Source organism: Oncorhynchus mykiss, chromosome 1, assembly GCF_013265735.2.
Source record: "Oncorhynchus mykiss isolate Arlee chromosome 1, USDA_OmykA_1.1, whole genome shotgun sequence".
In the NCBI taxonomy this organism is placed as follows: domain Eukaryota; kingdom Metazoa; phylum Chordata; class Actinopteri; order Salmoniformes; family Salmonidae; genus Oncorhynchus; species Oncorhynchus mykiss.
The window spans coordinates 72,307,066-72,379,154 of record NC_048565.1 but is presented as its reverse complement, the minus strand read 5'-3'; the positions used below and the strand labels follow the sequence as shown (position 1 = coordinate 72,379,154).

The 72,089-nt window shown below is 42.5% G+C and overlaps 3 protein-coding genes across 4 annotated transcripts; 1 reads left to right on the top strand and 2 right to left on the bottom strand.

Annotated features, from left to right (window-relative positions):
* Positions 1–7,375: 7,375 nt before the first annotated feature.
* LOC110528865 (otoraplin) lies at positions 7,376–8,942 on the bottom strand. Its single transcript, XM_021611028.2, has 4 exons — positions 8,674–8,942; positions 8,285–8,424; positions 7,745–7,861; positions 7,376–7,575 (listed from the first exon to the last, which is right to left on the bottom strand). The coding sequence occupies exons 1-4, from the start codon at positions 8,798–8,800 to the stop codon at positions 7,552–7,554; spliced, it is 408 nt and encodes a 135-aa protein (XP_021466703.1). The 5' UTR covers positions 8,801–8,942; the 3' UTR covers positions 7,376–7,551.
* Positions 8,943–23,373: 14,431 nt separating this feature from the next.
* LOC110528856 (GTP-binding protein 2) lies at positions 23,374–48,820 on the top strand. Its single transcript, XM_021611017.2, has 12 exons — positions 23,374–23,787; positions 28,575–28,601; positions 32,731–32,915; positions 33,244–33,352; positions 33,520–33,717; positions 33,845–34,019; positions 44,227–44,446; positions 45,138–45,273; positions 45,361–45,419; positions 45,727–45,898; positions 46,079–46,243; positions 46,577–48,820. The coding sequence occupies exons 1-12, from the start codon at positions 23,575–23,577 to the stop codon at positions 46,760–46,762; spliced, it is 1,845 nt and encodes a 614-aa protein (XP_021466692.1). The 5' UTR covers positions 23,374–23,574; the 3' UTR covers positions 46,763–48,820.
* Positions 48,821–54,814: 5,994 nt separating this feature from the next.
* On the bottom strand, positions 54,815–67,013 carry polh (polymerase (DNA directed), eta). 2 transcript variants are annotated; one of them, XM_021611000.2, is made up of 11 exons: positions 66,880–67,013; positions 66,504–66,671; positions 65,974–66,108; positions 65,630–65,862; positions 61,929–62,095; positions 61,617–61,720; positions 61,288–61,407; positions 58,652–58,775; positions 58,426–58,491; positions 56,463–56,635; positions 54,815–56,262 (listed from the first exon to the last, which is right to left on the bottom strand). In XM_021611000.2, the coding sequence occupies exons 2-11, from the start codon at positions 66,638–66,640 to the stop codon at positions 55,152–55,154; spliced, it is 2,370 nt and encodes a 789-aa protein (XP_021466675.2). In that variant the 5' UTR covers positions 66,641–66,671; positions 66,880–67,013; the 3' UTR covers positions 54,815–55,151. The 2 variants fall into 2 exon arrangements, with proteins under 2 accessions (XP_021466675.2, XP_021466683.2); XM_021611008.2 differs by having other exon boundaries at positions 66,875–66,891.
* Between the last annotated feature and the right edge of the window lie 5,076 nt (positions 67,014–72,089).

Below are 72,089 nucleotides of genomic sequence, written 5' to 3'. Positions count from 1 at the left end.
GATACAGGGCAACAAAGTTCCACCAGACTGACGCTGGTCTTCCAACATGGCGCCTGGTGTGGTTTCTAGTCTATTTGTGATGCAACTGCGACCCCTCTATAACTATGCCATATACTAAGATGTGTGAGATTATGGGCATTTTGCCTTAGTCTTTTTGCTGTCTAAGTAAATGTATTGTTTTTCAAATAAATTATTTCTTTCAACTATTTTTCTTCACTTTTTTCATTACTTTGTAAATAATATCTGGATTCAGTGTTCTCATGACTAGCACTGTAAAATTAATGCCACCTCTTTTTGCACCTGATCCTCCGACTCTATCTGAACTGTTACTGCGCCACACCAAGTAAAAAGGCTGCCGGGTCCTCTATCTTAACAACTTCTTCATCTAATCACCTGAATCTTCACAGAGCACTTGGCTGATTTTATACTAGCCACGCTGTATTCTGTGTTGTTGCTCCCATATTGATGCAGTAAGCTATTTGAGGAGCAGGTGTTAGGAGGAAGACATATTTGAAGGAGATTTGTGCTGACATACCTGGCCGTCCATGCAAGGGAGAGCTGACTAGGACTGGCAATATACACACATGCACGCACACACGCACACAGGAAAAGCAAGAGAGGGAAACAAACAGAGAGAGAGAGAGGGTGGGGGAGAGGAAAGAGAGAGGGGGGTGGAGAGAGAGAGAGATGAGATGAGAAACAAAGCACACACACTCTTACTTAGAAATCAGTTTATCAGCCGTGTACCCAATGGGAACCTACAAATGGAGTCCTCTCCTTGCCATTGTCCTGAGTAAATATCTACTCTCCTGGGACAAAGGCTGGGATGTTTGCCCGTCCAGAAAAATGAGCAGTTTCAACAACAATAACACCCCCCGGTCATATTAGGGCCCAGGAAGCAAAGTGTTTGCACTTCAAATGTTCTGCCCTACTGCTTTAATCTGTTTCTCATTTCAACTTCAATTCTATCCAATCTGCAGCAAGTTAGGCTTTCATCAGTGGAAGACGTGACTCCCCACTGGGCGAAAACTGGTTGAATCAACATTGTTATACGTAATTTCAACCCCCAGAAAATCAATGTAATGACGTTGAATCAATGTGGAAAACTGATTGAATTTGCAAAAAGTGACATGGTGACAATTTTTTGTTTATTTCACGTTGAATTCATGTTAGTTGTCAACTCAACCAAATGTAAATCAAAACTGATGTCTGTGCCCAGTGGGTCAGTTCTGCTCCCCTCTCTTTACTGTACTGAGAGACTCTCTGTAGTAGTCTTAGGTGAGTCCTCCTTTTGAGACTTATCCCTTCAAAGTGTTATCTAGCTCAGAGTTTTGGTCCTACATGAGTTTACATACAAAGATGGTCTATAATTTATTTTACACGCATAATATAATGCCATAGTGCTTGTTTCATATAACATCTGTCTAACAATATTTGCTCAAATTGAATTATTGCTAGTACAATCTGGAACAGTTATAATATCCAGATGTTTACACTTTATTACCCTGCATTTTTGATGTGATGTTTTTGTGCTATTATTTTATTTCTACTGCACATGGCAGGATCAATCATTTTCCCCGACTGCAGTTATCATAATGTGGGGATGAAAAAGCCACAGTCATGTTTCATTTCCCTCCTGAGTGAGTGACTCAGATGCTATACAGAGTAGAGGCCATCCATTGATTTATCTGGAAAACTCTGCAGTCATTGGGTGGCAGTGGTGTGGATATGGGAGTGTGTGTGTTTCAGGTGGGAGCAGGGTTGCTGCCCGCACACACATAGAAACACACACACACAATCAGTGAGGTTCTCCCATGACTTTCTGTCACAGCAGCCCTGCCTGTCACCATGGCAACCCCCAAAGCTAATGTCATCTGACTGGAGAATAGACATAGGGCCAGAGGAGACATTTGCTTTGACATACACGGATGCATGCACACACATACACGCACACACACACGCAAAGACACACACACACAAAGACACATGCGCACGCACGCACACGCGCAAACCAAGAGAGACGCACACAGAAACACACTAACGTTCACATATTCCTAAAGGAGCACACTGTTTCTGAATAAAAACAGCCACTACTTGCACTTGTAACAGTGCTGGCTTTAACAAAGTCTATTAAAATGTTCTGTAGTGAAATTGTGCTCTGGGCTCCAAAAACTCAGACCAATTTGCAGAAAGACGTGGTGAAGTATATTGTAGCGACCCTAACCCAACACCTAGTGACCTCACAAAGATCTCTTGGTGTAATTTCTAAGGTGTTGGGTCAACAGTGACTGGACCTGGGTTTGAGTCCCAGCAGGGGCTATACCCCAAATTTGTTACACTATTAAAACATGTCGCTAGAATAACACACTTCATTCAAATTCACCGCCAAAATATGGAACCTGGTTTCTAAAAACAAAAAAACGACGCAATAGGACCCTGGCCATTTCTGAAGACATAGCTGGAGATCTTCAGTCCTGTCTATTGTCAATCATGGCTTCGGCATACAGAGACAGTATGGAAGAAAAGAGACACAGCCAGATGCTACACCACATTACTGGTACTACATGTACACTGAGTGTAGAAAACATTAAGAACACTTTCCTAATATTGAGTTGCGCCCTCCCCTTTTGCCATCAGAACAGCCTCAATTCGTCGGGGCATGGACTCTAGAAGGTGTTGAAAGTGTTCCACAGGGATGCTGTCCCGTGTTGACTCCAATGCTTCCCACAGTTGCGTCAAGTTGGCTGGATGTCCTTTGGGTGGTGGACTGTTCTTGATACACACAGGAAACTGTTTAGCATGAAAAACAGAGCAGCATTCCAGTTCTTGACACAAACCTGGCACCTACTACCATACCCCATTCAAAGGCACTTAAATATTTTGTCTTGCCCATTCACCCTCTGAATGGCATACATACACAATCCATGTCTCAACTGTTTCAAAGCTTATTTTTTTTAAACCTATCGCCTCCCCTTCATCTACCCTGATTGAAGTGGATTTAACAGGTTACATCAATAAGGGATCGTAGCTTTCAGCTGGATTCACCTGATCAGTCTATGTCATGGAAAGAGCATGTTTTGTACACTCAGTGTGTATCCCCAGAACACCATGTACTTCACTCGCCCCCCTACTCTGCTGAAGTGGTTGTTTGAGGTTTCAGAATGAAAGCAACCTATTTCAGTAAGGGATTTTATTTTAGAATGAATGTTTATCAAGAAAAACAAAGGATATGGGAGAGTGCTGTTTCATCTTCCAATGTCTAATGCTGTTGGGCAAATACTGCAGTTTTGAGAGCCATGGGCTATAGCTGTGCAGCTAGAAATATTTTCCCTTGGTGACATTTTGCAGTTGAAGGGAACATAAACAGGTTTGTATTGATCTGGACAGATAGAGAGAGGGAGAGACTATTGATTTTTTCTTGTGACAACGCTCTCTTCTTCACTGGTTAGCCGCCAGTATCCAATGTGCTTCTGGTCAAATTAATAAATAGAATAATGAGTTTAAAAAAAAGTAAATTAATAAATCTAAAAGGATAAGAAATAAACATATCTTGGAATTATCAGGAATAAACAGCCTTGGACAGCATAAAACACATTTTGTTGTTTAAGTGTTTAAGTGAAACTGAAGAAAATGGACACGTTGATGAATTTAATTCCTTCCCAGCTGTAACAGGGCGGTGGAAATGACGCAGTGCGGGACATGGAGGTTTCACAGCCAATCAAATGGAGAGGAGAGATAAATAATGTCCACACATCCTGAGGAGGGAGTCTTAACTGAGAAAGGAAATATCAGGGCATGTTAAATCATGAAGGCAAAAGCATGTATTCTCTGAAAAACCTCTGTGTGTTTGTTTGTTTGTGTGTGTGTGCGCGTGCGTGCGTGTGCATGCGTGTGTGTGCGTGAGTGGATGTAAGCGTGCATGTTTCAAAAGTGAGTCACGCTGAGCTATCACTATAAAATGAGCTCATAAAGGAGACATTTCGATCTCTGGTCACGTTACTTTCACATCATGTAAATGATTCCCCACTGGGTGAAGATGTGTTCCTTAATAAACAGAATTATTGTCTAAACTACTACGAGCATCACAATTTTCTTGTTTTTGAACATTAAAGTTAACTGCATGATTGATTCATTTCTAATCTAATTTTTGATTGGAGTCGTCCTTGATGTCTCCGGTGTGGGAGTTTATCCTTTGAAATGTAATGAGGCCCCTGGACGAAAAAGAAAAAGCGTATTTAGTTTCTTAATGATGAAATAACCACACAAATCCCTCCTGTTGGCCTGGCTCCAAACTGAATCATCAGATTTCCTGAGGCATAGGGTTGAATTTATGGGGCAATCTGTGATTTCACAATTTTTTAAAAACTTTTAAATGAATGATATATACTGTACATTGATTCTTGAAGAATATAACTTATAAATGCCTCATGAACAACTCCCTCATAAACCCAAATATAAGTGTGTTTAACTCTGTTGTTTGTAAACAATGTAACTGTAAACAAACACAGTATAGCTTCAAAGAAATAGTTAAAACTATCAGGCCAATTGCAACCATTATGGGCCTAACGTATTATAGCAAGTTCATCTCTTGTTAAACTGTCAATACGGGCTATGACCAGCCACACAGCTGATGTCAGTTGCAACCATTAGGCCTATTGGCTACCGTATTACCATTCCCACTAAAGCCTAGAAACTGTTAATTTAAAACCTGCTAATTGAGCAGACTAAGAACTGATGTACAGTATCTATTTGATAGTCATTCTGTAAAACTAAAATAAAGTATTTCCTCGTTTACCACTAAAATCTACTGTGGCAATTTACCCTACACATTGTATTAATTGAAAACTCATGTTGTTTAGCCTATAAATACTGTAGGTCTAATACAATTAATTCAAATTGCACAAAAATTGTATTCTATGTTGACATCAAACATTTGATGATGTATACTCCATTGTTACAAGCATACAAGTATTTTACATTAATTTATTACAGGCCTTTGATGATTTTCGATGTTCCTAACGTTCGTTATTTAATTGGTAGCGGAAATAGAGAACCTAGACGCAGAACCTAGAATCAGTTGTCTGGTATCAGAAGCCATAACAATGAGAGATCGGTTCATCTACTCGTAAATTGTTATGTGTTTTTCATTGGAATCAAGACTATTTTAGCAAGCAGGTGCATGTCATTTCCCATTACTATTGTTTTATGAAAACCAGCTTTAATACACTGCAGTTCAAGTTGTTTGTTGCAATTTGCCAATCATTTTGATGCTGATCAAATGGTTAATGGATACATGTACAGTATTTATATGCAACATAGATTAAATACTCAAATATTAGTTTAGCAAAATCACACAATTTTTCTAGTTAGTATTAATTGGGATAATTAGTATTCAAAAGAGGATTTGGGCACCCACTTTTGCTCTGATGCAAATTATTCATTAATAGTCACCAAAGTTTTGGAAGCTGCCTTCCTCGGGGTGTCATTACCAACCCATAAGAAATGCATTAACATTAGGAAATTAAAAACATGACATTTCAAATTCATATGTTTAGAATTCCAAAGCTGATTTGCATTCTTCTCTCAAGGTGAGCATGTAGGCCTGAGTACCATTGCCATGGCAGCAGATGGGTCATTACCATACCTCGGTAGCTCACCTTCACCACACATCCCTGATGACCTTACACTGCCTTTAACACCTTTACATACCCTTCACACTCATACACACAGCGAATGTTCACTCACACCGAATAACACAATCAGTGTGTCGATGCGTTTCTGAGTGTAGGTGTGTCTCTATCTGTGTGTGTGCGCGCGTGTGTGTGTGTGTGTGTGTGCGTGTGTGTGTGTGTGTGGTGTGTGGACGCACACACATACAGTGCATTCGGGAGGTTTTCAGACCCCTTGACTTTTTCCACATTTTGTTACATAACAGCCTTATTCTAAAATGGATTCAATTGTTTTTCCCCCTCATCAATCTACACACAATACCCAATAATGACAAAGCAAAAACAGGTTTTTAGAAAATGCTGCTAATTTAATATAATAAAAACGGAAATATTATATGTATGTAAGTATTCAGACCATTTACTCAGTACTTTGTTGAAGCACCTTTGGCAGCGATTACAGCCTCGAGTCTTCTTGGGTATAACTCTACAAGCTTCGGGTTCCAATTATTAAAAAAACATTTTTTTTAGAATAAGGCTGTAAAGTAACACAATGTGAAAAAGTCCAAGTGTCTTAATACTTTCTGAATGCACTGTTGGTGCATGCATGTGTGGGTGCATGCTTGCATGTGACAGAGAGCGAGAGACAAGACTATGCAACCACATTTCGAATTAGCCTCATTGTAAGGGTATACTGGGAAAATTGGTTTTCGTGTTTACCTTTCTCACGGTGTTAATAAAATATATGCAAATATGCAAATGTTTATGAAAGAGGCAAGGAAGAGGAAACAAATAATATTTACTATATTTTAAAGTGACCTAATCATTTTTCCACTGTGACACTTAAATATTTTGTGTAAAACACAGTTTGCTTACTTTTTTCTGGATTATAACGACCTTTGCTTGATTATGTAAATGCAGGTTTGACACTGCTACAAAGAGCTTCATTCAGGATAACACATTAAATTAGGTAATATCATTAATACCACTACAGCAGGAGGAAGAGAATGTGCTCTTAAACATAATTAACTTCAATTTTCAGCCATTCAACATCCACAGACCAGGATGCATCCCCAAAGAAATTCCATCACCACAGATAAATACACAACTTCACGCTCCACACGGCCCCCCAAAAAAACGAATCTTTCTATTTCCACTGTAAAATATCTTCTTGACAAATCTTCACATAATATTTATTCTAGAGGTATTTACTACTCTATAACCTAATATCAAGTCGTTAGGTTGTTTCTAATAAATTTCTCATACCCAGCCAGATGATGAGGTTTTGCCTCATCAACTGCAAAATCAATGACACGCTTTCTCCTTCCTCTATCTGTTTCCATGCATATCAAATTGATATTATCTTCCACCAACATTTTATCAGAATGTTTTCAGTAGTGCTTTTCATAACACCTAATCCTATGAAACAAGGTAACTCCCATAACCCTGGCAGGCTTACTCCGCGGTCCTGTTTACTAAGGATCTAAACACATCCAAAATATACAGGAGTCTTTCCAACACACAGCAGCAGTATCCTAGCCTCACTGTGATATTGTTGTATGTTTGGGTACTTGGAAACATAGAATTTCCACTCAGCCAAACTACAACAAGTTTAATATAACCTACAGTAAGCTTAGAACATTTGTTTGAGTCATATTAGTGATAATTTAATCACTGATTTGAGAAGATTCAACAAGTACAGAACAAACATTGGGATGAAAGGGATTTATTGACACATTTTCTATATCAAAATACAAGAAAAGTCTTTGAAATAATAAAAACTTTGCTCCGCAGATCATAAGGATCTCTACTTTCACATATTTCCTTTGTAATAGAAAAAAAGCAAAACAGTTGATCAATAAAGAGGCCTACATCATCCAGAGATTCAGAAACAGTAGAAGTCAACGTCCTGCAAGAGAGAACAAATGTAACAATGATCAAAACTACAACAATAAGTAATACTTCAGGATCTGTTGATTACCTGTGAGAATGTAGCTACTGAGCCAGAATGAATGGAGACAAACAACATGTTGTGGTAGCTATAGTGTTGAATGCGTGGAAGTTGAGGTAATACTCACGGCCGTAGGGATCGCCACAGTATCAGCATCCTTCTTAAACTTGGTAGTCTCCTTCACCAGGTTGCTGGGGAAGTAGCCGAGGATGCCCATCTGGTCCACATAACGCTCACTGTAAACCTGCCAGAGAGAGGAACATGGTGCTAGATAGATGTGCTAAAGTGTTTCACCATGACAGAAACATTCATATCTAGGGGGCAGGTTTAGGAAGAGCAGAATAGATGCATTTGTGTGATTGAGTCATATATCTGTGAGTTTCTGCCCAAATCTCACACATTCCACAACTCAAAATGATTGAACAATGTGACAGGCACAGCAAAATGCACCTCAAAAGGTATGAACCTCACGACCAACAAGATGGAGCATAGAATCACCTGATTTGATTGGTACATTGATCACATGGAATAATTTCCCTACGGTCTTTACATTTCAACATGAATTGACAAAAACGGTTTGGATGAACCATTTTCTAAAAACATATTGTGAACAGTGATGAAAATGTTTCTGTAACTCTGGAAACAAACCCGTCATCATAGAACATACACTTCCAGACCAGAAGACTCCAGTGCCCTCCTCTGGTGTGAGTTTGGAGTACACATAGATCATCTGGTCCTTCCTGATGTTGATGAATCTGCAGTCAGGAGCGGTGAAGTCATCCAGAGCCACGGCCATAGAGATAGCATCTGAGAGGGAACAACAACAAAAACAACATGAAAGCAAATTACCGACAGTATATAAAATAAGAAAATACATTGACTGTGCACTCTTTTGTCAAATCACATATAAAGCCACTATTGACTGGATTGATTGATGGGTGCATGGTATTGTCACACCCCTCAAAAAATGCAGAATGTCTGAATAGAGAACCCAAATCCATACTCTCCAAAAATGGTCTTCTGATCGGTAAGGTGCATAAAATCTACTGTACTCACATGAGCATTCCTCATCTGCACAGATTTTGCTGTTTGCCAGTTTGTCCATAAGAACAGCATTGGTGGTGGTCTGGTACAGAAATCCCAAAGAGAGGAGCAGGAGAGCGAAATGCAGTGGATGGTTCATCCTGAAGACGGTGAGAAAGTGAATGTACTGTATGTGTGTGAGTGAGTGCGAAATAACTCACTACTGTAAACTTCCACACACTTCTTCTCCTTTGTCTGGATGGGCAGAACCCGTTCATCACAGGAATTCTGACCAATCAGAGTTGACCAGCTCCACATTCCACATTCCTAAACGAAAAAGAAAAAAAGTGTCTGCAAGTTTTATGGGAAAAACAAAAGCCCTGCAGTGAGCTCTTATCAAAAACAGACATGGATATTTGTATGTTTTCTTGTTTGTTCTTTTGTGTTTGGCAACATGCAGCTGCCATAAACAGGTATATCCTTAGTGCTTTATAGAACATTTGAGATTTGAGTATGATTCAACAACATCCACTTGATTTCTCCAGAGTTCCATAAGAAACAGATAATATCTGTGAATTCTCCTTCTCCGCATTCTGTTCCTCCTCTTAAATAACACCTAATCTGAGATGCACCTAATCTGAGATGCACCTAATCTGAGATGCAGTGCCTTAGACCGCTGCGCCACTAGGGAGCCCCCTAGTGGCGCAGCGGTCTAAGGCACTGCATCTCAGTGCTAGAGGCATCACTACAGACCCTGGCACAATGGGCCCAGCATTGTTAGGGTTTGGCCGGTGTAGGCTGTCATTATAAATACGACTTTGTTCTTAACTTACTTGCCTGGTTAAATAAAAAATGTAATTCAGGACATTACTGCGTTTAGGGAATATATTCTTTCTGCCCTTCATTTCCAGTAGTTCCATTTAGGCTAACAGGTTTGTTGTTTTGCAGACTACACCTTGGTGATATCCTAGCAGGAGCCTACAAAAGATGGGCCATGTCTTCAGGTTTTACCTACATGGCAGCTGGAAATGGTGTCAGTAAAACTGGATTGATCATGAGTTCGAAAAACTGGTAAATTCTTAAACACCAGCATACAACTGGGGAAAATGAACTTGAACGCACCTTTAACTAGTAATTACTAGTGGGACACTTGTCCATCATTTCTGAACTCTGACGTCACATACTAAGGAAATTACCTTGATAACAGGATTTCTGCAGTTAAATGCAACAACAAAACATTATTTATAAAGACAATCTATTCATGTGGATTATTACCTCTTAATTTGTTAATGAGCATAATAGCTGTACTTTTAGTTTATGGTTGATGCAGCTTGTTTGCCGTTAGCCAATCGTAGTTCTCTATGAGTTTAAAGCACGTGAATGCACACAACTTGTTAACAATATTGTTTTCAGAGCCTCTCACTTGTTTTGAACAAAAGCACTAGGTTCAATCTATATAGTCAAAGATCTGCGTTATAGTGCGATTGAAATTTAAAGATTATTTCCATTAGAGCCAACATATGCAGCGTTTACCGTGAATGCAGTCTCTGCGAATGCAGGAACATCGCCTTTAAATTTCAATCACGCTATTGCGTGGATCTTCCGCGATACGGATTGAATCTAGGCCTAAATTTTATCTGCAGTTATGTCACAGATGTGACTTATTGTCACAACTTCCACCGAAGTTGGTGCCTCTCCTTGTTCGGGCGGCGTTCGGCGGTCGTCATCACCGGCTTTCTAGCTGCCACCGATCTACATTTATTTTCCATTTGTTTTGTCTTGATTGTACTGTCATGACGTTGGCCTGGGGGGTAGGTTTATGACAGTCATAAATACCCCCCCCCTTTTTCCTCTCTCTACCCTACTGAGGTTACATTTGCAAAACCCTTGGCTAACATAGAGATTCTGGGAACATCAGAAGGTGGGGGGAAATGAACTAAATTCTGGTAATCCGAACAATTGAACATATGCGGTGGTACTTAATGAATATGATGTCAGTTTGGTTGTCATCTGAGACATTCTCATCAATGATAAGATGACATAAACTCTACAGTGGAAAGTCTACACATCAGAGTTATCGGATTCACATGGAATTGTTGTTCAATTGAAATGTCTGAATATGAAATTATTTGTGATGGGATGAAATGTGATTTTAGCTTCTAAAATGTGAGATTTGGGTTTTCATAAGATAGGGCTCTGCTCAATCAGTGGCCCGCCCCTGTGAAGGGACATGGGCTATAAAACTTTTATAGGACGACGGTCCTATGTCAGAATGGTTCAGATAATAACTACAGAACGAAGCCAACATCAGCGTGAGCTTTGGTTGCGAATGGTATGAACTTTGAACTCTTATTCACTACAGAAGTGATACCTCCTAGACGTTGAGTTAGCAACAGCAGATGCAAACGAGGGTTAGGAAGGAACAGACAGAGTATCCTGTCTATCACACAACAACGTTACTACAACGTATCCAATTGACCACCAGAGACATTCTTCAAAGGACTCGGTTGGGCAACACGGCCTTCCATCTACCACCAACCTACCGAAGCGCAGCTCAGAGTAAATATTTATTAGAGGTCTGCGCGAGGAGGTCCAGATGGAACTGGCCTGTCGTGACAATAACCTCACCCTGGACTCACTCATTGCGATGGCCATCCATCTGGATAACCTTCATCCGGGAGCATCGGCATTCTCATCGCTTCTCTCCCTCCGGCGAGCACTCGGGATCAGAGCCTCTTCTCCTCTTCTTTTCCGGTTCAAAGTCTCGACTGTCAGCCATTAGGATCTGGAACCATCATACACATCACTCAACCACTCACCCTCACGATGGAGTCCAATCACCAGGAGAACATCCCCTTCATCACCAGTGCACTAGTTCACAAAATCATCCTCGGCCTCACTTGTCTCCAACGCCATGGCCCTACCATCTCATGGTCGAGGATGATAATCAGACTGGTCACCTGAATGCCGGAGGACCTGCTTCCCTGTCCCATGTGGTTCCACGTCAGTTGAGAGTCCTGTGGTTGCCCTTCAGCCCAACATCCCAGAGGAATACCAGGACCTAAGGGAGGTATTCTCCAAGACCCGCGTTACCTGTCTCTCTCATCATCGCCCCTGGGACTGTGTCATCAACCTATTTTCCGGTGCTACACCTTATCGCAGATGCATCTACCCTCTGTCTGTGGCTGAGACCCAGGCCATGGAGGATTATATTCAAGAGGCCCTCCAATAGGGTTTCATCGGCACATCCACGTCCCTACGCCGGCTGGTTTCTTCTTCATGGCCAAGAAGGAGGGAGGATTATGCACTTATATCAATTATCGAGGACTCAATGACATCACCACAAAGTATCAGTACCCTCTTGTGCCACCGAGCAGCACAAGTTCTTCACCAAACTAGACCTGCGGAGTGCCTACAATCTCATCCGCATCTGGGAGGGGAATGAGTGGAAGACGGCGTTCAGCACGATGTTGAGCCACTTCGAGTACTCGGTTATGTCCTTTGGCTTAGCCAATGCTCCGTCAGTTTTTCAGGAATTAATCAACAAGGTGTTCAGGGACATGCACGGACATCAGGTGATTGTATACATCGATTACATCCTGATCTTCTCGACCTACCTGGAAGATCACATCACCCCCGTTCGAGCAGTCCTGGAACGCCTCTTGGCCAATCACCTGTTTGTCAAGGCGGAGAAGTGCCAATTCCATCAGAGGGCTGTATGCTTCTTGGGTTACCAAATCAGCCCACAGGGAATGAAGATACAGGACAAGAAGGTAGATGCGATGAGGTCATAGCCAGTCCCAACCACCATCAAGGGGTTACAAGGGTTTTTGGGGTTTGCCAACTTCAACCGCCTCTTCATCGGGAACTTCAGTGCCGTCGCCACCCTACTCACCTCCCTCCTCAAGGGTGGGCCTCGTAGGTTGGTGTGGTCTCTAGCAGCCGACGAGGCCTTTCGTATCCTCCCACCTCCACCCCTTGCTAAAACATCCAGATCCCACGCTACCTTTTGTGGTTGAGGTAGCCGCATCTGAGGTGGGCGTGGGGGCAGTTTAGTCACAAAGACAGGGTAGCCCATTGAAATTGCATCCTTGTGCTTTTTTTACTCCAAGAAACTATCCTCCGCAGAGAGGAATTACGACATCTGCGATTGGGAGCTCCTGGCGGTGAAGTTGGCATTGGAGGAGTGGAGACACTGGCTGGAGGGTGCTAAGGAACCATTCGTCATCCTCACTGACCATCGGAACCTAGAGTACATACGGACAGCAAGAAGACTGAATCCGTGCCAAGCCAGGTGGGCACTTCTCTTCACCAAATTCGACTTCATGCTGACCTATCGCCCAGGTTCTAAGAACATCAAGGACGTTGCCCTGCCCCGTGGTGAGGGTAGGCAACAACATCTCCTCCCCGCTGATCCTCAACACTGGGGCCCCACAAGGGTGCGTTCTGAGCCCTCTCCTGTACTCCCTGTTCACCCACGACTGCGTGGCCACGCACGCCTCCAACTCAATCATCAAGTTTGCGGACGACACAACAGTGGTAGGCTTGATTACCAACAACGACGAGACGGCCTACAGGGAGGAGGTGAGGGCCCTCGGAGTGTGGTGTCAGGAAAATAACCTCACACTCAACGTCAACAAAACTAAGGAGATGATTGTGGACTTCAGGAAACAGCAGAGGGAACACCCCCCTATCCACATCGATGGAACAGTAGTGGAGAGGGTAGCAAGTTTTAAGTTCCTCGGCATACACATCACAGACAAACTGAATTGGTCCACTCACACAGACAGCATTGTGAAGAAGGCGCAGCAGCGCCTCTTCAACCTCAGGAGGCTGAAGAAATTCGGCTTGTCACCAAAAGCACTCACAAACTTCTACAGATGCACAATCGAGAGCATCCTGGCGGGCTGTATCACCGCCTGGTACGGCAACTGCTCCGCACTCAACCGTAAGGCTCTCCAGAGGGTGGTGAGGTCTGCACAACGCATCACCGGGGGCAAACTACCTGCCCTCCATGACACCTACACCACCCGATGTCACAGGAAGGCCATAAATATCATCAAGGACATCAACCACCCGAGCCACTGCCTGTTCACCCCGCTATCATCCAGAAGGCGAGGTCAGTACAGGTGCATCAAATCTGGGACCGAGAGACTGAAAAACAGCTTCTATCTCAAGGCCATCAGACTGTTAAACAGCCACCACTAACATTGAGTGGCTGCTGCCAACACACTGACACTGACTCAACTCCAGCCACTTTAATAATGGGAATTGATGGGAAATGATGTAAATATATCACTAGCCACTTTAAACAATGCTACCTTATATAATGTTACTTACCCTACATTATTCATCTCATATGCATACGTATATACTGTACTCTATATCATCGACTGTATCCTTATGTAATACATGTATCACTAGCCACTTTAAACTATGCCACTTTGTTTACATACTCATCTCATTTGTACATACTGTACTCGATACCATCTACTGTATCTTGCCTATGCTGCTCTGTACCATCACTCATTCATATATCCTTATGTACATATTCTTTATCCCCTTACACTGTGTACAAGACAGTAGTTTTGGAATTGTTAGTTAGATTACTTGTTGGTTATTACTGCATTGTCGGAACTAGAAGCACAAGCATTTCGCTACACTCGCATTAACATCTGCTAACCATGTGTATGTGACAAATAAAATTGGATTTGATTTGATTTGATATCTATGATTCGGGAGAGGTTCATGTCCATAGGGAACCCATAATCCCATCCTCCCGAGTCATAGGTCTAGTGGTTTGGGACGTAGATGTGGACATCCGCCAGGCTCTAGAGAGGGAGCTCACACCCAGGAATTGTCCTCACGAGCGCATCTACGTTCCGACAGGGATAAGGGATCGGCTGCTGACCTGGGCACACACAGCTGTCGTCGCTGAACATCCAGGTATTTCTCGCACCATCCACTCCATCGCTGAAAAGTACAGGTGGCCCACCTTGGTGCAGGATGTCACTCGGTATGTCAACTCCTTTTCCATATGTGCTCAAACCAAGTCCCCCCGGAATGCTCCAGCAGGGAAGCTCCTGCCGCTTCCCGTGCCTCAGCAACCTTGGTCACATCTATCCATTCACTTTGTAACCAATCTTCCGCTCCTCTGATGGTTTCACCACCATTCTGGTGGTAGTGGATAGATTTTCCAAGTCATGTCGCTTAATCCCTCTTCCTGGTCTCCTCATTTGCTCAGGTCGCTGAGGCACTCTTCCAGCAGGTCATCCGGCATTATGGCCTTCCGGAGGACATTGTTTCTGACCGAAGCCCCGAATTCACATTACGAGTATGGAAGGCCTTCATGGAGAAGCTCGGGGTCACGGTCAGCCTCACTTCCGGATATCGGCCTCAGTCCATCGGGCAGGTGGAGAGGATGAACCAGGAGCTGGGGAGGTTCCTGAGAAGTCATTGTCAGGACCAGCAGGGTGAGTGGGCACGATTCCTTCCCTGGGCAGAGTACGCCCAGAACCCCCTACGTCACTCCTCCACTGGGTTGACCCCCTTCGAATGTGTTTTGGGTTTCCAGCCGGCCCTGGCCCCATGGACCCCGTGCCAGACCGCGGCTCCTGCGGTAGATGAGTGGTTCCGGCGCATGGAGGGGGTGTGATGCGAAGCACACGTGAGACTCCAGCATGCCGTCCATTGTCAGAAGGAACAGGCAGACTGCCACCACAGTGAGACCCCTGTGTTCCAACCTGGGGACCACATTTGGCTCTCTACCAGGAACCTCCCACTCAGTCTGCCCTGCAAGAATCTGAGCCCCCGGTTTGTAGGGCCGTTCAAGGTTCTCCGGAGGGTCAATGAGGAGACATACAGGTTACAAATACCCAGTCACTATTGTATCTTACCCTCTTTTCGTGTGTCCCTTTTCAGGCCGGTGGTCCCTCGTCCCCTAGCTGATAGTGTCCCCTTCAACACACCTCCACCCCCCCGGACGTGGAGGGGGCCCCTACTGAACTCCCGATGTCATGGGGTTGAGCTCCAGTATCTGGTGGATTGGGAGGGGTATGGCCCAGAGGAGTGATGTTGGGATCCGGTGGAAATCATCCGTGATTTCCACTTTCGCCGCCCCTGACCGACCAGCTCCTCGAGGTCGTCCCTCTGGTCGGTGTCATCCTGCGGCTGGAGATGTGCGTCAGAGGGTGGGTACTGTCACATCTTCTGCTGCTCCTCCCATCCAGCTTACGACGTTCGCCGGAATACGAACCACCAGTCCTGGGATTCATCATTACACGCACCTGTTAATCATTATGATTCACACCTGGACTTACCTTCCTAATTTCCTACCCTTTATATGTCACTCTCTTATGTTCACTCACCAGTTGGTATTATTCTTGTGTAGCCACATGGATTTGTCTCATTCCAGGTTTTGGTTTATTAAATGTTTCACCTGCTTCCAAACTCACAGCTCCATTATTACAATGCTACAACTTAAACAAGTTGTAAATGCAACAAGTACTGATATTGTATCATATAATAGCACTAAAAACTTTGCAAGAAAATAGAATCTGAGACATTATTGGTGCAATAAATGTTGACTAATTATTTATGGAAATAAATTACCTAAAAATAGGGTTTTGTAAAACCTGGTGGATTGTAGTATGACATTGAAATATCTGAAAACAAATGTAGTCAGTTATAATAGAACTTCCAAAACAGCGTTCAGTGAAACAGAATAAAATGTGCAGCACAATAAACACTGCAATTAGCTAACACAGAAAAGATGACAATTAAAAGCACACACAGCAAGCTACCAGTTATCATTAATTTTAAAAACATTTAATTGTACTGCAGTTTTATTGCAGTTTAATGGCAGTACATGTTTGTAATGGTATTATTGTGCATGTTTCTTTAATGCTGGCAGCCTAGAACAAATGTTATGGAAGCGATTGTGCACTTTTCAATTGGGTGGACTGCAACTACAAAAGACACTGCCATACCCGTATTAAAAGCAAAAGCATTTATAGTATCGGAGATTCTCTAAATTAGGGACCATCTCTGATAGCTATAGGACCACAAAGACTGTCAAATGTAATATTTGGGGGTGAAATATATCACATTTATTAGTAAAAAAAATGGTATTTCAACACCTGCTGAATTTTAAAAACCTCAAATGGCCCTACTCCTAAAAAGGTTCATCGGGACGGATAAGCTGAAGTGGACTCAGCCCGGGTACCATTAGCCGGAGCTCAGAGTAATATGATTCTGGCGGACTCGGGAAGTCCGAATCCATGCCGAGTCTTATGTGCAATGGGTGCATGGCCCACAAACACTCTACCCATGTTTTGATAGATGTCTATTAATTGAGTAGCATTTAGATAACTGGTCAGTAGTTCAATCAGGTTTCAACCAAAAAACAGATATCAACCAAAAAAAGGCATATTTTTCATGAAGTATTTTCGATATCATCAAAAACACCTCTTAGTAAAGATCTCTATAGATCGGTGTCCTGCTCTCGGTTGATGGTTGAGCTAATGTGCACTAATGCGATTAGCATGACGTAAGTAACAAGAGCATTTCCCAGGACATAGACTTATCTGATATTGTCAGGAAGCTTACATTTTGTTAATCTAACTGCACTGTCCAATTTACAGTAGCTATTACAGTGAAATAATACCATGTATTGTTTGAGGAGAGGGCACAGTTATTAATAAACATTTTTGACACATTTGGGGAGTCTTGATACTAAATGTTGAACAGAAATGCAATGGTTCATTGGATCAGTCTAAAGCTTTGCTCATACACTGCTGCCATTTACTGGCCAAAATCTAAATTGTGCCTGGGCTGGAATAATACATTATGGCCTTTCTCTTGCATTTCAAAGATGGTACAAAAAAAAAATACAAAAATGGCATGTTTTTTTATTATCTTTTACAAGATCTAATATGTTATATTCTCCTACATTCATTTCACATTTCCACAAACTTCAAAGTGTTTCTTTTCAAATGGTAGCAAGAATATGCATATCCTTGCTTCAGGTCCTGAACTACAGGCAGTTAGATTTGGGTATGTCATTTTAGGAGAAAATTGAAAAAAGGGTAGGATCCTTCTGCCTTTGATCTGGTTATAAGACGTTCTGACCAGATTTCAACCAGTAAATTACATCTTTATCACATCGTATACCCACTGGATTGTGATCAAAACCATTTTTCTTTGGGTGATGGGGGAGTGGGGGTCTAAAACTTAAGTCATATCATGCAATTTTAGCATTTATAAAATGTGTTTTTTTTTTATTTCCAGACTATTGGAAAAGGTGCAAAAACAGGTGCAAAAAGGTGCAAAAACATTATTTGTTCCATGCTCAGGCAGCCAAGTTTAGCGAGAGATGGAAGAGGAAGCGAGACACCCCACTCATGGTTTTTTTCTGGTTCAATGAAAGTCAATGAACTAAGTAGACCAGACCAAGCTGCTATTGCATCGGTGTCTATGGGAGACCCACCCGGTTAAGTAGACCGGAACAGACCCAAAAAACGATACCGATAACCGCTATAAAACATTTTTTAAAAGCATTTTTAAGCATTCTAGTACAGTTAAATAGTTAACACACACACATGGACGCAGCGGTCTAAGGCAGCGGTGCATGGACACTGCATCTCAGTGCAAGAGGCGTCATTACAGTCCCTGGTTCGAATCCAGGCTTTATCACATCCAGCCGTGATTGGGAGTCCCATAGGACGGCGCACAATTGGCCCAGAGTCGTTTGGGGTAGGCCGTCATTGTAAATAAGAATTTGTTCTTATCTGACTTGCCTAGTTAAATAAAGGTTACACACACACACTGACCAAAAGTTATTTTGTTGGATTTACATGTGTCCCCATTACCTGTAAAACATCATCAAAACCTATTTATTTCACTTACTTGCTGTGCTGTTTCGTTGTTCATTTGTTCAGTCGTTTCATTCTCAACCAGAATTTATATGGAACGCAATTTGGGTCTCTGCATGTAAAAAAAAGCATGTGTCAAATAACACTATTTGACGTGTCAGGACCTGACCAATCAGGACCTGAATATGACTGCATGTCACATAATATTTTTATGCAATCATTCGTTTTTTAAGTAGTTATTATACATTGATTACGCTATCACTCGTATTTCATATGTCACAATGATGCATCGATACGTATGCTATGACGCTGTTAAAGTTGTCTCGAGCACCTACAGTGCTGGTAATAAAAAAAAAGCTAGCTAGAATTATTTTATTTTTTAAATTGAACCTTTATTTACATAGGAAAGTCAGTTATTAAGAACAAATTCTTATTTACAATGACGTCCTACCCGGGCCAAACGCGGACGACGCTGGGCCAATTGTGCACCGCCCTATGGGGCTCACAATCACGGCCGGATGTGATGCAGCCTAGCTCATGGATGCAAACAATGTTCTTCCCCAAAATAGAGAAATTACATAATCTGTTTCAGTAGCTATAGTTAGCTAGCTAACTAAATAGCTAGGTGTGATCATCTAAAATAACCCTAATTTATAAGACACTTCTAATTTGATTAATGGTGGTCAGGCCCCATCTATGTGAAGCTAGCCACAATAAGGAACAGCCACATAGTGGACTTCGTGGTTAGCCTTCAAAATAAAATAATGTCGTTGACAGTGATGCAAATGCATGCAAATAGTAGAATTATGCCACAATTAAAAAGATCATGCTAAACGAGGTTGGAATGTTGTTATATATAATAATTTGTTCATTTTGCAAAAATCTCCTGAAATCACACTGGATCTATTGTAGCGACCCGCACAGACAGCTGTGTGTTATGTGTTAGGCTATTAGTGGGTTGTGTTGTACTTACCAGTGTTTGCGGGGTCCGACATGGCAATCAACCTGCTATCTGCCAATCATGGGAATGTCTGGAATGTTCTGATGCCGGGCATCCTGGTGGTTGGTGGAGTGGGGTTGGGCAGGGGGATGGAGCATTGGAAGTTAAGACCAGGTTTAGCCTTTGTTCTCTCTCTTATGTCTGGCCTTCACAAGAGAAGGTCACAGTTGGCTTGTGGGTTATTGTTCATTTATTTGGCGTGGGCTACGGTCAAACAGTGGCCTGTGTAAAGTTGGGTTAATAAACCGTCAATTTGTAAACTCAAACCTCTGTCTGGACAATTGTTCCTTTATGATCTAGTCGGGTCATTACAGTATTATACTTTAGAATAGCATTGGTGGCATACTTATTTCACTGTACAGCCTTACCTGTGTTTGTGGATCAATGACATGGGATATTAGTCTACTCAGTGACACCCAGAGAACATTAGAATCGTAGCTCTTATTGTGGGACTCTGAAACAACTGTGAGTTGAGACACATTTATTGTCAACCTATGTGTATTGAACATTCCTGAGGAAAAACAGTACTGAGTGGATGTTTTGGAGTCTGATAACTCTGAGGAGGGCGTTGGGAAAAAATATCTTGTGTATTGAGTAGACTGTTACCCCATTTAATTGATCCCCAATCCTTAGGTAAATCTGTACAGTGCAATATGAATGTCAATACACACAATAGGCTGACCTTGGAGGTGATTTCATACAGTCACAGTCCCGCAATAAGGGCTAAAACTAATATTTGCGTAAACTCTTCACAGTTGTCTTCTGTGAGTGTCACCGAGTAGACTGATACCCCATTTCCTTGGTTCACATTCCAACCTTGTTAACATTATCTAGTCTAAATATGGCATGATTCCACCAATTGTAACCTTCTGCATCACTTTCAAAGAGGTCCTTTTATTTTGAAGGCAAACCGCAAATTCCACTATTGTGCCTAATCCTTATTGTGGCTAGCTTCACAATACTGTCAGGTCGAGCCTCACTAGCCAGATGAAGCAAGCTGGCTGCTTATTACGTCAGCTTTGGGCAACAGGGTTAAGTAGCTGGCTAGCTATTTATTTTCATGAACTGAAGTTCAATTTCAATGGGCGAACAACAAGTGGCTACCTAGTTAATATTTACTCACAAGGATTCCTAAATCATTGCTAAGAATAGTGAAAATGACTGAAGTTTCTTCTGGTCATTGTTTTCAGGCTGGTTGTATTGGTGCTAGCTAGGTACCAAGCAAAAGCTAGCTAGCTACCCAAGAAGTTGCGTGTGAACAAATCATGCTTTATTACCAAGGCGGTATTGTAAACACATCGTTCGTGGCCGGTGTTTGCAGACTTTTTTTGTACAGCTTTGACAGTGCTACTGATAGTAGTGGTGGCGCTTGGCTTGCACGTGCAAATTCAGAACACACAACCTTCTATAATGGAACTGTGTTATTTGACATGCCAAATTAAAAGCTTATTTAATGTGTAAAATAGTGTTATTGTCAAATAGCGTTATTTGACGTGTACCGTTTTTGACACGCAAAGACCCACATGACATTCCATAGTATTGTAACGACCCTGGGTTTTCTGCTGCTCGAGCATGCTTTTGCGGCACAGTCGATAGCGCCCTGTACTTCGGGCTAGAAGGTCGAGGGTTGGAGACCTGCTCCCTGCCTGTTTCATTACAGTATGTTGTGAAGCTAATAGCAGTTACGCTATTACTGTGCAACTCCGGTAGGGCAACATCTGAACAATAGCACACTTGGTAATGTTAGTGTGTACCGGTGCTCGACCAGTCGCGAAAGCCAACATCACCTTGGACAGAGAACGGTTGATTGTCAATGGCAATGAATTCTAATATCTTGGCGTTAGTGGATTTTGGCTTTGAGTTGTTTCGCTGAAATGTTCTTACTCTTTCAAATGACTGCTCGACCTGTTGACTGCTCGATCCACACAGCAGACATTGTGGGCTAGGTTGGGAATGCTGTGTTACAGGTGTAGCGCAGCATTTTACGTGGAGTCATTATGTCATGTAATAACATTATATAGGTGTGCACGTAAGCTTTGACATTGTTTTCTCACATCGGCGTTAAATTTAGACAATGGCCAATACAGATGTTGGACTTTTTAGCTAATATTGGCCGATTCCGTTATGTTCACGGATATATCCTGCATCCCTAGGAAACAGCCTGAGTCAACTATCTTAATATATTCACCATATTTGTTGTAGTCAAAGATGATCTATTATATTGCTCAGCTCAGTCATGACTAGCAAACTTTGCAGGTGTTTATCATTAATAAACAACGCCATGCCCACTAGGTGGTACCATTAAAATAAAACCCAACCCTGAAATGAAACGTAGCCTAAAAATAATGTACACATAATTTCATACGAAAAGACACGTCGTTGGCAAGAATTTGTCACTTCAAGCCCAAATATATCAGTACAATAGCGGCGTGCAACACGGCATCTCGGAACACACAAATTGTCGGTCCTTGTCACTGATGGGCTATTGCAGTAGACAACCACCCCAGGTGGACAACCACCAGTAGACAACCACCCCAGGTGGACAACCACCCCAGGTTCCACTTCTATCAGCTAAAAACAAGAAGAAGCGGGCCCGATGGGCATGCGATCACCAACACACCAACACAGGACAATTGCGGAGTGGAAAAACATTGCCTGGTGCTACGAATCCTGGTTCATCATGCTGATGTACTCTCTGCTGCTCTCTGTTTATTATTTATGCACTGTCACTACCTACCTGCATGTACATATTGCCTCAATTACCTCAACAAATCCGTACCCCGGTACATTGACTCGGTGCCACTTGTATATAGCCTTGTTGTTGTTTATTGTGCTAATATTTTTCCTTTAGTTGAGTTAGCAAACATGTCTTACCATCGTTTAAGAACAAATTCTTATTTACAATGACAGCCGACCCCAGATGACACTGGGCCAATTGTGCACCACCCTATGGAACTCACAATCACAGCCAGATGAGATACAGTCTGGATTTGAACCAGGGACACCCCTGGCACGGAGAAGCAGTGCCTTAGATCGCTGCGCCACTTTTGAGCCCTTAACCAACTTTGCATTGTTGGTTATGGGCTCAAAAATCATTAATAAACAACGCCATTCACGGTAAGGTCTATGTGACAAATATTTGTTTTATATATTTTAGATGGGTGTACCTTGTAAACTGGACACTGAGTGCATATTTACAGTTTGTGTGTGATATGGGGGTTGGATACAAGGCTTATTTCAAAATTACAAAGGAAAACGTATAAACAATGGCAACACTGCCATGTTGCACTGAACCTTGCTGTTGGAAAACCAAATAGTGTGCAACTTTTGGCTGTCACAGATGCACCTCCCCAAAAGCCAATATTTTTTTTGTGTATGACCACATGGTGGTACTATTGAACAGTATACATGTTCATACAAGTTGATCCCAGTAGCAACAATGTAACCTCATAAAGTTTAGGCCTATTGGTTAGGTTAAAATACATATCTTAACTTGTATTAACTCAACATTTCTAACAAATGGTATTGCTACACAATCAGTTGGAAAGTTATTTAAAAGTTTACTTAATCTTCAAATATAGGTAATATGAATACACCTCTAAGTAGCTAATTTTGGCCGTTTCAAAACCGTGATGTAGCCTACCATGGGTAAATTGTGATTGACTGAATGATCTAAAAATAATATTGAGTCATTATTTTGATGCAAGTTGATTTGTAGATCAATCGTTCGGAAGTCACTTGCACTGTGGGCTGCAATGTCGAACAAGCCCAAATATTTTGTATTGATGAAATGTACTGACGTAGCAAGCTACTTTAAATATGAATAATATAGGTCTGACGTAGATCCGCTGTCAACTCAAAACGAGTCAATGACGCGGAGTTGTTATTGTCCACTTTGTAGTGGGGGCAGGAACCCTAACCAGCTGGCAGTTGAGTTGTTCTCGCTTTTTACATTTTTTTTTGTTGAAACTCTCCCCATTAAAAATACGCTTGAATGTCTCGGTTTTAGGACGTTTTCTATTTAAAATCGTACATAGCTAGCGTACAGACGGTTCCGAAGTAATGGATTCGCGGGTATCAGAGCTTTTTGGTTCAGGTTCCGGGCAGAAGTCTGGTTGCCAAGGAGTTGGATCTAACGTTAGTTCGGGGAATGGCTTCGGAATGAGTTCTAAAAAGTGTTTGAAGAATGCCAAAAAAGCTAAGAGTCGGTCATCCCGAAACTCCAAACCAAGCAATAACCCCCCATATCTTCCCCCGGCTAATCTACCCCCAGAGGTAAGCAGATATGCTTCCGTAGCCTGCAATTGGGTGGTACAGTAGCTAGCTAACGTTAGCTAGCTGACTAACGAGAAATGGCTTGCAAGTTTATTACCCGCCAATTATTTTCTAAAAACTCTTACAATTTGTTTGTGCATACCATACTTGATTTTGGACAATATGCATGCATACATGTTTGTAACCATCTTCTGCTGGAAGTTCTTGTGAACTGACTGCCCGTTTGAAGCAAGTGTCTGCAAGCAGAAAGTCATTTTTACACTATTAGCTAGCTTCCTGGCTTCAGATGCAGTGACACGTAGCTATAGCTAGCTAGTTATGTTAGCTGGCTGTACAAAATACATTGTAGCAGCGTTGGTTGTTTATTGAACTGAATAGTTGCAGTAAAACTACTATAGCCAAGTTAGCCAGATCGTTCCCTTTTAATAATTTGTATACTTGTGTCCAATGGTTTGTTGACTAACGTTACTAGCTAGCTAGCCAAAAAAATCTGGAACAGCTGTGTTTGTAAATAGCAAAGGGACGGCGTTCCTCGCCTGCTGAGTGTAGAGGACTGAAGCAAAGGCAGAGATATTTTGATAGAATAGAGCCTCCTCACATAATAATTAGCTATAGTTTATTACTTAGTCTTTTAGCTTTCTTTCCCATGGACTTGAACTTGGGCTGTGTGTGTGTGTATATACAGTGCCTTGCGAAAGTATTCGGCCCCCTTGAACTTTGCGACCTTTTGCCACATTTCAGGCTTCAAACATAAAGATATAAAACTGTATTTTTTTTGTGAAGAATCAACAACAAGTGGGACACAATCATGAAGTGGAACGACATTTATTGGATATTTCAAACTTTTTTAACAAATCAAAAACTGAAAAATTGGGCGTGCAAAATTATTCAGCCCCTTTACTTTCAGTGCAGCAAACTCTCTCCAGAAGTTCAGTGAGGATCTCTGAATGATCCAATGTTGACCTAAATGACTAATGATAAATAAATAAATACAATCCACCTGTGTGTAATCAAGTCTCCGTATAAATGCACCTGCACTGTGATAGTCTCAGAGGTCCGTTAAAAGCGCAGAGAGCATCGTGAAGAACAAGGAACACACCAGGCAGGTCCGAGATACTGTTGTGAAGAAGTTTAAAGCCGGATTTGGATACAAAAAGATTTCCCAAGCTTTAAACATCCCAAGGAGCACTGTGCAAGCGATAATATTGAAATGGAAGGAGTATCAGACCACTGCAAATCTACCAAGACCTGGCCATCCCTCTAAACTTTCAGCTCATACAAGGAGAAGACTGATCAGAGATGCAGCCAAGAGGCCCATGATCACTCTGGATGAACTGCTGAGATCTACAGCTGAGGTGGGAGACTCTGTCCATAGGACAACAATCAGTCGTATATTGCACAAATCTGGCCTTTATGGAAGAGTGGCAAGAAAGCCATTTCTTAAAGATATCCATAAAAAGTGTCGTTTAAAGTTTGCCACAAGCCACCTGGGAGACACACCAAACATGTGGAAGAAGGTGCTCTGGTCAGATGAAACCAAAATTGAACTTTTTGGCAACAATGCAAAACGTTATGTTTGGTGTAAAAGCAACACAGCTGAACACACCATCCCCACTGTCAAACATGGTGGTGGCAGCATCATGGTTTGGGCCTGCTTTTCTTCAGCAGGGACAGGGAAGATGGTTAAAATTGATGGGAAGATGGATGGAGCCAAATACAGGACCCTTCTGGAAGAAAACCTGATGTAGTCTGCAAAAGACCTGAGACTGGGATGGAGATTTGTCTTCCAACAAGACAATGATCCAAAACATAAAGCAAAATCTACAATGGAATGGTTCAAAAATAAACATATCCAGGTGTTAGAATGGCCAAGTCAAAGTCCAGACCTGAATCCAATCGAGAATCTATGGAAAGAACTGAAAACTGCTGTTCACAAATGCTCTCCATCCAACCTCACTGAGCTCGAGCTGTTTTGCAAGGAGGAATGGGAAAAAATGTCAGTCTCTCGATGTGCAAAACTGATAGAGACATACCCCAAGCGACTTACAGCTGTAATCGCAGCAAAAGGTGGCGCTACAAAGTATTAACTTAAGGGGGCTGAATAATTTTGCACGGCCAATTTTTCAGTTTTTGATTTGTTAAAAAAGTTTGAAATATCCAATAAATGTTGTTCCACTTCATGATTGTGTCCCACTTGTTGTTGATTCTTCACAAAAAAATACAGTTATATCTTTATGTTTGAAGCCTGAAATGTGTCAAAAGGTCGCAAAGTTCAAGGGGGCCGAATACTTTCGCAAGGCACTGTATGTATCTCTTTCACTCTCACACTCACTCAGAGCAAAAAAATGAACTTCCCTTTTCAGGACCCTGTCTTTCAAATACAATTTGGCAAAATCCATAACTTAAGAGATCTTCATTGTAAAGGGTTTAAACACTGTTTCCCATGCTTGTTCAATGAACCATAAACCATAAACAATTAATGAACATACACCTGTGGAATGGTCTTTAAGACAATAACATCTTACAAACGGTAGGCAATTGAGGTCACAGTTATGAAAACTTAGGACGCTGAAGAGGCCTTTCTACTGCCTCTGAAAAAAAAAATGCCCAGGGTCCCTGCTCATCTGCGTGAACGTGCCTTAGGCATGCTGCAAGGAGGCATGAGGACTGCAGATGTGGCCAGGGCAATAAATTGCAAAAAATTTAATGTGAGAAGCCTAAGACAGCGCTACAGGGAGACGGGAAGGACAGCTGATCGTCCTCGCAGTGGCAGACGACGTGTAACAACACCTGCACACGATCGGTACATCCGAACATCACACCTACGGGACAGGTTCATGATGGCAACAACTGCCCGAGTTACACCAGGAATGCACAATCCCTCCATCAGTGCTCAGACTGTCCGTAATAGGCTGAGAGAGGCTGGACTGAGAGCTTGTAGGCCTATTGTAAGGCAGGTCCTCACCAGACAACACCGGCAACAACGTCGCCTATGGGCACAAACCCACCGTCGCTGCACCAGGCAGGACTGGCAAAAAGTGCTCTTCACTGACGGGTCGCGTTTTTGTCTTTACAGGGGTGATGTTCGAATTTGCTTTTATCTTCAAAGGAATGAGCGTTACACTGAGGCCTGTACTCTGGAGCGGGATCGATTTGGAGGTGGGCGGTCACAGCATCATTGGACATAGCTTTGCAGGCAATCTCAACTCTGTGCGTTACAGGGAAGACATCCTCCTCCCTCATGTGGTACCCTTCCTGCAGGCTCATCCTGACATGACCCTCCAGCATGACAATGCCACCAGCCATATTGCTCGTTATGTGCGTGATTTCCTGCAAGACAGGAATGTCAGTGGTCTGTCATGGCCATTTAGAATCCCCATTATGTAGGGCAGTGGTCACCAACCTTTTCTGAGTCAAGATCACTTTCTGAGTAAAAATGCAAGCTGAGATCTACCACTCAGATTTTTTATTTATTTATTAACTTGACTTAAATGTAAGCCTATACAACATTACCCTATTAAAACATTACTGTAACAATGAGGCTTGTGCAGTAGGCTATCGGCCCAATACATTGTCACTGCATATTGGCTTTGCTTGACTTGTCCTGCCAATGCATTGTTCGAACCATTTTAAAAAATATATATATATTTCAAGATTTGAGGTAGGCTATATGATCGCACCGGTAATAGAACAGTTGTATTACTTGTGAGGTACAGCTGAGTGAGCATACATTTCAATATTTTTATTTTTGTTTACTGGACTGATGGTCAGTCTCAGTGGAGGGAGAGAGTAGCAGACTGAGGGTCCACCTCCCTTTCCTCTGCTGACACTGACCAAAAAGCGACAGTCTTCCAGTTGATTGAAAATCGAGACGCACCAGATTATTTCTACCTCGTGCACAAATTCATGTTACTCTTATGGGCAGAGAAAGTGAAATATTCCTTCATATTAAGACACAAACTGCTAATAATAACAACACAAACCCATCAGTACACTTTCCTACTCATTCAGTACAGCTGCAGTGCTGGTTATAGTGCAAGTGGATGTAGGAAGAACACACATTTTATGGTTGAATAAAAAGTGACAGTGCTGATTAAGAACAAACATTGCTGTATTCTTTGAGTCTCTCACTATTCATGGTAAACACTTTTTTTTTTCACCGTATCAACTTTCCTATAGCTTTCTTTTACGCCTACTCCGTTACTGCCGACACTAATCTGAGCCAGCCAGCGGTAGGCCTATAGTGCACTTGATTTGTACCTTCAGACACATGATGGTACAAAATGGGAACACTTCGCTTACCCAGCCTCAGGGCAGCTGAATCGGGTGTACTTACCGCCAACAGCGCGAGTGGCACTTTATTGTTGGGTTTTTTCAGAAATATTTTGACGATTGACTAGGAATGCCTTGGAGATGACCAGCCGATCGCGATCGACCGTTGAGTGACCAATGATGTTGGGCTTATTGTTTTTCCATTGACTATGCTATTGGCTGCCTGTATGTGGTCTTTAGTTCACAGAATAATCAGGAAATCTCTACTCAAAGAGCAATTTAAGCCAACATTGCATCACTTTACAGTTCTATTTGCATGTAGACTCTTTTATGGCTAGTTGAAACAATGTAGCAGCTTTAAAGTTCTTCCAACTACCCACTCCATTCATTTACTGTTGGATACTGCTCTTTCAGTCAGATTGGGGTTCTTTGTGCCTTTTTAGAGAACAGTAGGCACCATTTGTCTCAGTTATCTTCTGTCCAACATAACAATGCTGTCCTCTCCTCTCTTTCAGGCTGAAGAGGGGAATATAGAGTACAAGGTAAGCTGAAATACAATGTTATACATGTGTCATGACACACACCTTTGTTCACTCATTACTGGAGAATAGCAGTTGTCAGCTGATGGAAGGCTTTCCAGTTTCCAATAATCTTACCTCCATCATTGGTTGTCTATATTTCAGCTTTACTTTACAAGTGAATAGCCTAGCCCTAGTTTATCACTACATGTGAAGAAGCCGGATGTGGAGGTCCTGGTCTGTGGTTGAGGCTGGTTGGACATACTACCAAATTCTCTAAAACGATGTTGGAGGTGGCTTATGGTAGAGAAATTAACATGCAACAGCTCTGGTGGACATTCCTGCAGTCAGTGTACCAATTGGACGCTCCCTTAACTTGAGCCATCTGTTGCATTTTGTTTTGTGACAAAATTGCACACTTTAGAGTGGTGTTTTATTGTCCCCAGCACAAGGTGCACCTGTGTAATGATCATGCTGTAATCAGCTTCTTGATATCTCACACCTGTCAGGTGGATGGATTATCTTGGCAAAGGAGAAATGCTCACTAACAGGGGTGGAAACAAATTTGTGCACAATATTTGAGAGAAATAAGGTTTTTGTGTGTATGGAAAAATACTGGGATGTTTTATCTCAGCTCATGAAACGAGGGACCAACACTTTTTACATGCTATTTTTTTCCCTGACTGTCTAGTTTTTTATTTTGGTGATTGTTAATTCTACGTATTTTATATCTGAATACTTTACACAAATGTTACACTGAAAACGTTTTACCATCCCAAAAATATAGGGCAAACACTGCAAATGAATAAACGTTTTTGCATGCTCAATAAAGTACAATGTGCCCTCAAATATTTGAGTCACTTGGGTGTGAAAAATATTTAGCTGACACTTAAGGGCGGGCCTTTTACCGTGGTAACGGTGTGATTTGTCTGTCTGATAGATGAGATTCTCTGACATCCCTTTGCTAGTAGCAGTTGATCAAGATAAAACAAACGTTGGATAACAATCTAGTGTGTGTGTGTGTGTGTGTGTGTGTGTGTGTGTGTGTGTGAAAAAAATTATGTAAAAAGCCAAGAAACTAAGGACAAAGTCAAACTTCAGTAGACTTCCAGCTAAATTCGACCAGCTTCTATGCTGGTGCGGTTCTAAAAATGAATCTTTCAGCACTTCACTCAGTGCACGCAATGCTCCAGGCACTGTTACTGGATGTGAGGTGGGTTATATGGGACTCTACATAGTTGTTTGCATAGAAATAAGAAATCATTCTGATTTATATGGTTCTTTGTGATTAGCTACCCACTATGAAACAAAACGCAGAAATACAGTTGAAGTCGGAAGTTTACATACACCTTAGCCAAATACATTTCAACTCAGTGTTTCACAATTCCTGACATTTAATCTGAGTAAAAATTCCCTGTCTTAGGTCAGTTAGGATCACCACTTTGTTTTAAGAATGTGAAATGTCAGAATAATAGTGATTTTATTTCAGCTTTTATTTCTTTCAACACATTCCCAGTGGGTCAGAAGTTTATATACACTCAATTAGTATTTGGTAGCATTGCCTTTAAATTGTTTAACATGGGTCAAACATTTTGGGTAGCCTTCCACAAGCTTCCCACAATAAGTTGGTTGAATTTTGGCCCATTCCTCCTCAGAGCTGGTGTAACCGAGTCCGGTTTGTAGGCCTCCTTGCTCGCACACAATGTTTCAGTTCTGCCCACACATTTTCTATATGATTAAGGTTCGGGCTTTGTGATGGCCACTCCAATACCTCGACTTTGTTGTCCTTAAGCCATTTTGTACAACTTTGTAAGTATGCTTGGGGTCCATTTGGAAGACCCATTTGTGACCAAGCTTTAACTTCTTGACTGATGTCTTGAGATGTTGCTTCAATATATCCGCATAATTTCCTTCCTCATGAAGCCATCTATTTTGTGAAGTGCACCAGTCCCTCCTGCAGCAAAGCACCCCCACAACATGATGCTGTCCCCCCTCCCCCCGTGCTTCACGGTTGGGATGGTGTTCTTTGGCTTGCAATCCTCCCCCTTTTTCCTCAAAACATAACGATGGTCATTATGGCCAAACAGTTCTATTTTTGTTTCATCAGACCAGAGGACATTTCTCCAAAAAGTATGATCTTTGTCCCCATGTGCAGTTGCAAACCGTGGTCTGGCTTTTTTATGGCATTTTTGGAGCAGTGTCTTCTTCCTTGCTGAGCGGCCTTTCAGGTTATGTCGATATAGGACTTGTTTTACTGTGGATATAGATACTTTTGTACCTGTTTCCTCCAGCATCTTCACACAGTCCTTTGCTGTTGTTCTGGGATTGATTTGCACTTTTCGTACCAAAGTACGTTTATCTCTAGGAGACAGAACGCGTCTTCTTCCTGAGCGGTATGACGGCTGCATGGTCCCATGGTGTTTATACTTGCGTACTATTGTTTGTACAGATGAACGTGGTACCTTCAGGCGTTTGGAAATTGATCCCAAGGATGAACCACACTTGTGGTCTAGAATTTGTGGTCTTTTTTGTGGTCTACAATTTATTTCTGAGGTCCAGGCTGATTTTCTTTTGATTTTCCCATGATGTCAAGCAAAGAGGCACTGAGTTTGAAGGTAGGCCTTGAAATACATCCACAGTTACACCTCTAATTGACTCAAATCATGTCAATTCGCCTATCAGAAGCTTTTAAAGCCATGACATTTTCTGGAATTTTCCAACTTAGTGTATGTAAACTTCTGACCCACTGGAATTGTGATACAGTGAAATCTGTCTGTTACCAATTGTTGGAAAAATGACTTGTCATGCACAAAGTAGATGTCCTAACCAACTTGCCAAAACTATAGTTTGTTAACAATAAATTTGTGGAGTGGTTGAAAAACGAGTTTTAATGATTCCAACCTAAGTGTATGTAAACTTCTGACTTCAACTGTACTTTTTGCTATGGCAGCTATTTCTTTTGGTATAAACCACAACTTGCACATATGCTCATACTTTACACCTTGCAAACTGAAAAGGTAGCTGTATATGCAAGTAAAATTAAATTCACTCACAGAGAAGATGAAGAAGCATCATGCTCTCTTCTCCCCTTGCATGTAAAGAAATTTGACTTCAACCAACCACAACGCAGACAAATCACACTGCACACTGGTATCGGAAGGCGAGACAAAGCAGTTTTTCTCGGTCATCGCTCGCTTTGTGAGTGACAAGCGCCTATTTATTTTTTAAAAATATATATATATATTTTTTTCACCGTTATTTAACCAGGTTAGCTAGAACACATTCTCATTTACAACTGCGACCTGGCCAAGATAAAGCAGTGTGACAGAAACAACAGAGTTACACATGGAATGAACAACAATAACACAATAGGGGGAAAAAAGAAAGTCTATATACAGTGTGTGCAAATGGCATGAGGTAAGGCAATAAATAGGCCATAGTAGCAAAGTAATTACAATTTAGCAGATTTTCACTGGAGTGATAGATGAGTAGATGATGATGGTGAGTAAGTAGTGATACTGGTGTGCAAAAGAGCAGCAAAGTAAATAAAAACAATATGGGGATGAGGTAGGTAAATTGGGTGGGCTATTTACAGATGGACTATGTACAGCTGCGGCGATCGGTTAGCTGCTCAGATAGCTGATGTTTAAAGTCAATAGATTGCTAGAAGATGTATATTGTTTCTTCTAGCGGGAGAGGGATCGGTTGACTTTTTTGAAAAGTAGCTTAGTTAATTGAATTGGAAAAAGTAGCTGGCTGAAAATGAGCCTGTCATTGGCTGTTTAGCCGACAGCCGGCGCTCGTGGAAAAGACTGGATGTAGCTTTGTTTCACTCTTCTGTTCTGTATGTAAAGGTGTATTATGACCAAAGAGCAGTGAATAGTCTGGCTGCAACCCGAACATGTTCATGTCCTACCACAGTGGATTAGCACTGTCATTTTTAGGGCCTGGGGCAGCTGCTGCCTCCAAACAAATGTACAAAGACTTACTTACTAATACTTACAGTATTAGTTATTTTCACCACCTGCAAAGTGCAAACTAGAAACATTAATTGGCCTGAACAGAGGCGTTAGCCATTTATTTGCCTGAACCGAGGTATTAGCCATACCATTCCTTCAGCTCTTTAGTCTCAGCTTCCTCTCCCCCTCTACAGCTGAAGCTGATCGACCCCACGCAATACCGCTTTGAACACCTGGCCACACAGATGAAATGGCGACTACAGGAGGGGCGGGGTGAGGCTGTCTATCAGATTGGTGTCGATGACAACGGCATGCTGGTGGGCCTATCAGAGGAAGACCTGAGGTCATCGCTAAAGACCCTAGGCAGGATGGCAGAGAAGTACGACCCACACACCAACTGTTTAGAATTTTAAATGTAACCTTTATTTAACTAGGCAAGTCAGTTAAGAACAAATGATAATTTACAATAACTGCCTACACTGGCCAAACCCGGATGACGCTGGGCCAATTGTGCGCCTCCCTATGGCTTCCCCAATCACGGCCATTTGTGATAGTAGGGATTTGAACCAGGTTGTCTGTAGTGACGCCTCAAGCACTGAGATGCAGTGTCTTAGACCGTATACTCTTCTCGTATACTTGTACCAGAAGTATTTCTGGGCCAATGTTGTATGTGTAATTGACTCTTTTCATATACTTTTGACTTGAAGGGTTGGGGCTGACATCACCATTCTCAGAGAGAGAGAGGTGGACCATGATGCTGATATCCCTCGTAAGATAGCTGAGGTTCTCATAAGGAAGGTGCCAGACGATCAGCAGGTTAGTGACCTCATGAGAAGCTCATAAGCCGTTAAGTGTGTTTACATTGGCTGTAGACAGCGAGAGTCACTACTTGTCGTACTACTACTACAACATTTGCTGATAAGTTTGCTATGTGTGACTAGGTCAACATTCATACTATGTTATATGCATGTTTTTGTATTTAGTTCCTGGACCTGCGGGTGGCTGTGCTGGGTAACGTGGACTCAGGAAAGTCCACCCTGCTAGGTGTGCTGACACAGGGTGAGCTGGATAACGGGCGAGGCCGGGCCAGACTCAACCTCTTCAGACACCTCCACGAGATCCAGACAGGACGCACCTCCAGCATCAGCTTTGAGATTCTCGGCTTCAACAGCAAAGGAGAGGTGAGGGAAAGGACTGGCCATGTCCCAAACTCTCAAAAGGCTTTTTCATGACCACTAATAGATGAAAGGAGGTTGGCTTGTGATTTTTTTTTTTTTTTTTTTTCCTTTGACCTCTTGTGTCCCTTAGGTGGTGAACTACAGTGAGTCGCGGACAGCAGAGGAGATATGTGAGAGTGCCTCTAAGATGATCACGTTCATTGACTTGGCCGGCCACCACAAGTACCTGAAGACAACCATCTTTGGCCTGACCAGCTACTGCCCAGACTTTGCCATGCTGGTGGTCAGTGCAAACACAGGCATCGGTGAGTCTGACTGCTACACTTGACCCAGACTCTGTGGTTGTTTGTTAAAATCGCTTTTTGTTGGTTTACGTCAGGGGTCGGCAACAGGCTGCCCGCAGGCCAAGACCAGCCACCTGTGATTATAATTTTTTGTTCCCCCAAAGTTTTCAGCAAAGAATTGTCAACCCACGGCTAATTCTAGTTGCCTACCCCTGGTTTACATGAATTCTGTGCTTGTCCAAGGCAGGTGATGCCTCCTAAAGGTCAGTTATTCGTGTTTATCGTTGAAGGAATGAGCGTTACACTGAGGCCTGTACCCTGGAGCGGGATGGAGGTGGGCGGTCACAGCATCATCGGACTGAGCTTTGCAAGCAATCTCAACGCTACCTCCTCCCTCATGCGGTACCCTTTCTGCAGGTTCATTCTGACATCACCCTCCAGCATGACATTGCCACAAGCCATACTGCTCATTCTGTGTGTGATTTCCTGCAAGGCAGGAATGTCAGTGTTCTGCCATGGCCATTGAGCACGTCTGGGACCTGTTGGATTGGAGGGTGAGGGCTAAGGCCCCCCCCCCCCCCCCCCCCCCCCCCATAAATGTCTGGGAACTTGCAGGTGCCTTGGTGCAAGAGTGGGGTAACATCTCACAGCAAGAACTGGCAAATCTGGTGCAGTCCATGAGGAGGAGATGCACTGCAGTATTTACTGCAGCTGGTGGCCACACCAGATACTGACTGTTACTTTTGACTTTGACCCCCCCCCCCCCGTTCAGGGACACATTCTATTTCTGTTAGTCACATGTCTGTGGAACTTGTTCAGTTTGTCTCAGTTGTTGAATCTTGTCATGTTCATACAAATACAAATATTTACAGATGTTAAGTTTGCTGAAAATAAATGCAGTTGACAGTGAGAGGACATTTCTTTTTTTGCTGAGTTTATTTAGGTGCAGGAGCTCCACAATACCTTTGAGCTCATATTCTATAAGAGGAACGGGAACTCGAGCAGTAGAACATTTGAGGTGCCGGTATCAAGCTCCGAGTAGCTCCTGCCCAAGTCAAGCACGGCTTCTTATCCCCTGCGCCAAATATCCTACAGCTGTGTCTGTCCTGTGCTCACTGGCTCAGGAAACTGAGGTCCCAGAATATTTATACAATGTTGCAAGTTTGCTAGTGCAAGCTTTGGGCTGACCCAAGTTAATAGTTGATTCAATGTTTCAAGTTTGGTGACACATGGCCTGTCTGAAACAAGGTGATTCATAGGAAATTTATTTTTAATCAGGATATTTTCTAACTACAGGCTAGAATGTTTTATTTCTGTTCGCTTTGTCGGCTATTTTTACATAGTTGGCAATGGCAATCAGTTACTTTTTAGGTTTGTACCATTTTTCATTTAGATTTGGATAGAATTTTGATTAACCACACATGAATGATTTTGAGAGGTGAAGATTTTATTATAAATTAAACGAAACTGTTTAACAAAAATGTGCATTTGAAAACCATAACTGGAAGGTGGCAAGTTCAAACCCCCGAGCTGACAAGGTACAAATCTGTCGTTCTGCCCCTGAACAGGCAGTTAACCCACTGTTCCTAAGCCGTCATTGAAAATAAGAATTTGTTCTTAACTGACTTGCCTAGTTAAATAAAGTTCTTTTTTTTTCACATCTCAGTAGAAATTGTCAAATAAATTGGCATTCAACATGAAAGGTTGCAGACTCCTCGTGTAACCTATTACCGGCAACTTCAGGGGAGTAATGGCAGGAGAAGGAGGACAATAGTTTTATTTATTTTTTCTGGTTATCTAGATCTCTGGCGCCCTCTTGATGCTTCAAACCATTTAAAGCATCAGACGAGTTCAGTACACATAGTTGATTTTATTAAAGCGTGTACTGTGTGTTTTATATATGGAAAAATACACGTTTAAAAATGTTGAGCAATCGATTGTTCGGGAAGAACAGACTTTCGGTCGACCAAGATTTTCCTTAGTAGGTGACAGCCCTAAGCAGGAGTATTGCACAATCTGACTCCAATCTACTCCAACCTTATCTCTCTCCTGTAGTTGGCAGGCTAGCTAAGTTCCAAGCTGGGCAGTACGGCTGTACAAACACACTGCAAAAAAAACAAAAACGCACTGCTATCTGGGCTTATGTAACAGACTACCCCTGCCACCCCTCCCCCAGTCAAAATCAAGTCCCAGACTAACCGGCGTTCCTCTGAGCCCCCTAACAGATGCTGGTCTGTAGATCACCAAAGGACAGACACCTGTTGTGTTAGTAAGCAGACACTTGGGATGTCAGTGCTGACGCTACAGGAAAGGTTCCGATTCTTGAAGTTCACCACTGTCCCAAGGCTTTCAAAGGCATTCTGATCTTGTTTCCTTTCCGTTCCTTTGTACTAATACTTGGAGGGGCTGGATGGGTGTCCTTAATATTGCTTTCACCTTTCAAGTCCTCCCAGATCAGTGGTCATGACTGAGGAAGAGGAGACAGTCTAAAATAGCTTCATCGGAAGGAAAGGAAACGGACACACAGGCGGCACCCTTGCTTAGCCTTTTTTTAAATTTAGAGATTATCTTTCAGTGGTTACTGAATAGTTCATTACCTTTTCCTTTATAACTTTATCCATTTCTTTCTGTCATTTGTCAGGATTAGCTAAAAAATTGTTGTCAGAAGTGGGGTTCGAACCCACGCATCCAGGGGAGACTGCGACCTCAACGCAGTGACTTAGACCGCTTGGCCACCCTGATATGTTTAGCTTAATGTGCAACTGTCATATCTAACAGTCACGTGATACCAAGACTCCCTCTCTCTGAGTTTCTAACTCTATAGATAAGCAGTGGTATCTGCTTGTCTGCCAACACCATACTTTACTGCCTGGATATCAGAGTGAGCTTGAGTGCCTCAAGGGAAATGTAGGCAGCCTGCCAAGTTAAAGCCTCTTGCCCTGTTTCAGGTTTTGGTTGTTACTCCTACATTTACAATAGGTATTTAGTATGACACTATTGATTTGCACTCTTAGTTGCCAGGAACAACTAAAATGTCAGAAGTGGGATTTGAATCCAAGCCTCCAGGGGAGACTGCATCCTGAACGCAGAGCCTTAGACCGCTCGGCCAACCTGACATGTTTATCTTTCCTCCTAACTCACCTACATGTCTAACAGTCAGGTGCCATTGGCTGCTTCTGGGATCTAAGATGATCTGAATACCTTAGGGAAAATATCTATTATATTGACAAAATCAACAGAGCTCTAACAATAGAAATACATGTCCTCAATGATTTGAAGCCAATGAGAGGCCAGATACGCTTGTGAACAACCAGCACAACTTAGTAGTTTTTCTCAAAGTTGCCAGAATGCCAGGTGCATCCACTTATGTCATTACTTTTGTAATAGCCTAAACATTATGAAATGTCTATTAGATTAAATAAGCCTCACGTAACTTGACCCTCTCTCATAGACCAATAAAGGGCTTATATCATGCAGACAGATTTTGGGCAAGAGTAAATCCTCTCGCATCGCCGCTTCCCCTCTACTTAAAGCTACAATGGGCAGAAATCGCTCTGCCATTTCCTGGTTGCTAAAATTCGACTGGTTCGCCTAATTTCAGTTTATTTGACAGAGAATCATTGTACTGTCTAAAATGCTGTGAAATCTATTTAATAAACAAAAATATTGTATTTTCTTCTGTTTGAAGCTGGGGTAAAAAGAGCAAAAACAAATCTTACCCCCTTGCTTTCAATGAGAATGACAGATCTTAGAACTCTCATTTCTACGTGAATTAGTTCAGGTCACCCATAAAGCTACCTACTGCTCCTTTAAGTGTTCTTTTGACAACAGTATTAATTAGCTCACTGTCCTTGCAGACGTGTTCATAACTTTCCAGACATCATGGCTGCTTCTGGGTTCCAGGATTATTGAATGCCTTTAGGCTGTGTTGTTCTAACAACATTATTCATTTGTTCACCTATTAGTTGTGAGGGTTAACCAAAATGTTAATGTCAGAAGTGGGATTTGATCCCACGCCTCCAGGGGAGACTGCGACCTGAACGCAGTGACTTACTCGGCCATGCTGACATGCGTCACCCTGCCTCTATTTGTCCCAGAACAGAGACAGGTGGAAACTTTTCAGCTGCAGCTGGTGAATGAGATTTGCTTTTGTTGCAGACTGTTTGTATGACTTCTTCTGAGTTACTTAATTGGGAAATTATTCAGAACACTTTACTTTTTCCACAGTTTGTTAGGTTACAGATGATTCTAAAATTGATTAAATTGTTTCTTCCCCCCCCCTTACTCCATAATGACAAAGCATAAATACAGGTCTTTAGGCATTTTTGCTGGTGTATAAAAAAAACGGATATCAAATTAATATAAGTATTCAGACCCTTTACTCAGTAGTTTGTTGAGGTACCTTTGGCAGCGATTACAGCCTGGAGGCTTCTTGGGTATGACGGTACAAGCTTGGCACACCTGTATTTGGGGAGTTTCTCCCATTTTCTTCTCTGCATATCATCTCAAGCTCTGTCAGGTTGGATGGGGAGCGTCGCTGCACAGCTATTTTCAAGTCCGGGCTCTGGCTGGGCCACTCAAGGACATTCAGAGACTTTTTCCTGAAGCCACTCCTGCGTTGTCTTGGCTGTGTGCTTAGGGTCGTTATCCTGTTGAAGGTGAACCTTCGCCCAAGTTTGAGGTCCTGAGCGGTCTGGAGCAGGTTTTCATCAAGGATCTCTCTGTACTTTGCTCTGTTCAGCCTCGATCTTGACTCGTCTCCCAGTCCCTGCCGCTGAAAAACATTCCCACACCATGCTGCTGCCACCACCATGCTGCTGTACCTTTCCAAATCATGTCCAATCAATTGAATTGACCCCAGGTGGATTCCAATCAAGTTTTAGAAACATGTCAAGGATGATCAATGGAAACGGGATGCACCTGAGCTCAATTTCGAGTCTCATAGCAAAGAGTCTGAATACTTATGTAAATAAGGTATTTTTTAATTTTATCAGACATTTTGAAAAACTTGTTTTTGCTTTGTCATTATGGGACATTTTGTGTGTGTGTGTGGATTGAGAGAAAATGGTATCCAGTTTAGAATAAGGCTGTAATGTAACAGAATGTGGAAAACGTCAAGGGGCCCGATTTACTTTCCGAAGGTACTGTATGTTGGTTGGTCAAAATAGTCCACCAAACAGATCAAAACATTGATCGATTTATCCATGGAAATATTGTAAGTCTAATGTACCAAATTCCTGAGCTGTCTTTATACTCTAATTTTACATTTGCATAACTAGTAACCAGACACGAGCATGTTTGTTTGGAAAGTGACCTTCAGCAATGTGTTTACTTGTCTGTTATGGTATGTGCACAGGTTACACAACCTGCCATACCACCTCCCTCTCTGTTTCACTGGCCCAGCCAGGTAGTGATTCTGAAGTCAGACTAATGTCATGGGGGATATGGATCAGGTATGAGGACCATCCATGGGACACACAGACAGACACGCCTTGCAACGTCAGAGCACAGACTTTAATTATAAAACCGAGAAATGGATCTGTGTAAGGAATAGGTCTGGTGTATTCTCTGTGACCCGCCAAAAGACCATGGAGAAGCTGGCCCATATTGGCTATGGGTCCAGATATAGAAAACTGTCAATAGTCAAGCATTAATGTTGGATAAGAAGGGGACCGGCCTGCTAAGTCGGGGACAAAAAGGCTCCTGAGCAGCTTCTACCCCTTAAGCCATAAATATACTGAACAAAAATATAATGCAACATGCAATAATTTAAAACGTTTTACTAAGTTACAGTTCATATAAGGAAATCAGTCAATTTAAATAAAATAGGGCCTAATCTATGGATTTCACATGACTGGAAATATAGATATGTATCTGTTGGTCACAGATACCTTTTTAGGGGGGGGCATGGATCAGAAAATAAGTCAGTATCTGGTGTGACCACCATTTGCCGCATGCTGTGTGACACATCTCCTTTCGCATAGAGTTGATCAGGCTGTTGATTGTGGCCCGTGGAATGTTGTCCCACTCATCTTCAATGTCTGTGCAAAGTTTATGGATATTGGAACAAGCTGTCGATCCAGAGCATCCCAAACATGCTCAATGGGTGACATATCTGGTGAGTTTGCAGTCCATGGAAGTACTGGGACATTTTCAGCTTCCAGGAATTGTGTACAGATCCTTGCAACATTGGGCCATGCATTGTCATGCTGAAACAGGATGTGATGGTGGCAGATGAATGGCACAACAATGGGCCTCAGGGTCTCATCACGGTATCTCTGTGCATTGAAATTGCCATTGATAAAATGCAATTGTGTTCGTTGTCCATAGCTTATGCCAGTCCATACCATAAACCCACTGCCACGCGGGGCACTCTGTTAACAACATTGGCATCAGCAAACCACTTGCCCACACAACGCCATACATGTGGTTTGCAGTTGTGAGGCCAGTTGGACATACTGCCAAATTCCCTAAAACGATGTTGGAGACAGCTTAAGGTAGAGAAGTGAACATTCAATTCTCGGTCAAAAGCTCTGGTGGACATTCCTGTAGTCAGCATGCCAATTGCATGCTTCCTCAACTTGAGACATCTGTGGTGTTGTGTGACACAACTGCACATTTTAGTGGCCTTTTATTGTCCTCAGCACCAGGTGCACCTATGTAATAATGATCATACTGTTTAGTCAGATTATCTTGGCAAAGGAGAAATGCTCACTAACTAACAAATTTATGCATAAAATTTAAGAGAAGCTTTTTGTGCGTATGGAACATTTCTGGGATAAGTTTTTGATGAAACTCATGGGACCAACACTTTGCATGTTTCATTTGTTGTTGTTGTTTCAGTGTAGTTAACCAAATAGCTACTCGGACTATCTACATTGACATTTTTTTATTTATTTTTTTAACACACTTTTTGTCTACCCACACACTCACAAATCAAATCAAATTTTGTTGGTCACATACACATAGTTAGCTGATGTTAATACCAGTCAAAAGTTTGGACACATCTACTCATACAAGGGTTTTTCTTTATTTTTACTATTTTCTACATTGTAGAATAATAGTGAAGACATCAAAACTATGAAATTACACACATGGAATCATGTAGTAACCAGAAAAGTGTTGAACTAATCTAAATATATTTATATTTGAGATTCTTCAAAATATCCACCCTTTGCCTTGATGACAGCTTTGCACACTCTTGGCGTTCTCCCAACCAGCTTCACCTCTCCCTTAAGTAAGCATTTCACTGTTAGTCTACACCTGTTGTTTACGAAGCATGTGACAATTAAAGTTTGATTTGACAGTGACACACATACTTTGACATGGATCAGCTGATCGGCGAAGCTGCAGGCTTTTCAAGGCATGCCTCTCTTGCTAGTACATGCACACACAGATACTTTCCACTCAGTGAGGGGGGGGATGTTTACAGAGCTCTGTTGAGGCATCATGTTGAGCCAAGACATGCCTCTTGATGGGGCCCATAAAAGCAGAGGAATAAGTTGGCTCATTATGACACCATGTAGCCGTGCCCCCTAACACACACACACAGTGTAAGTTATGTTTGGTTTGCCAGCATGCAAATACAATCTGTCTCAGCTGAGAGGGTAGGTTTATTTCGGTCCCGCTAGACTGTTGTGGGTCAGTGCCCTTGACCTTTCTGTGGCCTATATCCAGACCCAGCCATACATCTCTCACATTTCACCCACCGGGGGGGTGCTTTGCTACTAGTGTCAGCGCAATGACATGCTAGCTGTTCCCATAGACTTCCAGTCATTGAGCTAACGACTATCCATTTAAAAGCTTGTCACTGTAGAAATATATAAATATTGACATTTTTTGTAGTGGTGGCAAGAATTTAGCAGTGGTTGGCCACTGTTGCTAAATTAATATAAGGGAGAAAGGGCTTAAGATACAGACATTGTTGATATACAGAAATTGTAATTTTTTTTCTGAGCATAAGCATAGTTGTTTTGTTTACTTGTCAGCAGCCGTGTTTTTCTACACACACTACAGGGAGCTTGAGGTGATGTTTTAGTGTCACACAGTAGGCTACACCCACTCTGAAGTTCTCACTCACGCTCTGTAGCTTCTCTCTCTCTCTTACATGCTCGATCTTGCTTTCCTCTTTTTTTGTGTCCTTATTTATTTTTCCTTTATTTAACTAGGCAAGTCAGTTAAGAACAAATTCTTATTTTCAATGACGGCCTAGGAACAGTGCTGCCTGTTCATGGGCAGAACGACAGATTTGTACCTTGTCAGCTCGGGGGTTTGAACTTGCAACCTTCCGGTTACTAGTCCAACACTCTAACCACTAGGCTACCCTGCCGCTTTCTCTGCAAATAGGGCCTACAATCGGTTTCTCCCAAAACTGTAGTCTCTCCTTTTCTTGTTTTGTAGTTCTTATTTAAACTATACTGAACAAAAATAAAATGCAGTGAAGTTTTGGTCCCATGTTTAAAGAACTGAAATAAAAGATCCCCTATGCACAAACATTTCTCACAAATTTTGTTTACATCCCTGTTAATGGGCATAGATTTTTTTTTGCCAAGATAATCTATCCACCTGACAGGTGTGGCATATCAAGAAGCTGATTAAACAGCATGATCATTACACAGGTGCACCTTGTGCTGGGGACAAAGGGCCACTCTAAAATGTGCAATTTTTTCACAACACAATGCTACAGATGTCTCAAGTTTTGAGGGAGCATGCAATTGCCAGAATTTAATGTTAATTTGTCAATCGTAAGCCACCTCCAACGTCGTTTTAGAGAATTTGACAGTACAGCCAACCGGCCTTACAATCGCTAACCACGTGTATGGTGTCGTTTGGGCAAGTGGTTTGCTAAAATCAATGTTGTGAATGGTGGGGTTATGGTATGGGCAGGCATAAGCTACGAACAACGAACACAATTGCATTTTATCAATGGCAATTTGAATGCACAGAGAACGAAATGAGATCCTGAGGCCCATTTGTAGTGCCATTTATCCGCCACCATCACTTCATGTTTTAGCATGATAATGCATGGCCCCATGTTGCAAGGATCTGTACACTATTCCTGGAAGCTAAAATGTTCAAGTAATTCCATGGCCTGCATACTCACCAGGCATCATTGAACCCATTGAACTTGTTTGGGATGCTCTGGATCGACGTGTATGATAGCTTGTTCTAATATCCATCAACTTCGCACAGACATTGAAGAGGAGTGGGAACAACCTTCCACAGGCCACAATCAGCAGCCTGATCAACTCAATGCGAAGGAGATGTGTCGCGCTGCACACTACAAACGGACAGGTTTTCTGATCCACGGTCCTACTTTTTTTTTAATTTATTTTTTTACATTTTATAAGTATTTGTGACCATCTGTATTCACAGTCAAGTCATATCCATAGATTAGGACCTAATCAATCTACTTAACTTGACTGATTTTCTTTATATCAACTAACTCAGTAGAATCTTTTGAAGTGGTTACGTTTTATATTTTTGTTCAGTGTATAGTGATAAGAAGCGTATGACTGTGTACAAACAGTCTGGCTCCAGACAGCTAATTACATTTGCAGTGTGTGTTTTGTTTTTAAATGGGTTCCTATGTGATGTGATTATGTGATGGAATCAGACTGTGATGATTTGAGTCCACGTGTAGTAGCATGTGACGGAATTCTCCAGTCTCTCAACACTCTCACGTTCCTTCTCAAAGTCACACCCAGCAGAAAAACATGCACAGTGACCTCATCAACGTTGAGGTAGCCAACATATGGCTAGGGTCAAAGCTATTGTGAAATATGTATACAACTTTAGGCTATATCCAGATCCGATGGCCGGGGATCTCAAATTGTTGAGTGTCAAAGTGGGATTTATGTCACGGGGCTCTCGGTTTTCTTGTATTATCTGCTCTCACCTTTGCACACTTCTTTCCATGACATAATAGTCATAACCTATGTCATGGCTTGTTTACCTGTTGTTATTAACCTGGCCTCATGTCCCAGTCTCTTTCTATGGGGTTTAAACTCTAGATAAGCAGTCTCATCTGCTGGCACCCCAACACTGTACTTAACTACATGGATCTCAATAAGCTTCGGAATGCATGCTTTTTGAATCCGTGAGTGAAGCCAAAAGCTGCACCATACATAACACTCTTTAATCATAAGAGATCTGTGTTGACACATCAATGAAATGTATGGACATGACTCGTATTAACCTGTGCCCTCCCTCTCTGTGCCCCATCCAGCCGGTACAACACGGGAGCACCTGGGTCTGGCCATGGCTCTGAAGGTGCCCATCTTCATTGTGGTCAGTAAGGTGGACCTGTGTAAGCGCGAAACGGTGGAGCGCACGGTCCGGCAGCTAGAGCGCATCCTCAAACAGCCCGGCTGCAACAAGGTGCCTCTGGTGGTGTCCACTGCTGACGATGCCGTCACGGCCGCACAGCAGTTCGCTCAGTCACCCAGGTACACACTAGGAGCTCGAATGCAATAATTTAATAACCAATGTTTCGACAGACAAGCTGTCTTCATCAGGGTATAATGACACACACTGCGGGTCACTAGCTTATATACTTTGAAAGGACACAGGTGTCTGTAATCATGGCTGGGTGTGGCTTGATTATAGATATAAATATTACAGATATAAATTACAGAAACAGATATAGATATACAGATATAAATATTACAGATATGCAGATATAAATAGTACAGATATAAATATTAGATATACATATTACAGATGTAAATATTACAGATATACATATTACAGATATACATATTACAGATATAAATAGGACATAAAAAACATGGATGGAAAACATTCGATCATAGATACAATTTTACAATGGATAGCAACATCACAATCACAAGAATGGCTTCAGATCAAGTCTACGTTGAGACCGAAGGTAGCAAGCATCTTTAAATGAAAGATCCAGGCGGCCTCTCATTTTAACAATAAATTGTCACGGTCAATCCACACACACACGCACGCACACACACACACACACACACACACTTGCAGTGTCATGATCAATGTACATGATGTGTACTTAATGTACTGTACGTACACATTGTATTGGTCATTTGATGTTGGTCATGGTGTGTGTTGTCATAGCCCTGGTCATGTGACTGACTGGTGGTGCTGTTTCCTGTGCAGCATCACTCCCATCTTCACCGTGTCCAGTGTGTCTGGGGAAAGTCTGAATCTGCTCAAGGTCTTCTTCAACATCATCCCCCCACTCAGCAACAGCAAGGAACAGGAGGAGCTCATGCAACAGCTCACTGAGTTCCAGGTAACACGCACATACAGACACACACACACAGTAAATGAATAGCATACATGTAAATGTGTGTTTTGACAGTGTGTGCTTTCCCTGTAGGTGGATGAGATCTACACAGTGCCTGATGTGGGGACAGTGGTGGGAGGAACTCTATACAGGTCAGTGCACTGATATAGGAGCCTCAGTGTCTTGTCCTCTCCTCTCTGTCATGTTCCTTTTTCTTATCTAGTTCTCCTTGTAGAGTAGCATATGTCTGACCTTCCCTCTTTGTCTTATTACATTTCTCTGTGTCTCTCTCTCATGTTGTAGTGGTGGTATGTCTAACTGTCCATCCATTGGTATCTGTCAAACTCTCCTCCCCCTCTCTCTCTCTCCAGTGGTATCTGTCAAACTCTCTTCACCCTCTGTCTCTCCCTCTCCGTTGGTATCTGTCAAACTCTCATCCATCTCTTTCCATCCATCCAGTGGTATCTGTCGTGAGGGGGAGCAGCTGGTTGTGGGTCCTACAGACTCCGGTCAGTTCCTCAAGTTGACAGTGTGCAGCATCCAGAGGAACCGCTCAGCATGCAGGGTACTGAGGGCCGGCCAGGCCGCCACGCTCGCACTGGACACTTTCGACCGCTCGCTGTTACGCAAGGTGAGACGCTCCAAACTGTGTGTACTTGTATGTCACCCAAGCTGCTGAAACTGAGTTGTACGTCTCTGTCCATCGTGGTTTATGCAGTAGTGTTTGCCTTCAATTTCTAATATCAACATATTTTCCATTGTTCCGTTTCATTGTGTTTAATGACTGTACTTCCTGTGTGTTCCCTCCCAGGGTATGGTGATGGTGAGTCCAGAGATGAACCCCACTATCTGTTGGCTGTTTGAGGCGGAGATCGTGCTGCTATTCCACGCCAAGACCTTCCACAAGGGCTTCCAGGTCACTGTGCACGTGGGCAACATCAGACAGACTGCTACTGTGAAGGCTGTGCACGGCAAGGTCAGTCCTCCACCATACCACGATCCTCTCTGTCTGGGTAAACCCTGCAGTCACAGACAGACATTTTTATGAAGTAGTGTTGCACGGTATACTGAAACTTCGGTACTTTTTCGATACTAGAACATGAAAAAACATTTGGTACTACATTTGTTTATACTTTAGGTACTTCACGGATCAAGCATGTCTATCAACGTCCCCTACCCCTTATTATAGCGTGAATCTTGCCTGCTCCCCCTTACTCATTGCTAGCCTGCTATTCTATACAAGTCTTCTTCTATGAAACCAATACAAGTCTTCCATGAAACTACTAATCCATCTATCTGTGTACCACAGGAGGAGCTGAGGACAGGTGAGAAGGCAGTGGTGTGTTTTAAGTTCATTAAGCACCCAGAGTACCTGAAGGTGGGGGCCAAGCTGCTGTTCAGAGAGGGAGCCACCAAAGGCATCGGCCAGGTCACCAAGCTGCAGCCTGTCTCCCAGTCACAGCCCTCACAGAGTGAGGAGGAGGACGAGGCCTAGAATGCAGAACCGCCCAGTGGAACAGGAGAACTACAGCCGTCCCAGCTAGATCCCAGGATCTAGAACATCGGAGGAGAGGGTTCCGTCTCTTTCTCCTGTCATCTTCAGCCTTCCTGCTTCTTCCAAAGCCCCTCTCCTGTCATCTCAGCAAAGAACCAACTTTTCCCTCAACTTCTGTCTTTTACTTTGTTTTTCCAAAGCCTTGTTGTCACCAAACCTTTTCTCAAGCCTTTTCAAGAACTGCTATTTCGATTGTTTCCTTTTGCTTTTCTAGATACTGATGAGGGAAGTATATATTTTTTTCTCCTGTGTCACCTGTTCACCTAGCAACAGTCACCACGGTGAGGTTGAGGTGTAAGGAAGACCTGGTTACAAAAGGCACAGAGATCTATCCAATAGTGACTATGGAAATGAGTGTAAAGCAGCAGTCACCTTAAACACAGTTGATTCACACCTCTGGGTGAAGTGCTTACACACACTCGCCTCTCACTCTAACATACATTCGTGTACTGAAACACAGGTGCGTCCACACACACTGACGCCGGGATTTATCACCTGAAAAGGCACTGAGTTCTGTTACCAGATGTCTGGCATGTTTACAAACTAAAAATGCAGACAGAGGAGTGATGGCAAATCAATGTGAGTTTTCTTCTATTGCAGCTACAGAACTAGGATGTTAGAATTGTTATGCCTCCTCTGTCAACTTCATAATCCCACATCATCTGGTTTGTATGACCTGCACCGTGCCTGGCTGAAAGTGACAAAAGTCCTCTTATACCATGTTTGAATATGTTGTTCACATTGGCACTTTATGATGAGGCATTTCCTATTAGCTTGTGATGTATGGGTGAAACTTGACCTTGAACTTGCTCTCACTGATATTCATCCCCAGTAAAGTTCTCCTTCCTCTGGCACAGTTTGAGAATTATGTTTGTAACTCGCAGCAATGCCTCTCGATAGTCCGACTAACCAATGAATGGTGTTGCTACCTACTTTTCAAGTGCTTTAGTCACTCAGGTCAGTATAGTTCATACAGTATAGACACCATTCCACTCTCTCACAGAACTACTCCAATGATTTGAGATTTTATTGATAATTTTGAGTGTCTTTGAGGAATAGTCAGCCATTTCTCCCAAAGAGTGACTACTTTGTGTGTTTTGATTATGCTTATTGTTTAAAAAGCGGCCACTTTGTGCTGCCACGTTTAAACTGCCCTGTTCGGCAATCGTGTCCGAGGTTGTCTTTTTCTGTCTTCTCCCTTACGTTACTGTTGTCTCTGATTATGAAGGGGTAAAACACAGTGCCTAGTGGAACTACTTTTGGAGTACCCTTCCATGACACCCCCCAGGGTTTTACAACTTTTTAGGTAAATCAACTTGATTTGGTGCTACTCCTTGAAACAACTTTTGATATCTAGATGATGAATTAGGGAAAGGTGTTCATTGCTGAATTTGTTTGTTCAAGTCTGCTGTTGACCTTATAAAGTGTCAAGTTATTGCATGTTAGAAAGAATGACGCAGAGAAATCACTCGCTCATTTATGCCTTGTTCACGTGCTTCAGATCTCTGGAATGTCCAACTTGCTAACTGGTTGAACGCGCGGTACGTGTATCTACAACCAGTTAGCAAGTTGGACATTTCTGAATCTCCTATTTCCAACCCGCACGTGAACGTGGCATTAACTATTTAAGAGGGGCAACTAAATGTGCTCTTTTTGTTGCACATCATATGGTATTATGTGTGCACTCATAGAGGGGAAAATGACTATTTGAACCAAAATATGAAAAGAGCTGATCAGATGTCAATGAATTTTTGCATCTAAGTAATGTTTCTGTTTTTTTATAGATTTGTAGTGGTTTCTAATTTCACTCCATTTTAATTCACCTGTTGTTCAGACTGTTTTAGTCCAGCACCAACAAGTGTCACGTGTTCTCTACCACGGATGCAAGGATTGTTTTCCTTAAAAAAAAAAATAGTTTGGAGGGTGAAGTACCACACATTTATGTACAGATCCAGTTTGTATATTATGATACCCATAAATAAAAAGTTATTACATTTATTTTTGTGTCTTTATTTTTGTCTGTGTTTTTTAAAATAGATTCTACACCTCAATGGTGTAGTTGGGCTGTTAACCTGAAAGGTGCCCTGGTGAAAAGCTATAATAAATGGGTCCATGAAGTTCTCTCTCCTCCCCTTTGTTAGCCTCCTCCCTTTCTATTACTCAGCTGATGCAAGACACAAGAAACTGAGAGACAGACTGAAACACCACTGTGTTATGAAAGGGATGATCACCTGATTACTCATGACTGGTGCAATGCCACTCATCATAGAGGCAACCAGGACTGAACTGAGGTCAAAGACCTGTTGTGACCTGTCTGATGTCAACAGTTAAAACAAGACATTAAGATTAAACCTCAGTATTAAGACCCCATTGAAATTGTCGTTCTAGTGTATGGGAATAATTCAACTGAAAGAAAGTTGTTCTATTCGGACACTTCCTATTGTATCATATCCCGCTGTTTAACATCTTGTTCTGCCCGTTGCGAGGCGGTTGTTGTATGAGGCTAAGGGTACGGGCTGCTGGTTTCTCTCGAGTCTTCCTGAAAGATGGAGAAGATGCCAGTATGGTGGCTGGCTGATAAGCTTTCTACAGAAGAAGAGTGACAAGATGTACTAGATACAGTTGAGGTTGGGGTTTCATTCTCAGACACACACCTCTCTACAGAGAAAGACACAGGAAAAGAGGAAGGCGGGAGAAAGGTTCCACAGTCCCTATCATTTTCTTAATCTCTCTCCTCTTCCTCCCTTTCTCTGTAGCTCTTCAGAAGAAGGACTGGATGGTGCCGGATCCCTTGGAGGTGGAGTCCTTCTTTGAACCAGAGCGTGACTAAGTGGGGGCCTGGTTGGAATTGACATCACTGGACAGGAAGCCGGCGATTCCCCCGGCCCCGGCAGAGGGTGCGTCATTCAATTTACTGGCTGAAATGTGGAGCAGGGTGAGGGGAGGAGTCCTGTATAGAAAGATAAGGAAAGAGTGACACATATACAAATGACAGTGGTGGAAAAAGTACCCAATTGTCATGCTTGAGTAAAAGTATAGATACCTTAATAGAAGGTTAATCAAGTAAAAGTGAAAGTCAGCCAGTAAAATACTACTTGAGTAAAAGTCTAAAAGTATTTGGTTTTAAATATACTTAAGTATCAAAATAAATGTAATTGCTAAAATACACTTAAGTATCAAAAGTTAAAGTATAAATCACTGCGTGGCCAAGCACGCCTCCAATTCAAACATAAAGTTTGCAGACGACACAACAGTATTCGGCTTGATTACCAACAACGATGAGACAGCCTACAGGAAACAGCAGAGGGAGCACCCCCCTATCCACATCGACGGGACATCAGTGGAGAAGGTGGAAAGTTTTAAGGTCCTCTGCATAAACATCACGGACACACTGAAATTGTCCACTCACAAAGACAGTGTGGTGAAGAAGGCGCAACAGCGCCCCTTCAACCCCAGGAGGCTGAAGAAATTTGGCTTGTCACCTTAAACCCTCACAAACTTTTACAGATGCACCATTAAAACCTCTTTTGGCTAGGGGGCAGTATTTTCACGTCCAGATGAAAAGTGTGCCCAAAGTAAACTGCCTGCAACTCAGGCCCAGAAAATAGGATATGCATATTATTTGTAGATTTGGATAGAAAACACTCTGAAGTTTCTAAAACTGTTTAAATAATCTGTAAGTATAAAATAACTGATTTGGCAGGCGAAATCCCGAGCACAATTCATCCAGGGAAACATGTTTTTGAGCTCAATGTGTTTTCCATTAGATTTCTATGGTAATCCCCTTTTAATATTTCTGATTTTTGTGTAGCACCTGCCTGGTTGAAATCTGATTTTCATGTGTTTGTATGCGTGGTGCTGTCCTCAGATTATCGCATGGTCTGCTTTCGCCGTAAAGAGTTTTTGAAATCTGACACTGTGGCTGGATTAACAAGAAGATAAGATGTATTTTGATGTATAACACTTGTATGTTTAATGAATTCTTATTATGAGTATTTCTGTTTTTGAATTTGGTGTGCTGCAATTTCACTGGATGTTGTCAAATCAATCCCGTTAACGGGATCCGAGCGGGAATAGGGGTGAAGGGATCCCTAAGATGTTTTAAGAGCATCCTGTTGGGCTGTATCACCACCTGTTAAGGAAACTGGACTGCCCTCAACCGCAAGGCTCGCTAGAGAGTGGTGCGGTCTGCACAACGCATCACTGGGGGCAAACTACTTGCCCTCCAGGACACCTACAGCACCCAATGTCACAGGAAGGCCAAAAAGATCACCAAGGACAACAACAACCACCCTGCTGTTCACCCTGCTAACATCCAGAAGGCGAAGTCAGTACAGGTACATCAAAGCTGGGACCAAGAGACTGAAAAACAGCTTCTATCTCAAGGCCATCAGACTGTTAAACAGCCATCACTAACACAGAGAGGCTGCTGCCTACATTCATTGGCTAATGTAATAAATGATCACAAGTCACTTTAAACAATGTCACTTTAAATAATGCCACTTTAATATTTTTTTACATATCTCTTACACTACTCATCTCATATGTATGTACTGTATTTTATATAATCTAATGCATCTTGCCTATGCCTCTCGGTCATCGCTCATCCATATATTTATATGTACATATTCTTATTCCATCTGTTTAGATTCGTGTGTATAAGATAGTTGTTGTGGAATTGTTAGATAACTTGTTAGATATTACTGCACTGTCGGAACTAGAAGCGCAAGCATTTCGCTACACTCACATTAACATCTGCTAATCATGTGTATGTCACCAATAACATTTGATTTTATTTGTGAAGGCTGTGCATGGCAAGGTCAGTCCTCCACCATACCACAATCCTCTCTGTCTGGGTAAACCCTGCAGTCACAGACAGACATTTTTATGAAGTAGTGTTGCACGGTATACTGAAACTTCGGTACTTTTTCGATACTAGAACATGAAAAAACGTTTGGTACTATATTTGTTTATACTTTAGGTACTTCACGGATCAAGCATGTCTATCAACGTCCCCTACCCTTTATTATAGCGTGAACCTTGCCTGCTCCCCCTTACTCATTGCTAGCCTGCACTGGGAGTCTGGGATGTATTATGTTAGCTCCCCTCTCACGCTGCACAAAAGTTAACACACTTAAATATATCTGGTATCGTGTCAACACTAGTTTGAAGGATGTGTAGAATGAATAGTTGTGAAGTGTTAACATACAGTGGTAGTATTCTATACAAGTCTTCTTCTATGAAACTAATACAAGTCTTCCATGAAACTACTAATCCATCTATCTGTGTACCACAGGAGGAGCTGAGGACAGGTGAGAAGGCAGTGGTGTGTTTTAAGTTCATTAAGCACCCAGAGTACCTGAAGGTGGGGGCCAAGCTGCTGTTCAGAGAGGGAGCCACCAAAGGCATCGGCCAGGTCACCAAGCTGCAGCCTGTCTCCCAGTCACAGCCCTCACAGAGTGAGGAGGAGGACGAGGCCTAGAATGCAGAACCGCCCAGTGGAACAGGAGAACTACAGCCGTCCCAGCTAGATCCCAGGATCTAGAACATCGGAGAGGGTTCCGTCTCTTTCTCCTGTCGTCTTCAGCCTACCTGGTTCTTCCAAAGCCCCTCTCCTGTCATCTCAGCAAAGAACCGACTTTTCCCTCAACTTCTGTCTTTTACTTTGTTTTTCCAAAGCCTTGTTGTCACCAAACCTTTTCTCAAGCCTTTTCAAGAACTGCTATTTCGATTGTTTCCTTTTGCTTTTCTCGATACTGATGAGGGAAGTATATTTTGTCTCCTGTGTCACCTGTTCACCTAGCAACAGTCACCACGGTGAGGTTGAGGTGTAAGGAAGACCTGGTTACAAAAGGCACAGAGATCTATCCAATAGTGACTATGGAAATGAGTGTAAAGCAGCAGTCACCTTAAACACAGTTGATTCACACCTCTGAGTGAAGTGCTTACACACACTCGCCTCTCACTCAAACATACACTACCCTTCAAAAGTTTGGGGTCACTTAGAAATGTCCTTGTTTTTGAAAGAAAAACACATTTTTTGTCCATTAAAATAACATAAAATTGATCAGAAATACAGTGTAGATATTGTTAATGTTGTAAATGACTATTGTAGCTGGAAATTGCTGATTGTTTTATGGAATATCTGCATAGCTGTACAGAGGCCCATTATCAGCAACCATCACTCCTGTTTTCCAATGGCACGTTGTGTTAGCTAATCCAAGTTCATAATTTTAAAAGGCTAATTGATCATTAGAAAAACTTTTTGCAATTATGTTAGCACAGATGAAAACTGTTGTCCTGATTAAAGAAGCAATAAAACGGTCCTTCTTTAGACTAGTTGGGTATCTGGTGCATCAGCATTTGTGGGTTTGATTACAGGCTCAAAATGGCCAGAAACAAATAACTTTCATCTGAAACTCATCAGTCTATTCTTGCTCTGAGAAATGGAATACCATGCGAGAAATTGCCAAGAAACTGAATATCTCGTACACTGTGTACTACTCCCTTCACAGAACAGAGCGAACTGGCCCTAACCAGAATAGAAAGAAGAGTGGGAGGCCCCGGTGCACAACTGAGCAAGAGGACAAGTACATTAGTGTCTAGTTTGAACAACAACTGGCAGCTTCATTAAATAGTACCAGCAAAACACCAGTCTCAACATTAACAGTGAAGAGGCGACTCCGGGATGTTGGCTTTCTAGCCAGATTTGCAAAGAAAAAGCCATATCTTAGACTGGCCAATAACAATAAAAGATTAAGATGGGCAAAAGAACACAGCCACTGCACAGAGTAACTCTGCCTAGAAGGCCAGCATCCCGGAGTCGCCTCTTCACATTTGACGTTGAGACTGGTATTTTGCTGGTACTATTTAATGAAGCTGCCAGTTGAGGACTTGTGAGACATGTTTCCAGTTTGCGCTGTTCTGTGTGGGGTGGAATACCACATATTTATGTATAGATCCAGTTTGTATATTATGGTACACATAAATAAAAAGTTGTTACATTAACTTTTGTCTGTGTTTTCTATAGATTCTACACCTCAATGGTATAGTTAGGCTGTTAACCTGAAGGGTGTCCTGGTGAAAAGCTGTAATAAATGGGTCCATGAAGTTCTCACTCCTCCCCTTTGTTAGCCTCCTCCCTTTCTATTACTCAGCTGATGCAAGACACTGGAAACTGTGAGTCAGACTGAAACACCACTTTTATGAAAGGGAGATCACTTGATTCCTCACGTAGAGAGAATGTACACAAAAGCATGTGACACCCAGAAATGGTGCAATGCAACTCATCATAGAGGCAACCACGACTGGACAGAGGTCAAAGATAACAAAACAGACATTAAGATTGAACCTCAGTATTAAGATCTTATTGAAATTGTCATTCCAGTGTTACATTGTTAAATTATATTGTTAAATCCACAAAATGAAAGTAGTTATATTCTGTTAGTTCCCAGATCATTGTCATACGTTTAGGGCCTCCTTGTAGCTCTCACACCAGCCTAACTCTGCCATGACCTGGAAGTAAACCCAACATGAGGTTTCCACTTATCTTCTCTTTTGTTTGAAACTATAAGGAAAATAATCTGATATGGAATAGTTAAAAAAATACCACTTCAGTACGAGCATGTGTTCAACCGCTGTGGAGATAGTCACACTACAGCCCAGTTTCTGCAAAATAGGCCTCTGTTTCTACTGATTACACTGACTCATTAGTTTATTCACAAGGTGGGCCAAATGTCTGTTGGCTGACCTTTTAATATTATCACAGCAAAAGCCCAATAGCACATGAGGCATTTTGCATGTTTGCCTTCTCTTAGATTTGCATTGGTAAAACTAAGCAAACAATTTCCTTGAACACAAATACTGTATCTAAGCTGAATGCGCATTAAACTGAGTGCCTGAACTTTGCATTCGCTCGTCATGTGTGATGCTACCATCTAGTGGCAAAAACACATTTCACATGGTTGATAAAAAAGACCCACAACACAAGCACTATTTTCAATGTTTAATGGAAACATGATCACAGAAATATACAAGCTTCTCGAGACAACATATCCCTTGAAAGAGGACCTCCAGGAAAGTATGGCTTTACCAATATATGTAGAACTATCATAAAATATGTTAATTTTCTATAGGTAAAAATATTTATTCTGTACAATTGCCATTACAATTAAACAGCATCTCACCATACAATCGCATAAATTGTTTTGGCAGTGAGTTTAGAATATTGTTGGTCAGTTTAAATAGCATCAGCAAAAGTAACCAGTCCAGCACAGTGGATTCTCTACCTCCTTTCATGGTCCGTCTCTTCTTTTCCTCCACTTTGTCCTCAGCTCCTCTTGAAGAAGGAGTCCAGCGTACCAGTACTACCACCTTGGGAGCGGGGCCGTTTAGGCTGAGGTGTTGACTGGCCCCTGGCCCGCGTCTTCCCCCGGGACAACTGAAGGGCGCCTGCCCTGAGAGGGGGGCGGGAGGCAGTTGAAACAGAGGAGAGAGAGGAGGAATGAAGAGAGGTGTTGGTGGTTGTGCTTGTAGAGGAGAAAGAGTTCTGTAGGTCCAAGGCAAAGTGGTAATCATTATGTTCAGGCATATCCCAGGCCAGCACGTCCTGGCCACAGCACTCACAGGTCAGCAGGTCCTCTTTGGCCACACTGGCCAGGCACTGAGGCGGGTCAGAAGGGGGATCATAGGGCAAGTCTGACCCCACAGACTGTTTTTCCTCTGATAGAGTACAAGTTCCCTCCCCAGACCCCAGAGATTGGTCCTCTGCTTGGTTAGAACTAGTGAGTTGAGTGTGTTTAGTGTGTTTCCCTTTTACGTTCGCAGTCTGCTCGTCACATATTTCAGCTTCCGGAGCTGTGTAACTTCCTGCTATTTCACACCCAACTGTGTCTGTTAAAAGTTGGACACTCCCTATTGTATCATATCCTACTGTGGAACATCTTGTTCTGCCTGTTGCGAGACTGTCGCTGTGTGAGGCTGCGGTTACGGGCTGCTGGTTTCTCCCAAGTGTCTTCCTCTGAAAGAAGGAAGTGATGCCAGTATGGGGGCTGGCTGATGAACTGACAACAGAAGAAGAGTGACAAGACGTACTAGAGACAGTTGAGGTTGTTGTTTCATTCTCAGACACACTCCCCTCTAAAACAGAGAAAGACACAGGAAAAGAGGAAGGCGGGACAAAGGTTCCATAGCCCCTATCATTATCTTCTTCCTCTCCCTCTTCCTCCTTATTCTGTTTCTCTGCAGATCTTTGGAAGAAGGACTGGATGGCGCCGGGTCTCTTGGGGGTGGAGTCCTTCTTTGAACCAGAGCAAGACTGAGTGGAGGCCTGGGTGGAAGTGACATCACTGGACAGGAAGCTGGCGATTCCTCCGGCCCCGGCAGAGGGTGAATCACTAAATTTACTGGCCGAAATGTGGAGCAGGGTGAGGGGAGGAGTCCTGGATAGAAAGAGACAGAAAGAGAAAGTGAGACGCATACATTCGAAAACAGACAGCCATGGGAAATCAACGTCTCTGAAGATTAAGATTTCAGGGTGGCTATAGTTGTGTTCCAAATAATGGTGTTATATTTGTCATGCTCTCTAGAGTTGGTTGCATATATAGTTAATGTTACGGCAGACTTAATTTGTGCAACTTGCCATGCTGCCTGATGGTTCCCTGCTGTGTTGAGACTCTTGAGGATTGCGAAGCTATCCGAGGAGATCTTGGTGGCGTCGTAGCGTGCCAACGAGCAGCACCGAGAGAAACTGCTGAGCCTTTTATCACCCAACTGCCTTACACCCACAGTCAACTGCTTAGCCACACGACCATTCTACACAGAGGGAGAGAGAATGAGTGACAGAAATGGAATGGAGAGGAGTGACAGGCATGCAGGTGGGGAGGTACAGTTGAAGTCGGAAGTTTACATACACTTAGGTTGGAGTCATTAAAACTCGTTTGTCAACCTCTCCACAAATGTATTGTTAACAAACTATAGTTTTGGAAAGTCGGTTAGGACATCTACTTTGTGCATGCCAAGTAATTTTTCCAACAATTGGTAACAGACAGATTATTTAACTTATAATTCACTGCATCACTATTCCAGTGGGTCAGAAGTTTACATACACTAAGTTGACTGTGCCTTTAAGCAGCTTGGAAAATTACAGAAAGTCATGTCATGGCTTTAGAAGCTTCTGATAGGCTAATTTACATTTGAGTAAATTGGAAGTGTACCTGTGGATGTATTACTAGGTTTACCTTCAAACTCAGTGCCTCTTTGCTTGACATCATGGGAAAATCTACAGAAATCAGCCAAGACCTCAGAAAAACAAATGTATAACTCCACATGTCTGGTTCATCATTGGGAGCAATTTCCAAACGTCTGAAGGTACCACGTTCATCTGTACTAACAATAGTATGCAAGTATAAACACCATGGGACCACACAGCCATCATACCGCTCAGGAAGGAGACGCGTTCTGTCCCCTAGAGATGAACGTACTTTGGGATTAAAAGTGCAAATCAATCCCTGAACAACAGCAAAGGACCTTGTGACGATGCTGGAGGAAACAGGTACAAAAGTATCTATATCCACAGTAAAACGAGTCCTATATCGACATAACCTGAAAGGCCGCTCAGCAAGGAAGAAGCCACTGCTCCAAAAATGCCATAAAAAAGCCAGATTATGGTTTGCAACTGCACATGTGGACAAAGATCATACTTTTTGGAGAAATGTCCTCTGGTCTGATGAAACAAAAATAGTACTGTTTGGCCATAATGACCAACGTTATGTTTGGAGGAAAAAGGGGGAGGCCTGCAAGCCGAAGAACACCATTCCAAACGTGAAGCACGGAGGTGGCAGCAACATGTTGTGGGGGTGCTTTGCAGCAGGAGGGACTGGTGCACTTCACAAAATAGATGGCTTCATGAGGAAGGAAAATGATGTGGATATATTGAAGCAACATCTCAAGACATCAGTCAGAAAGTTAAAGCTCGGTCGCAAATGGGTCTTCCAAATGGACAATGACCCCAAGCATACTTCCAAAGTTGTGGCAAAATGGCTTAAGGACAACAAAGTCAATGAATTGGAGTGGCCATCACAAAGCCCTGACCTCAATCCTGTAGAAAATATGTGTGCAGAACTGAAAAAGCATGCGTGAGCAAGGAGGCCTACAAACCTGACTCAGCTACATGAGCTCTATCAGGAGGAATGGGCCAAAATTCACCCAACTTATTGTGGGAAGCTTGTGGAAGGCTACCCAAAACATTTGACCCAAGTTAAACAATTTGAAGGCAATGATACCAAATACTAATTGAGTGTATGTAAACTTCTGACCCACTGGGAATGTGATGAAAGAAATAAAAGCGGAAATAAATCACTCTGTCTACTATTATTCTGACATTTCATATTATTAAAATAAAAGTGGTGATCCTAACTGACCTAAGACAGGGCATTTTTACTACTAAATGCCAGGAATTGTGAAAAACTGAGTTTAATTGTATTTGGCTAAGGTGTATGTAAACTTTCAACTGTAGATTATCCTTCCGTCCCTCAGTCTCATGAGAGTGTAACCAGACAGGGAGGGATGAGACAAACAGAGGATGGTGAGATGAAGTCCCTCACCAGCTCTCTGTCCTTGGTCAGTCTCTCCTCCAGCTCCAGAGCCAGCTGATAGAGCCAGTGCTGCACCTGCAGAGATAAGACAAGAGTATTTTATTCAGACATCAACAGACATAGAAGGAACAGAGCTCAAGAGGAATCAAAATGGGAGATTGGTGCATCTCAATAGATTATGGCCAGAGGCAGGCAGAAGAACAGATGGAGAGAGGGCATGAATATAGCCAAGTACCCGCTCTCTGGTAGTGAGAGCTGTCTTCCCAGGGAAGGTCTTGCTGCAGCCGATGGATTTAGGGAGTTGTCTGGGCTTCACTGCGTCAAAGTCAATCCCCCGACACAGGTCATACAGCCACTGGCTGAAGAGAGCAATATTTATTTATATCAATATGGGAACTACAGTGCCTTCGGAAAGTATTCAGACCACTTGACTTTTTACACAGTGTTACATTACAGCCTAATTCTAAAATGGATTAAAAAAAAAACATCCTCAGCAATCTACACACAATACCCCATAATGACAAAGCGAAAACAGGTTTTTAGAATAAAAAGACATCTAATTTATGTAAGTATTCAGACCCTTTGCTATGAAATTGGAACCCTTTGCTCAGGTGCATCCTGTTTCCATTGATCATCCTTGAGATGTTTCTACAATTTGCTTGGAGTCCACCTATGGTCAATTCAATTGATTGGGCATGATTTGGAAAGGCACACATAAGGTCCCACAGTTGACAGTGCATGTTAGAGCAAAAACCAAGCCATGAGGCCAAAGGAATTGTCCGTAGAGCTCCGAGACAGGATTATGCCGAGGCACAGATCTGGGGAAGGGTACCAAAACATTTCTGCAGCATTGAAGGTCCCCAAGAACACAGTGGCCTCCATCATTCTTAAATGGAAGAAGTTTGGAACCACCAAGACTCTTCCTAAAGCTGGCCCCCCAGCCAAACTGAGCAATCGGAAAAAGGGGCTTGGTCAGGGAGGTGACCAAGAACCTGATGGTCACTGACAGAGCTCTAGAGTTATTCTGTGGAGATGGGAGAACCTTCCAGAAGGACAAACATCTCTGCAACACTCCATCAAATCAGGCCGTTATGGTAGAGTGGCCAGATGGAAGCCACTCCTCAGTAAAAGGCACAATAACAGCCTGCTTGGAGTTTGCCAAAAGGCACCTAAAGACTCTCAGACCATTAGAAACAAGATTCTCTGGTCTGATGAAACCAAGATTGAACTCTTTGGCCTGAATGCCAAGCATCACGTCTGGAGGAAACGTGTATAGCAAAGGGTCTGTATACATCCCTACGGTGAAGCATGGTAGTGGCAGCATCATGTGGTGGGGATGTTTTTCAGCGACAGGGAGATGAGTCAGGATCGAGACAAAGATGAACGGAGCAAAGTACAGAGATATCCTTGATGAAAACCTGCTCCAGAGCGCTCAGGTCCTCAGACTCGGGCGAAGGTTCACCTTCCAACAGGACAACAACCCTAAGCAACAACCCCAAGACAACGCAAGAGTGGCTTTGGGACAAGTAACTGAATGTCCTTGATTGGTCCAGCCAGAGCCCGGACTTGAACCTGATTGAACATCTTTGGAGAGACCTGAAAATAGCTGTGCGGCAACAGTCCCAATCCAACCTGACAAAACTTGAGAGACTCTGCAGAGAAGAATACAGAAACTCCCCAAATACAGGTGTGCCAAGCTTGTCGTGTCATACCCAATAATTGATGCTGTAATCACTGCCAAAGGCACTTCTGAAATGGTCCACCCACACAGACAGAGTGGTGAAGAAGGCGCAACAGCGCCTCTTCAACCTCACGAGTCTGAAGAAATTTGGCTTGTCACCGAAAACACTCACAAACCTTTACAGATTCACAAATGAGAGTATCCTGTCGGGCTACATCACAGCCTGGTACGGCAACTGCTCCACCCACAACCGCAAGGCTCTCCAGAGGGTAGTGAGGTCTGCACAACGCATCACCGGGGGCAAACTACCTGCCCTCCAGGACACCTACATCAGCCGATGTCACACTAAGACCAAAAAGATCATCAAGGACAACAACCACCCGCGCCACTGCCTGTTCACCCCGCTATCATGCAGAAGGCGAGTTCAGTACAGATGCATCAAAGCTGGGACCGAGAGAGACTGAAAAACAGCTTCTATCTCAAGGCCATTAGACTGTTAAACAGCCATCACTAATATTGAGTGGCTGCTGCCGACATAGACTCAAATCTCTAGCCACTTTAATCATTAATAATCTTGCCTATGCCGCACGGCCATTGCTCATCCATATATTTATATGTACATATTCTTATTCATCTCTTTCCACTTGTGTGTATAAGGTAATAGTTGTGAAATTGTTAGATTACTTGTTAGATATTACTGCACTGTCGGAACTAGAAGCACAAGCATTTCGCTACACTCACATTAACATCTGCTAACCATGTTCACGTGACCAATAAAATGTGATTTGATTCAACAAAGCATAGAGTAAAGGGTCAGAATACTTATGGAAATATAATGTTTCAGTTTTTTATTTTTTATAAATGAGCAAAAATGTCTAACACTGTTTTTGCTTTGTCATTATGGGGTATTGTGTGTAGATTGATTAATACATTTTAGAATAAGGCTGTATCATAACAAAATGTTGAAAAGTCAAGGGGTCTGAATACTTTCCGAAGGCACTGTACATTAGCCACCACTGGCACCAAATAGTACAACATCTTTAAGAGGATAGTTACTTTTACAACACCAGATTGCAATATTACAATTTTAGCTAATAACTTAAAATTATCCACAGTATTACATAAGTGTGGTTCATTGAGGAAGAGTGGTTTATATACTTCATGATATGAAGAAAGTGTGTGTTGTTTACCCAGTCTTGTCTCCAAAGTGCTGTCCCAGCTGGGCCTGAGAGAAGCGGGTTAGTTCCCCCATGTTCTCTACCTCCAGGGTCTCTGTGATGGACGCCCCCAGCTTACCCCCCAGGTTTCGGCTGGAGAGAGGAACAACAGGAACAACATCAGTCTATCTCTGAGTCTGTAAAGTTGATTCTGTATTCATCTGCATAGTCTGATGGTCCTGTAGTCCAGGAAAGATCGTATTGTATGTTGCGTTTATTGACGGATATGTGTAATTGTGTCAATTCTCTTAATTTTCTCTCAGTTACAGCACACGGTTAGTTTTAACTAGCAGTACACTCACATTTTGCCAATGGGAAGTGAGTTGAAGAGCTCTGGAACAGAGCCTAATGGCAGGAGTGTCTGGCGGTTGGGTTTGTTCAGACCACAGGCTAGTTTAGCCAGCACCTGAGGAGACATGATAAATAAACAGACTGGCCTGGAACTGACAGCTGAAAGGACTGGCCAAGTTTCCACCATGTTGCTACGACCAGTTGTGTTCTGCCAGGATTCAGTGATCATGACAGAAAGGACACAAGTAAAGAAAGCTAGTAGAACTTTTGACAGAAAGAGGTAGAACACACTGGTTGTGTTGAGAGGGGAAGAGAGTACTGACCTTGTTGTGGGATATCCCTGCCGAGCAGCGGTAACCTGTGTGCTGCTCCACTGCAGCCCTCATCTCCTCAACGATCACAGCCCCCAGAGCCAACTGCAGCTCTGCACAGCCAGAGCCCCCTGACACAGAGGACAGCCACTGCTGCAGGCCACTGGACCTTCGCTCTTCTGGGGAAAAACATGGAGAGGAGCACCATGTTAACATACCGTTTTACCCACTTCATATGTCTATACTTTATTCTAGTCAAGGCCTATCCTATATAACTACTGTTGTACACCCCTTTTCTATTCATATACTGCCCATAATGTCTATATACACCATCATATACACTGAGTGTACAAAATATTAAGAACACCTTCCTAATATTGAGTTGCAACCCCTTTTGTCCTCAGAACATCCTCAATTGGTCAGGGCATGGACTCGACAAGGAGTCGAAAGCAGGAATGCTGGCCCATGTTGACTCCAAGGCTGGGTGTCCTTTGGGTGGAGGACCATTCTTGATACACACGGGAAACTGTTCAGCATGAAAAACCCAGCAGGGTTGCAGTTCTTGACACAAACCGGTGCACCTGGCCTATACTGCCATACCCCGCTCAAAGGCACTTAAAGATTCTGTGTTGCCAATTAATTCGCTGAAATGGCAAACATACACAATCCATGTCTCAATTGTCTCAAGGCTTAAAACTCCTTTATTAACTTGTCTCCTCCGCTTCACCTACACTGATTGAAGTGGATTTAACAGGTGACCTCACCTGCACACACTCCGACTCCTTCTAGAAGTAAGAGTTATTTTGTACCTCCAGCCAACCGCAATCGCTCTATTGAGACATACTGCAGACTCGTTGAAAAAGATGTTGGGAATCTCTTTTAAGAACAAGTACATATCTTTCCATAATTTACGTAAGGATGAAAAACAAGCGTTGCTTGACTTAGTCTGGTACGTCAGTCCTTACCCGCCCTGCTGATAAGGGTGGGTCGGTAGTAATCATGGATAGGACAGTTTATGTAAATGAGTGTCAGACAACTGCTTGACAACACCTTATCCAAGAAACTCAGAAGTGACCTCACTTCCCAATGTCAGAACACCATCTTTACTGTCCTAGATGGGTTTTTAAGTTCTGGTCTAATCACCAAAAAATAACAACTTTTTGGCTATTCAACTCCCTAAAATTGCCACTTTCTATACTTTGCCAAAATTACACAAGAATGTTACAAAACCTGCTGGGTGCCCTATTGTAGCAGACATTGATACAGTTTACGGCCCCTTTATCAACTTTTTTTTTATCAGACCACTCACAGAACAGCTCCCCTCCTTTGTAAAGGACACCAGCAGTATGATCTCTATCATTGAATCTCTTGATCCTCTCCCTGAGAATACTTTGTAAATGACTTCTGATGTCGAGTCGTTATACACGAATATTCCACACGAGGGCGGTATTGAAGCTATGGAACATTTTCTTCTGCAACGTGACCCTAATGAACAACCTTCCAGTGCATTCATGCAGTATAACATTGGGTGAAATAGTACACACACAACAACTATTTAATGTTTCTAAAGGATTTCTTTATCCAGATGAAGGATACTGCTATGGGATCCCCTAACTATGCTAATTTGTACGTGGGTTACATGGAGAAACAGTCAATTCTCAATCCTCTCAAATGTTTCCTTGCCTAACATTATTATTTGGAAACGGTACATAGATGATATTTTTGTTCAATGGAGGGGTGATGCAAAACAGCTCCAGGCTTTTCTTAACTCTTGTTCTGAGCACCTGAGATTTACTATGCAATCTGAGACACGTCAAATCAGTTTCCTTGATCTTTTGATTTTGTGTGAGGATAATGTAGTATACACGGATTTTTACAGGAAACCTACTGATCGTGACAGTTGATGAAGGCTGATAGCTGTCACCCGCTTCCCTTGAAAAACAATTTGCCCTACAGCCAATTCTGTCGAATCAAAATAACATATGGCTGAGATAAAATTCAAGCAAAGTACTGCAAATACTGCCATTGAGACAATCCAATCCAAAACAAATCAAGACATGATCTCTTTCAAGGACAGTCTCGCAAAAATAATCATTATTGCGTTCTTACTACGCACTATTCAAATTGCTCTGAACAAATTAAAGGAATTGTTCACAAACATTGGCACATTCTAAGATCTGATGACAGTATCGGTAATGTGTTTTCGGACCCTCCCTTGGTAGTATTCTCGTGGGGCAGAAATCTTAGAGATCAATGGGTAAACTCTGATTTACCACCCCAAAATTGCCCCGCACAACATCCATTTGCACCTCTACTGGATGGAAACTACAAGTGTAATGGCTGCACTCAATGCAAAGGCATGTACAAATGTAGATCCTTCAAACTGGGAAACAGATCCCAATTAAAAGGTGTTATTACGTGCTCCACTAAGGCAGTTATTTATCTTATAACTTGTCCTTGTGGTAAACAAATTATGTGGGTAAAATGCAAATTAAAAGTATGAATCCCGGAGCATCGCAGAACCATTTGGTGCAAAAACTCGACGTACCCAGTTGCGGCCAACTTTTTGGAAGCGAACCACTATTTCGTCCCTTCATTATATCGGCATCGAAAACGGTCACCCTCCCTTCCCATCTATGCTTTTTATATGTTGTATTTATATCTGCAAATTAACCAATGAAATCAAGCCACACCCAGCCATGATTGCAGAGACCTGTGTGTCGTTTGACACTATATTTAAGCAATAAGGCCCGAGGGGGTGTGGTATATGGCCAATATAACACGGCTAAGGGCTGTTCTAACGCACGACGCAACGTGGAATGCCTGGATACAGCCCTTAGCCGTGGTATATTGGCCATATAACACAAACCCCCGAGGTGCCTTATTGCTATTATAAACTGGTTACAAATGTAATTTGAACAGTAAAAGTAAATGTTCTGTCATACCCGTGGTATACGGTCTGATATACCACAGCTTTCAGCCAATCAGCATTCAGTGCTCAAACCACCCAGTTAATACAAACTAGTGACCCGCAGTGTCTGTTATTATACCATGATGTCTGTCGAAACGTTGGTTATTAAATTGTTGCATCTGAGCTCCTAGAGTGTGCAGCTCTCCTTTTCTTTTTCAAGTGTTCTACTCTGCTAGCCCGCACCTCGCCTAAACAGGTGTGCGTTTCTTTCACCTCCAAATTGACCTCAATAAAGGTCAATAGTTTTCGCCTGGATTCACCTGGTCTATCTGTCATGGAAAGAGCAGTATTTTGTACACTCAGTGTATATTTATATTCCGAACTCTGACATTGCTCGTTCTAATATTTCTTAATCCCTTTTGTGTGTGTGTGTGTGTGTGTGTGTGTGTGTATGTGTGTGTGTGTATGTGGGGGTGGGTATATGTATCGTTGGGTATTACTGCACTGTTGGAGTTAGGAACATCTGCTAAATATGTATACGCAACCAATAAAATGGAACTGACATGTTTTATTTGAAAGTCTGCACTGACATGGTCTTTCATTAGAAACCCAGGGATGTGGACAGATACAGGATATTTGATTAGAAACCCAGGGATGTGGACAGATACAGGATATCAAGATATCGCATATATAAAATGAGAACACAGCACTAAAAGAGATAGGCCTAAATATTTTCTGAAATGCTAAAACTCAACACTCATTTAGAGTTCTTGGGGTAAACTAACCGCGGTTTAAAACCCACCTTTATCAGTTGTGGTGTCCTGTGCTGCTTCTTCCTGGTCAAGAGGAGCCAGTGGGTAGCCCTGGACGTGGCTGGTCTTCAGGAGCTGAGGGTCTACCTGCAGGTCAGTCATGCTTTTCAATCTCTGCTGTATCGCAGCAGTCAGGTCCATGTAGGCCTCGTCAATACTGGCCCTCTCGAGCACAGCGAAGCGTGACATCACCTCAAACACCTGTACACTCGCCTCCCGGTAACTACACAGGGGGTGACAGTTAGCTGGTTAGCACTGCAGGCTTTCCGAAGGGGTTCCTGGGGATTCACTTAGTCACCGAAGTCATTTAAAATATTGTATAATGGACACGTACTGGGTGAGGTCTGCCTTCCCATGTGACTCTCTGACCCTTGCAACCTGGAGATCTGGGCACAGTTTCTTGGCATCGTCTGCCCACATGTTCCTGGTGACACCATGGGCCCTGGCCTCATAACTCACAGCTATGATACTGGGTAAAGATAAAGTGTGAGAACATGACTTGACTATGATATTCTGAACAGTCCATGCAACAAAAAAACGGTAATGTATGGGAGAGACAAACGTTTTGCAGAGCTGAGAACCAGGCGATGTAGGTATGCATCACAAATCAGGACCAGCCTGAACTAATGTTTAACTCCACTGACTGTCTCCATTACATTATAATGGACACTGAAGTTAAACCTTAGCCAGCCTGACCCATACAACTAAGAAACATGGGGTAAGGGCGAAACACCTACGAGTCACTCCCACTGTCCCATTGCCCCTAGGTCTACATGTTTTTATTCTGGATTGATGTGTGCATGCTAGCTACGCCGCTCTCAATCCCATTGGCCTTGGGAAGGAGACTCTGTGTCGGTGACTCACCCGCCTCCCTTCCATGTCTTGTACTGTGCGACCACACACGGTGTGTTTTTCAGCGCTGGGTTCAGCCTCTGTTCCACTTGCACGTAGAAACAGTCCATATCCACCAACGCCACAACCCTCTCCTTCCCATAATCCATTCCAGAAGAGATACGGAACGACTGGACAGCACTGGAAGTTAAAAACGAATTGTTATGGTAGAATGCATGTTAGCTAGCTAGATAAAGCTACCGACCTACATTGGATATAAGTTAGTTAGTTAGCCTATCTAATAGCTATCTAGATTGCTAAATGTAAAATATGAAACTTGAAACACACAACGTTAAGATATTACTGTAGCTAAATAGCGAAGGAAACAAATTAGATAACGTTACATTACATTAATGCTACATAATGTAACTATGCCGCTCCCCGAATAATCTTCTTCTGTGGGGTTTAATGGCGGTTGGCATCCAATATTATTTGTGCATTACCGCCACCAACTGGACTGGAGCATGAACCCATTATACTTTGTGATGCAAAAATGGAAAAGGGGAAAGGAAAAAAGTACCCTGCCAACTAACCCTACACTCATTAAAACCCACGACTCCATTCCACTATTTTGACCCGATCCTACACCAGGATGACAGCCTGGGAGAACGGGACACTAATCATTCAACACACCCTGTAACTCTTCTGCTGTAAAATTTTGTCATCCCACGTACTGTACTTCTCTGCAGCTGCCACCACAACACCTATTTTCTGTGACTTACGTTCCATTCCTGAAGTAAAGTTGATAACCATGGTAATAAAACACTAAAAAGCCAACCTTACTGAATGAAGCACTTTTAATTTGTAGGCCTATCACTCTGTACTGACAAAAGTCTACTACTCACCAAGAGCCTCTTAGGATCCTTCACCCTTGACCCATCTTCCACTACTTTCTTCATTGCCTCAGAATACAACACTTTCTGTAAAACTCTGACCCTGGCAACCTCAACCTGTCTCTCTCGCACCAGACACTTCTGATCCCCAGCAACATAGGCACCCCTACAGTTAACACATACCACTTCTTTCACCGATACTACACATTCCTTTGTCCCATGCCCTCCTGCACACTTCTCACATCTAGAAATCTCCCTCCTACATACTGCTGCAACCTGTCCATAAGCTTGACACCTAAAACACCGTAGTGGATTCGGCACAAAAGCTCTTATGGGATAACTGATATATACTAAAATGACTTTGTCGTGTAATGACTCAGCATTAAAACTAAAAAAGACAGACAGTGACTATTCTGTTCTACCACCTTCGCCACCGGGTCTGTGTCGCACCATACGTTACAGACACCAGGAATCTTCAACTTCAGTTGATCCACCATCACCCTTACCACTACCCCAGTAAACACTCCTTTCAAAGGTGTTCTATTCTTGACAGCAAAGCAAATAACAGGTCTTGTCCCCATTCATGTGATGCGGAGCGACCACTCCCTCTGGGAGGAAGAAACACAAAAAATATTCACAAGTCCACTTCAGGTTACTTTCAACGATTCAACAGTACCCAACTGGGTCAGCCAAAAAGAAGGGGTCCACTTTCTCCCAAAACGTCTCTCCTACTGGACCAGTCATCTTCATCATGAGCTCCAAGATCTTCACTACTCCTGCAACCTCAGGTAATTCATCCTTATTCTCTTCCAATTCACCTCCAGTGCTACTGGAATACAGCTCATTCTGTTTGTACTTGACCCCAATCTTCCTTGACGCACCGCCTCTCTTGTTGTTGATGTCTGCATCGGATTCAAACTCGTAACCTACTTCCTTCCATCTCTCCAAGCCTGGAAATATACTTCCATTAGAATCCTTATTACTTTCACTGTCAGCCTCCATATTCCTTTTGTCTCCATCCATTTCCACTACTACTTTTCGTTTGAGTCTCTTGAACGCGCCACCTGACTAGCAGACTTCAAAAAGCTCAAGCCACTGCACAGCCGGACGACCCTCGCCGAATCATCTGAATCAACTTGACTTTTGTACGTTATTTCATGGAATGTTATCAAACATAGTTGAAGTCGGAAGTTTACATATACCTAAATCAAATACATTTAAACTCAGTTTTTCACAATTCCTGACATTTAATCCAAGTAAAAAATCCTTCTATCAAAGGAGTAGTGGATGATGGAGTAAGAGCGTCCTTATCTGTCACTCAAGGAAGGTAAGATCCTTATACTGCTAGCATCTATGTTTAGTAAAGCAGAATGAATAGGGTTCAGTAATGTCCCATAAACAGTCCTATGTGTTGAATATGTTGAATTTAATAATATAAAATGTGTTGAATACTTTTCCCGCTGCAGCTGTCTAAATCAATAATAAGTTAATAATAATACCCCCTCCCCCGGTTATCCCACACTGTCTATACTTCACAAAAATGCTTATTTAATTTAAATGTGAACTAAATTATTTTATGATTTATTAGTAATAGTGTCCATATTTTACTGAACAAATATATAAACACAACATGTAAAGTGTTGGTACCATGTTTCATTGGCTGAAATAAAATATCCCAGAAATGTTCCATACAAACAAAAAGCTTATTTCTCTAATTTTAGCACTAATTTGTTTCCATCCCTGTTAGTGAGCATATCTCCCTTGCCAAGATAACCCATCCACCTGACAGGTGTGGCATATCAAGAAGGTGATGAAATAGCATTATCATTACACAGGTGCACCATGTGCTGGGGACAATAACAGGCCACTCTAAAATGTGCACTTTTGTCACAAAACACAATGCCACAGGAGCGTGCAATTGGCAGGCTGACTGCAGGAATGTCCAGCAGAGCTGTTGCCAGAGAATTTAATGTTAATTTCTCTACCATATGCCACCTCCAACGTCATTTTAGAGAATTTGGCAGTACATCCAACTGGCCTCACAACCGCAGACCATGTGTAACCACGCCAGCCAAGGACCTCCACATCTGGCTTCTTCACCTGTGGGATGGTCTGAGACGAGCCACCCGGACAGCTGATGAAACTGTGGGTTTGCCCAACCAAAGAATTTTTGCACAAACTATCAGAAACCGTCTCAGGGAAGCTCATCTGCTTGCTCGTCGTCCTCACCAGGGTCTTGACCTGACTGCAGTTTGGCGTCGTAAACCGACTTCAGTGGGCAAATGCTCACCTTTGATGGCCACTGGCACACTGGAGAATTGTACTCTTCACGGATTAACCCCGGTTTCAACCGTACTGGGCAGATGGCAGACAGCATGTATGGCGTTGTGAGGTTTCTGATGTCAGAGCACCCCATGATGATGGTGGGGTTATGGTATGGGAAGGCATAAACTACAGACAACAGACACAATTGCATTTTAACGATGGCAATTTGAATGCACATAGATACCATGATGAATCTGAGGCCCATTGTCGTACCATTCATCCGCCGCCATCACTTCATGTTTCAGCATGATAATGCACGGTCCCATGTCGCAAGGATCTGAAAATGTCCCAGTTCTTCCATGGCCTGCATACTTACCAGCCATGTCACCCATTGAGCATGTTTGGGATGCTCTGGGTAGACTTGAACGACAGCATGGTCCAGTTCCCGCCAATATCCATCAACTTCGCACAGCCATTGAAGAGGAGTGGGATAACATTCCACAGGCCACAATCAACAGCCTGATCAACTCTATATGACGGAGATGTGTCGTGTTGCATGAGGCAAATGGGGGTCACACCAGATACTGACTGGTTCTGATCCACACCCCTACCTTTTTTTAAAGGTATCTGTGACCAACGTTTGCTTATCTGTATTCCCAGTCATGTGAAATCCATAGATTAGGGCCTAATGAATTTATTTCAATTGACTCATTTCCTTTAATATGAACTGTAACTCAGTCAAATCTTTGCAATTGTTGCAAGCATTATATTTTTGTTCAGTCTATATAGTTTATCTGACACATAACATTTGTATTTTTGTCTCTCAGAGATTTTAGGTATTCCAGGCCTATATGTTGACCAACAACATGTGACTGGAATTGTAGGAGGGAATCTCAATGTTAATTGTTATGGTAATTCTGGAGCTATAAGGTGGTGCAGGCTGGGTGGCTCTTGTGGGGATAGGAGTGTTGGGAATTTAGATGGAGCATCAGTAGAATTAAAATGGATTATTGATGCCATTGGAAGAATAGTCGTAACAGTGACTATGAGTGCATTACAAATGAAGCCCTCAGGCTGGTACTGGTGTGCATTGGGAGACCTACAGATGCCTGTTCATATGACTGTCAATCAACAAACCACAACACAGAATCCCACCATAAGTAAGTATTGAGTGACTATTTACGACGATCCATGCTTTAATCCATGCTTTACTTCCTCATTTAGAAGCTAGTCAAATTCTGAAAGTAGTGTTCTTTTTTAAAAACATTTGTAGCAATGCAAATCCCACAGAAATGTATGCAAACTTACCACACATTTTATGTTAAATTTAAATATTTAGATGGATGAACATTTGATTGATAAAAGGTTTCTATAAATAAATACAAATATGGCATTTACATTTTATTCAATTGGCAAATGTTCTTATCCAGAGCGACTTACAGGAACATTTAGGGTTAAGTGCCGTGCTCAAGGGCTCTTTGAGTGGTTAGAAAATTAATAACTAGATATGGAAATATATTCTGGAGAAGGGAAGTATAGTATAGGGAAGTAAGGAGGTAAGTATAAAGTGTTTAGAAGTAAGAAGTGTCCTCTGCACATCTGCTCTCCAAAAACTGTCTGTCTGACCATTTTCAAAATGTCATGGCAAAACAACATTCTTTAGACAGACTGGAATTGTTGGTTCCGTTTTTCTGTGCTCCGTTTTATTTACTTAACAAATAAGGAACACTCAAAATGTGCACTTATAAATCATAACAATTTTAATCAAAATACAGCTGTAGACAGAAGTCAAAGATCAAACATCACACATACAACTGATGTCTCTCCTGAGTTCTGCCCCATAGGAAAAGTCCCAAGTTATTTTATTAAGCCCGAAGTCCAGCCCTAGTGATGTCACTGCATACGTCATTACCTTCTACTCATCAGACCAAGCCCATGCATACACAGCTATACAAACTTGCAAGAGATACAATAGTTCCAGTGTTTTCTAAGGGTTCAGCAGTAAATGTCCACTCCCCCAAGTTGATTTATAGAGGTATGTCTGAATAGTCTCTTACCTCTTTTACTCTTTTACTTTAGTGCTTTCTCACAGACCCCATGCAATATTTCACACATCTCTCAGGCAGAGACCAGAAAAGACTGTGGAACAATTAAACCTTTATAATGTATATATATTTTGTTCATGTGTAGTCTAGGACCCTATGCATGTAGTGGGGCAGGGGTCTAACCCTCCCCCTTCTATTAATACAACATAATAATAATCAATTATTATAATACATCAAACATTTGGTGCAGCCCCTATCATGACCCCAATTTTACCCCATCATTCCCCCTTCAATCATAATATTATCCTCTGAAATCAAACAGATTTGGCAATCCCCCGGATCCATTTGATCCCAGGGGTGGTCTGCTAAAGGGAGAAACAACTCCTGAGGTTCCTGGAATGGTGGTGGGGTGAGTC

Bases quoted from the DNA above. Each gene is read 5' to 3' on its own strand.
- LOC110528865 (XM_021611028.2), bottom strand. From the start codon at position 8,800: ATGAACCATCCACTGCATTTCGCTCTCCTGCTCCTCTCTTTGGGATTT. The intron at 7,862-8,284 runs GTATGTTCTATG...TCTCTCTGGCAG, and splicing joins GAGTCTTCTGGTCTGGAAGT to GTTTACAGTGAGCGTTATGT. The intron at 7,576-7,744 runs GTGAGTATTACC...TCTCTCTTGCAG, and splicing joins CTGTGGCGATCCCTACGGCC to GACGTTGACTTCTACTGTTT.
- LOC110528856 (XM_021611017.2), top strand. From the start codon at position 23,575: ATGGATTCGCGGGTATCAGAGCTTTTTGGTTCAGGTTCCGGGCAGAAG. The intron at 23,788-28,574 runs GTAAGCAGATAT...CCTCTCTTTCAG, and splicing joins CGGCTAATCTACCCCCAGAG to GCTGAAGAGGGGAATATAGA. The intron at 46,244-46,576 runs GTCAGTCCTCCA...TGTGTACCACAG, and splicing joins TGAAGGCTGTGCACGGCAAG to GAGGAGCTGAGGACAGGTGA.
- polh (XM_021611000.2), bottom strand. From the start codon at position 66,640: ATGGATTATGGGAAGGAGAGGGTTGTGGCGTTGGTGGATATGGACTGT. The intron at 66,109-66,503 runs GTGAGTCACCGA...ATCTTTACCCAG, and splicing joins AAGACATGGAAGGGAGGCGG to TATCATAGCTGTGAGTTATG. The intron at 56,636-58,425 runs GTGAGGGACTTC...CCCTCTGTGTAG, and splicing joins TGACCAAGGACAGAGAGCTG to AATGGTCGTGTGGCTAAGCA.